The following is a 72,089-nucleotide window of genomic DNA, read 5'->3' on the forward strand; positions in this document are numbered from 1 at the left end:
GAACTCAGAAATAGAGATGATGGCTGACAAAGTCTGGAGTGGTGAGGAAGTGGGAAAAATGAAAATATGCTGGTCAAAAAGTACAAAAATTCCCTTGTATAAAAGAGTAAGCTATGAAAACCTCATATATAGCATGGTGATTATCAATAATACTGTATATTTCAAATTTGTTAAGGAGATCTTCAGCATTCTCAGCAAAAAAAAAAAGAAGATAACCATGCTAGGTGATGGACTGTGGATTAAATTTATTATGGAAATTATTGCACAATTTATACAGGTATCGGATCAGCACATTGTAGACTCTCAATGTATATACAATTTTTTTAAAATTTATTTTTATTGTAAACAAGTAGGATACATGTTGTTTCTGTTAGTACATGGAGAAACAGCATACCATTTGCATAACCACACATTTATATAGGGTAATGATGATTGATTCATTGTTATTTCTTCCTCCCCCCAAACCCCTCCCACCCCTCTTTTCCCTCTATACAGTCCCTCCTTCCTCCATTCTTGCCCCCCTCCCACCCCCCATTATGTGTCATCATCCGCTTATCAGAGAGATCATTCGTCCTTTGGTTTTTTGAGATTGGCTTATCTCACTTAGCATGATATTCTCCAATTTCATCCATTTGCCTGCAAATGCCATAATTTTATTATTCTTTATAGCTGAGTAATATTCCATTGTATATATACACCACAGTTCCTTTATCCACTCATCAATTTAAGAACATCTAGGTTGGTTCCACAATCTGACTATTGTGAATTGAGCAGCTATGAACATTGATGTGGCTGTACCTCTGTAGTATGCTGATTTTAAGTCCTTTGGGTATAGGCTGAGGAGTCGGGATAGCTGGGTCAAATGGCAGTTACATTCCAAGTTTCCTAAAGAATCTCCACACTTCGTTCCAGAGTGGCAGCACTAATTTGCAGTCCCACCAGCAATGTATGAGTGTACCTTTTTCACCACACCATCTCCAGTACCTATTTTTGCTTGTCTTCTTGATAATCGCCATTCTAATTGGGGTTATATGGAATCTTAGTGTAGTTTTGATTTGCATTTCTCTTATTACTAAAGATGTTAAACATTTTTTCATATGTTTGTTGATTGCTTGTAGATCTTCTTCTGTGAAGCTTCTGCTCATATACTTGGCCCCTTTGTTGATTGGATTATTTGTATTCTTCATGAAGAGTATATTGAGTTCTTTATATATTCTGGAAATTAGTGCTCTATCTGAAGTATGAGTGGCAAAGATTCTTTCCCACTCTGTAGGCTCTCTCTTTGCATTGCTGATAGTTTCCTTTCCTGAGAGAAAAATATTTAGTTTGAATCTGTCCCAGTTATTGATTCTTGATTTTATTTCTTGTGCTATGGGAGTCCTGTTAAGGAAGTCTGATCCTAAGCCAACAAGTTGAAGATTTGGACCTACTTATTCTTCTATAAGATGCAAGGTCTCTGGTCTGATTTCAAGGTCCTTGATCCATTATGATTTGATTTTGTGCAGGGTGAGAGATAGGGGTTTAGTTTCATTCTGTTGCACATGGATTTCTAGTTTTCCCAGCACCATTTGTTGAAGAAGCTATCTTTTCTCCATTGCATATTTTTGGCACCTTTGTCTAGTAATAGAAAATTGTATTTATTTGGGTTTATGTCTGTGTCCTCTATTCCATACCATTGATCTACCTGTCTATTTTGGTGCCAATACCATGCCATTTTTGTTACTATTGCTTTGTAGTATAACTGAAGTTCTGGTGTTGCGATAACCCCTGTTTCATTCTTCCTGCTAAGGATTGCTTTAGCTATTCTCAGTTTCTTATACTTCCAGATGAATTTCAGGATTGCTTCCTCTATTTCTGTAAGGTACATCATTGGGATTTTAATTGGAATTGCATTGAATCTGTATAGCATTTTTCATAGTATGGCAATTTTGACAATATTAATTCTGCCTATCCAAGAACATGGGAGATCTTTCCATCTTCTAAGGTCTTCCTCAATTTCTTTCTTCAGTGTTTTGTACTTTTCATTGTAGAGATCTTTTACTTCTTTGATTAGATTGATTCCCAAGTATTTTATTTTATTTTTTTTGAGGATATTGCAAACAGAGTTGTTTCCTCATTTCCCTTTCAGATGTTTTGTTGCTTGCGTATAAAAATGCTTTATATTTATGCATGTTGATTTTATAGCCTGCTATTTTGCGGAATTTATTGATGATGTCTAGAAGTTTTCTGGAGGAGTTTTTTGGATCCTCTAACTATAGAATCATGTCATCCACAAATAGTGGCAGCTTAAGTTCCTCTTTTCCTATTCGTATCCCTTTAATTTCTTTAGTCTGTCTAATTGCTCTGGCTAGTTTCGAGGACAATGTTGAATAGAAGTGGTGAGAGAGGACATCCCTGTCTTATTCCAGTTTTTAAAGGTAATGGTTTCAGTTTTTCTCCATTAAGAATGATGTTGGCCATGGGCTTAGCATAAATAGCCTTTACAATATTCAGGTTTGTTCTTAGTATCCCTATTTTTTCTAGTGTTTTGAGCATGAAGGAATGCTGTATTTTGTTGAATGCTTTTTCTGCATCAATGGAAATAACCATACGATTCTTATCCTTAAGTCTCTTGACTGATGGATTATGTTGATTGATTTACAGATGTTAAATCATGCATGCATTCCAGGGATGAACCCCACTTGATCGTCGTACATGATTTTTTTAATCTGTTTTTGGATGCGGTTTGCCAATATTTTGTTAAGGATCTTATCATCTATATTCATCAAGGATATTGGTCTAAAATTTTCCTTCCTGGATGTGTCTTTTCCTGGTTTGCATATGAGGATGATATTATCTTCATAGAATGATTTTGGTAGGGTACCCTCCTTTTCTATTTCCTGGAATACTTTGAGAAGTATTGGAATAAGTTCTTCTTTGAAGGTCTTGTAGAACTTGGCTGAGAATCTGTCTGGTCCTGGGCTTTTCTTGGATGGTAGGTTTTTAATGGCTTCTTCTATTTCATTGCTTGATATTGATCTGTTTAAATTGTGTATGTCCTCCTGGTTCAGTTTGGGGAGGAGCATATGTCTCTAGAAATTTATCGATGTCTTCAATAGTTTCTATTTTGTTACAGTACAGATTTTTGAAGTAGCTTCTCATTATGTTCTGTATCTCAGTGGTGTCTGTTGTGATATTTCCTTTTTCATCATGAAGTTTAGTAATTTGAGTTTTCTCTCTCCTTCTCTTTGTTAGTGTGGCTAAGGGTTTGTCAATTTTGTTTACTGTCTCAAATAACCAACTTTTTGTTTTGTCAATTTTTTGAATTGTTTCTTTTGTTTCAATTTCATTGATTTCAACTCTGATTTTAATTATTTCCTGTCTTCTACTACTTTTGCTGTTATTCTTTTCTTCCTTTTTCTAGGGCTTTGAGCTGTAATGTTAGGTCATTTAGTTGTTGACTTTTCATTCTTTTCTGGAATGTGCTCCATGCAATGAATTTTCCTATTAGTACTGCTTTCATAGTGTCCCAGAGATTTTGATATGTTGTATTGTTGTTCGCATTGACATCTAAGAATTTTTTTTATCTTCTCCCTGACCTTTTCTGTTGTCCATGTTTCATTCAATAGCATATTATTTAGTCTCCAGGTTTTGGAGTAATTTCTGTTTTTATTTTGTCATTGATTTCTACTATCAGTCCATTATGATCTGATAGAACGCAAGGCAGTATCTCTCTATTTTTGCATTTCCTACGGGCTGCTTTGTGGCATAACATATGGTCTATATTCGAGAAGGTTCCATCTGCTCATTGATAGATGGAATAGTCTATATATGTCTATTAAGTCTAGGTTATTTATTGTGGTATTGAGTTCTATGGTTTCTTTGGTTGGTTTTTGTTTGGAAGATCTATCTAATAGTGATAACAGTATGTTAAAGTCACCCAGAATTATTATGTTGTGGTCTATGTGATTCCTGAAATTGAGAAGGTTTTGTTTGATGTACAGGGATGCACCATTGTTTGGGGCATAAATATTTACTATCGGTATGTCTTCCTGATTATGGTTCCCTTAAGCAGTATGAAATGTCCTTCCTTATCCCTTTTGATTAACTTTAGCTTGAAGTCCAATTTTTCTGATATAAGGATGGAAACCCCCACTTTTTTATTGAATCCATGTGCATAGTTGGTTTTTTCCCATCCTTTCACCTTTAGTCTGTAGATGTCTTTTTCTATGAGATGAGTCTCTTGCAGGCACCATAATGTTGGGTCTTTCTTTTTTAATCCATTCTTCCAGTCTATGTCTTTTGATTGATTAGTTTAGGCCATTAATGTTCAGGGTTATTACTGAGATATTATTTGTATTCCCAGTCATTTGGGCTTATTTTTGGTTTTTAATTGGCTGGGTTTCTCCTTTGGTTTTTCTCTAAGGTAGTTCCTCCTTTTGCTGACTTACATTGTTGTTTCTCATTTCCTCCTCATGGAATATTTTGTTGAGAACATCCTGTAGTGCAGGTTTTCTACTTGTAAGTTCTTTAAACTTTTGTTTATCATGAAGGATTTTATTTCATCTTCAAATCTGAAGATTAGTTTTGCTGGGTATAGGATTCTTGGTTGGCAACCATGTTTTTCAGAGCTTGACATATGTTGGTCCAGGCCCTTCTAACTTTTACAAATTGGGTTGAGAAGTCAGCTGCTACCCGTATTGGTCTCCCCCTATATGTAATCTGATGCTTGTCTCTCACGACCTTCAAAATCCTATCTTTATTTTGAATGTTAGGCATTTTCATTATAACGTGCCTTGGTGTGGATCTGCTGTGATTCTGTGCATTTGGTGTTCTATAAGCCTCTTGTATTTGATTTTCCATTTCATTCTTCAGGTTTGGGAAATTTTCTGATATTATTTCATTGAATAGGTTGTTCATTCCTTTGGTTTGTATCTCTGTGCCCTCCTCAATCCTAATAATTCTTAAATCTGTTCTTTTCATGATGTCTCATAGTTCTTTGAGATTATTTTCATGATTTCTTACCATCTTCTCTGTTTGGGCAACTTTATTTTCAAGATTAAATATTTTGCCTTCATTGTCTGAGGTTCTGTCTTCCAAGTGGTCTAGTCTTTTGGTGATGCTTTCCATTGAGTTTTTATTTAGTTTATTGTTTCCTTCATTTCAAGGATTTCCATTTTTTTTATAATCTCTACCTCTTTGTTGAAATAATCTTTTGCTTTCTGCAGTTGCTCTTTCAGCTTATTGGTATTATTATTCATTGCCTGCATTTGCTCCCTTTTCTCATTCTTTTCTTTGTGAATCATCTTAATCATGTATGTTCTGAAGTCCTTTTCTGCCATTTCTTCTAACATGCTGTCATTGGATTCTATGAATATAGAATCTATATTTGTTTGGATCATTTTCTTCCCTTGTTTTTTCATGTTATTCATGTATCTTCCCCTCTAGCAGTGCAGATCTGGGGTATTGCAGATTTCCCCCTATAGGCTTATAGTGGCCCTATGGGTTTCCAAAACCTTTTCTTTAAGGGGAGAAAAATATTAGCAGTGCCCATTTCAGACACTATGAAATCCTAGACTAAGTAGCCCCTATGAGGATAATAACAAAATTGTCATAATCAACAGAATGAGTTCAAATATTATCTTCCATAAAACAAACAGATTTGCAATAGCATCTGCAGTATCTAATGTAGACAGAAGTAGAGGGATCAGAGGGATGTAGAATGTGGCTGTTAATGGGATATGAAAAGAATATACAGAAGTTCTAGAAAATAGAAAGGGTGAGAGTGTAATAAAAAGAAATTGGATTTTAGCATGCAAAAAAGGGAGAAAGAGACTCTGAGGGAACAGGTAAAGAAAAGGAAAAGAGAGCAAGAAAAGTAAATAAATAAATACTTAAAATTTTTCAATAAGGAAAAAAAGAAAATCTACCATATAACATTTATATAGTAATGAAACCTCCCAGTGTTCAGTAGCCTGATGCACAAGAAGTATCTGACAATGAGCTTCAAGCCTCCAGCAGGCATCTCAGGATGGGATTTGCCCCACCTAATCATCGGAGCTCCAGCTTCCAGGATTATCCAAGATGGCTGCTCTGGCTTCCAAATGTGTTGGCAAATGGGGAGCTGCAGCTGCTCAGGGTGTGGCTGTGGTCAGCTGGAGGTCCTGGAGGTGGGGTGTGGTTGGTCAGGCAGGGTTCTTGTAGGTCGGGTGTTTTTGGTGTGGTTGCGGGATCCTGAAGGCTGGGTGTAGTCAGTCTGGGGTCCCAGTGATCGGGCACAGTCAGTTGGTCTGGGGATCCTGGTGGCAGGGAGCACTCAGTCAATGTGAGGGTCCCAGAGGTAGGGAATGATCAGTTGGGCTGAGGAGTCCTGGAGATGGGCTCAGTCAGTCTCGCCAGGGGTCCTTTGGGGCCTGGCTGTTGTCTCAAAATGGCAGCAGCCACGTGTAATCTAACCTGCAGGTACTGTAACAGTGAACTTCCAGGCAACAGCAGGTAGCTGGTGCTCCACTGGGGGTCAGCGATCAATTTGCTGACTGTTGTCAGACAATCGGGAGGTGAACCTTGTGCGTTGGGTGATGAATATGTGTAAGGCAGGTGATGGACAGGCAAGAGGCAGGCAAATGACGGATGATAGGCCCCTGACAGTGAACAATCTGCACTCAAAAAAGGTGTCCATATGCTGGCAGACTGCAGGTGGTCACAGCAGACAAATGGGGTAAACGGCAGGGGATTGATAAGCAGCAAAATCTGCCTCACCAAGAAACAGATATCCTCTACTTGACAAAGGGCTAACATATTATTTTTCAAATTTAAATCTTCTGAAAAGTTCTTCTGTAATTTCCTACCAAAACAAGACCATGACATGTGCCATATTTTATTTTCCTTGACTTTGCACATGAATAATAAAGAAGATGATAATCAGATAGTGACATTCAAAGTGAATGCTCCCACCCCCAGAGGTCAGCAGGATGTAGTAGATATTAGGAAATATGCACAGAGGTTTCACTTCTAATCAGAACACAAACTTGCAACTCTTTCAAGACACTCCATTCTTTGCTCTGACCTCCTCCCAAAGAGCACAGGCTGAGTGGAAAGATGCGGACAGGTATGTCAGTTCAGAGCTAGCATGATAGGTCTGGGGCACTGGAGATGCTACAGTGCCCAGCCTCCATTGATCCCCTTGGCAATACTTATTTCATCCTGAGGACATGATGCTTACTCTTGGACTGCCCTGACTATGGAAAGGGCTGCAGATCCAGTTTCATTAATGCTATATAAGTCACATTTGGCACATAATTGTCATCACTGTCACTTTTACTTTATCTGGGAGATAGATCTTGGGGGTGCATTTGTGCTGGGAAAAGAAGGCAAATAGAATGAATTAAAATTAGTGTGCAGAAATTAACCTTGCCCTGGACCAACATCAAGCATGGAATATCTTTTCTGTGCATTTTCACACAAATGGATTACTCTAAACATTATAGGAATTAGTGAAAGATACATATTTTACGTGCTGATCACTCAACTGACCTTTTTCCTCTTATTCATTTGATTTGCAAAATCTAAATCAGCTCCCAAGAGTGTCAGGGCAATATAACAGAATAGAAACTATAAAATCTGCAACATTACCAACTCCTGGGTGGTCAAAAGCTAATTACGTTGCTCATGAGCTACTGTCCCACCCTCTGGTTTCCTCCTCTTTGCAACTGCTGCCAGACGTCTGGCTACCTCACTGCTCATTAGCACTTACCCTGAAAGAAAGAGAGTATGAGATAGAGGTGGTATAATTTGCTTTATGCTTCTCATAAGTTTAAAAGAGACAAAGTTGGCATGAATGAAAGTTTTAGATACCATTCATAGGCACAGGGAGTTGCTGTCTTACAGTTCTTTTTTGCCATTTGTAGATATTTGAGTGCATAAAATGGCAGAGATGGCAGCAGAAGATATGGCAGAGATATGCATGCTAGAAAGTACTCTTCATCTCCATTCTGATTTCATTTTTCAGTACTGGATTTTCCAGGTATGATTCTTCTCTACCCATGAACTTGCCAATGCAAGAAGCTGATGCCTTGACCTGATTGACCAGGATCATCATCAGATCCTTTCAATGAGAGATTTCTGATAAAATTTAAAGTTTTTGCCCTTACTGTTTTAAATCAGATTTTGTTTCTTCTTACTTTTTGTTTTGACAGCTTTAGCAACCACTGTCTAGAATTCCCATCGGTCTTCACCTCAAGAACAAAGTAAGCACATTTTCTCAATTAAATGTACTGCGCTTGTTTATAAATGTGTTGTTAAAACATAAAACTTCAATTCACCCTGATCTAACCCAGATTGTTACTCCTCAAAGGCATCTATGTAAGACTTCCAAAATCACCACTACTTACAAAGGAAAGCAAATGTACTTCAATTCATGATTACAAAGATGCTTGGGTACAAATACATTTAAAATGATGGTTAGGAAGACATTTGGTAAAAAAGGTATCTTTCTTCTTATTTTGCTGTTACTATACATCATATATTACATAGAAACATAGGGAAATGCTGATATTTCACTATTTTTTAATTCACAAACAGGCAATTTCTTATGACCGTACACAATATTTACATTAAACCGGAAAAGCTATACCGAGAGAGTTCCCACAGATTTCTAATTAAAGTTGTTTGGAAGAAACTGGCTTCTGTTGAACCCAGTGTGTTTTAGTGTATTTGACAAACATTCTGCCTGTATTATGTACATATAAAAACCAAAATGTGTTTTGTACAGTGGAAGTGTTCAATATGTATTAGATGATTTAAAGAAAAAATAATTTAAAAAACCAAAGCAATAGACTTCAATTGAAGACAAATTTGCCACCCAGGAGATGCTGGCAGTATCTGGAGACATTTTGGTTTGTTGTAACTGGGAGTGGGAAGGGGAGGATGCTAATGACATCTAGTGGGCAAGAAGTCAAGGATATGCTAAATGTCCTAAAATACACAAAAGTATTTGTCTCCCACAATGAAGAATTTTCCAGTATAAAATCTCAATAGTACCCAGGTTGAAAAACTGACCTAAAGTTCTAAGAGTCTGTACATAGAAAGGTGTTATACCTTAAGAAGTTCGACTATTCATCTCTTGAATTTAGACATTAATGGTGAAATTCAAACATATCCTGGATCATCCATGTTTTTTGGCCTTATTCTCAAGTAAAAAAATTCATTGTCATGTGACTGCACTCATAACTTCTTCAAATATAGATGTCACTTTTCCAAATGCCAGCAATTATGGAGGAAATTTGTTAAGAGTTTTGAATATTTGCTTAGTAGCATACACTGTCAGACAAAAGGGTTTTATTTTCCATCTGCTCTCTAGAGAAAATACTTCAGAAGGGGGACAAAGCCAAAAGTTCTACCACCAATTTATAACATAGAGCTTAACTACTCAGTTGTTCTAATGGCAATGAATGTACCATATTGTTTAAACTTTATTTTGGCCAGAGGAACAAAAACTGGCTCCAGCTAAGTTCTATTAAAATAATACACTATCATGCTTCACTTAATGACATGGTTAGATTCTGAGAAGTGCACTGTTAGGAGAGTTCACCCTTGTACCAACATTAGAGAGGGTGCTTACAAAACCTGAGACAGCTACAAGGTCACTAAGCAAAATAATTTGCGGCACCACCACTGGATGTACAAATTTTGTTGACTTAAGTATCATTAAGCAATACATGACCATACTGGGAAGACACTGAGCAGCTCACAGAATGTAAAGTAAAGATGAATATCCTGCTCAGGACTGTTTGGAAGATACAGGCATTTCAGTCAGAAATTCATAGGTAGTTTCTTTCTGGGCAAGACTGTTCTAGAATGATTCATTTAACACCCATTCTTAACTATTCAAAGTCAGCCAAGAGAATGAATACCATACAGTATGGAATTACATATGCCTGTAAATGTCAACAATGTAACATTTAAACCTGTTCCAACATCACACACTAATACATCTCTGCCAAGGTAACTAATTAGCAAATTGCCAAAGATAAAAGAATATTCTAGAGATGTTATTTTGTCCAAAGCAGCTGGCATTCTCATAGGTAAGTAATAGAAACCAAGGAAGATATAGGCAGTGAACCAAGAAGCAATCTGGCTCTCAAAGTTCACATCTAATTGTATGAAACACTTCAAGTAACTTCAGTGAAAGTTGTAACCATCTATGTTATGTTATGTTTATATCTTATTAAAAATATAAAATATGTTAAACAAGATATCCTTTTTGATATACTTTTCAAGGTAACATAATTGGGGATTTTCTTCCAATATTTTCAACAAATATTATGAAATACATCTGCTACCACCATGCTGGAAACTGTTTTTACCCATAACTTCAGTCAAGCTGTGGAAGTAATTAGAAAGGCTTTTTAAAATCTGCATTGCTGATTAGGTCAGATGATTAGTTTATCCACATACCTGCATAATTCCACTCTATTTTTATTAAATATGGAATAGTAATATCCACTCTAATTCACCTCCATTAGTCTTTGCACATCTGAGCCCATTTATAAAGGCCTAATTCTCTGGGGTGCTTATTTGGGGGCAATATAAAAGTTACCTGGGCACCCAGAACAACAACAAAAAATTTACTTCCTTGAGTAGAACAGGAGATGACCTATTAACATTCAGAATTTACCTTGGAGATTAAATGGGATCCATTTTGGGAAAACCAGCTCCTCCTGGAGTTCAAGGTATCTGGAACCCTGAATGAGTTTCATTCCATGTGATAAAATCCCAGGAAGATTAGTGCAGAGTGCCAACACTTGAATTTGAACCTGCTGACTTTCAAATACCCAGCTATGGGAGATTGTTACTCTAAAGATTTACCCAATGTACCACATTTCCCTGTGTCTGTGCCCTTATATGGCCACTTTTTATAATGCTTGTGCTTACAGTATGACTTGATGTGGCCAATGAGACATTAGCAAATGGGACAGAGGAGAGGCTTCAAAACCACTTGCACACTGGGCTTCCTTTCTCTCTTGCTATTTTTAGAAGCTAGTCAGGAAGTGAGTAAACCTAGGAGAGGCCCAGGAGAAAAACTGCTCGGTAGGCAGGGTAGTCAATCCCAGTCAGCAACCACAAAAGGAAGCCATGTCAGACCAGCCACATTCCAGTCACCAAGTAACTAGCTATGTGACCCCAGTGAGGCCAGAATGAAAACTATTCAAATAAGCACCTCCCCACATTTTTGAAACACAGAATTATGCACAAAGAAGATAATTGTTATTTTAATCCACTAAGTTTTGGGGTGATTTCTTGGGCAGCAGATTAAATCAAGATGTCATGTTAATTCTCCCAGGTCCTTCCAGAGATTTCCTAGCAATGATATACACAAACTGCAGCTACTCTCTTGCCAAGTGGCAATCTGCCCTAAGTGACAAAAGCTTAAGTGGTACATTAATATAAGAAGGAAAAGAGTTGAGTTTTGTGCAGGGTGAGAGATAGGGATTTAGTTTCATTCTGTTGCATATGGATTTCCAGTTTTCCCAGCACCATTTGTTGAAGAGGCTATCTTTTCTCCATTGCATATTTTTGGAACCTTTGTCTAGTGTGAGAAAATTGTATTTATTTGGGTTTGCGTCCATGTCCTCTATTCTATACCATTGATCTACCTGTCTATTTTGGTACAAATACCATGCCGTTTTTGTTACTATTGCTTTGTAATAGAGTTGAAGATCTGGTATTGTGATACCCCCTGCTTCGCTCTTTCTACTGAGGATTGCTTTAGCTATTCTGGGTTTCTTATTCTTCCAGATGAATTTCATAATTGCTTGCTCTATTTCTGTAAGGTACACCATTGGGATTTTAATTAGAATTGCATTGAATCTGTATAGCACTTTTGGTAATGTGGCCATTTTGACAATATTAATTGTGCCTATCCAAGAACATGGGAGATCTTTCCAAATCTCTATCTCTCACCCTGCACAAAACTCAACTCAAAATGGATCAAGGACCTCGGAATAAGATCAGAGACCCTGCATCTTATAGAAGAAAAAGTAGGTCCAAACCTTCAACTTGTGGGCTTAGAATCAGTCTTCCTTAACAGGACTCCCATAGCACAAGAAATAAAAGCTAGAATCAACCACTGGGATAGATTCAAACTAAAAAGCTTTCTCTCAGCAAAGAAAACTATCAGTAATGTGAAGAGAGAGCCTACAGAGTGGGAGAGAATCTTTGCCACTCATACTTCAGATAGAGCACTAATTTCCAGAATCTATAAAGAACTCAAAAAACTCTACACCAAGAATACAAATAATCCAATCAACAAATGGGCTAAGGAAATGAACAGGCACTTCACAGAAGAAGATGTACAAGCAATCAACAGATATATGAAAAAATGTTCAACATCTCTAGTAATAAGAGAAATGCAAATCAAAACTACCCTAAGATTTCATCTCACCCCAATTAGAATGGTGATTATCAAGAACACAAGCAACAATAGGTGTTGGCGAGGATGTGGGGAAAAAGGTACACTCATACATTGCTGGTGGGGTTGCAAATTAGTGCAGCCACTCTGGAAAGCAGTATGGAGATTCCTCAGAAAGCTTGGAATAGAACCACCATTTGACCCAGCTATCCCACTGCTTGGCCTATACCCAAAGGACTCTAAAATCAGCATACTACAGAGATACAGCCACATCAATGTTCATAGCTGCTCAATTCACTATAGCCAGATTGTAGAACCAACGTAGATGCCCTTCAGTTGATGAATGGATAAAGAAACTGTGCCATATATATATATATATATATACACATATACATAAAATGGAATATTACTCCACCATAAAGAATGATAAAATTATGGCATTTGCAGGCAAATGGATGAAATTGGAGGATATCATGCTAAGTGAGATAAGCCAATCTCAAAAAACTAAAGGACGAATGATCTTGCTGATAAGCGGATGAGGATATATAAAGGGGGATAGGAGGGTTTAGCGTTAGGGTTAGGGTTAGGTTTAGGGTTAGGGATAAGGAGGGTGGTAAGAATGGAGGAAGGAAGGACTGTACAGAGGGAAAAGAGGGGTGGGAGGGTTGGGGGAAGGGAAAAAATAACAGAATGAATCAAACAACATTGTCCTATGTAAATTTATGATTTTTAATTAAAATAAATAAATTTTAAAAAAATAATAAAAAAAGAAGGAAAAGAAAGCTACATACTATATTGTACACAATTCACTTTTCAATTCAGAATATTTAAAACATATTTACAGGTGTTTTGACGTTAGGGACATCTTTGATCCATCATTTTTACCAGGGAAGACTTTGATTCTTGCCATCTGCATGGTATTACTGCTCAGGTAAACAAAGCTTTGCTATTCCTTTTCTCAAGTCCATATTTGATAGGAGGCTCATGTGGGCGAATCCTCTCTGGTATGTGGTCACCCAAAGCTCTGTGTCATGTTTGGCTCTCTTTTTAATTTGTACTGGGTCTTGAACCCAGGGGCACCACATCCCAGGCCTTTTAAAATTTTATTTAGAGACAGGGAGGGTCAAGCTGAGTTGCTGAAGCAGGCTTTGAAGTACAATTCTCCTGCCTTGGTTTCCTGAGCCACTAGAATTACAGGTGTGCACCACCAACCCCACATTTTTGACTCTCTTTAACCCATGTGACACATTTGAACTTTTTCTTCCCCCCTAATAGTAAACTGACAGACACACGGCAATCATGTCCACTCTACACACTCACTCACACCCACCTGAGTGTCAAAAGACTGAAGTTCATTCAGTTATTCAAAAGGGAAATTATTCATTCAGTTGTTCAAAAGGGAAAGGAATTTTTTTCCATCAGTCACTGTATTAAATGTGTACAACAACATTAAAACATATCAACGTTTAAGAACATACCTTAAAACTTACAGACCAACATTTTCTAGAGGCAAGGTCTTGAGATTGAGCTCCAGCACTTTTCTCCCTCTTTTAAATTTTTTGTTTTGTTTTTGTTTTTTTGCAATTTGTATCTCTTTACTTGGGTCTTTCTTTTTTCTTTTTGTTTAAATATACTTTAAAATATGTTCTAACTAGTTATACATGACAATAGAATGCATTTTGTCACATCATATATAAATGGAGTATAACTTCTCATTTGTCTGGTTGTATGTGATGTAGTTATGCAGGTCATGTGATCATACATAACCACCAGGGTAATAATTTCTGATTCATTCTACTATGATTCCTACCCCCAAGCCCCTTCCCCTCCCTTCACTCCCCTCTGTCTAGTCCAAAATACCTCTATTTCCCCCATCCCTTATTGTGAATTAGCATCCACATATTACAGAAAACATTCAGACATTGGTTTTTTGGGATTGGCTTATTTTGCTTAGCATAATATTAGAGCTCCAGCATTGTCTTTTAAAAGAAGGTCAGGAGTCCCAGATGAAGGTACAACTGAATCCCTTCCTCTCCATGCATCAGGGCTGGAGAGGAGAGGGGCAGCTGGGTGGGCAGCAGCTTCAGTGTCACTGGGCTGTCTTTTCTCCCTCTTTCAGCCAGTGACAGGCCACCTGCCACTTACAGACGCCCTACTTGTTTGTCCTGACTCAAAGTACTGTAAACTCCATGATTCATGACAGTTCACCCAGTGCCTGATCTGCTTACTGGTGTTGACTAAGACTTGCTTCTTGCTTCCATTATTTATGCTACTGTAAATGAGGCTGTATGCTTTCACTGCACCTGCTGTGATTATTCATACAACTCTAAATGAAGATTTTAAAATTCAATTTTGTAAATCCTGGGATATTTGTACTGTGTGGATATAATGTGCAATTTACTCATTTCCTCCCAATTCCTACCTGTATACTTGACAGTGTAATGGCATCTGCTACCATTGTATTACAAAAAATAACCTCATAATGCTCTTACCATTCCCTAGTGCAAGGTCCACTTTTGTCACAATACTGCTGGACTTCTCCACAGCTGTCCACACTGCTGTTTATCCCTCTGCATTTTCATTCCCAGCTTCTTAAAACTCTCCCTCTTTCTCAGGCAAATTAAGGCCTGTGGAAGTTGTATTTGTTTTTGTGAATAAAGTTTTATTCAGCCATGCTCATTTATTTTCACATCTAACTCTTTTAGCACTACAACAGCAGGATTGAACAGTTGTTGCAGAAACCACATGGCTCACCATAAAATACTACCTGGTCCTGGAGAGAAAGTATTTGTTGATTGTGGAACACTATTGCATTCTCTGATGTATTTCTCCCTGTGTTCACCTGTCCTCCTATCTTCTCCTGGCTCTCCTCTTTCTATATGATATTAAATGTCAGTGTGTCCCCTACATTTCACTCAAATGATGAGCTCTTCCGTTTCTCTGTTGATGAGCTCTCAGTGATTCTGCACAATTCTCCAACTTTTCCAATGTCAACCACTAAGTAAGTGGGACTGACTGCCAAATCCATGGGCCTAGCTCTAACCTTCACCCTAAACCTAGGCTCACCGTTGACTGCCTTACTGACTACATCTCCACCTGCATGTTCAAAATAATCTCACATTCAATTCCTGTTCATCCTCCTGGCTTCTGATTTCTGTGGATAGATCTGTCATTCTCCTGCTCTCCCAGGTTCCAGGCTGTCATTCATTTCATTTGTCCCCCTCATTAAATCAACTGGGAGTTAATGTTCATTTCACCCTATGACTTTTCTGGATTCTTTACATACTGAACATTCCCAAGGTCCTGCTATCTACATTCATCCCACAAAGCATTTCTCTTGGTCACCGGTTGATTCTAAGGTTCTTCTTAAATCATCGTTCACTTTAAAATCTTGAATTTTTTCCCATCATCCAAAAAATAGGGTTCTGCAGTCCCTCACAACATTCTCCAACTCATCTTACCCTCATGCTTCTTGCACGAGATTTACCCCAGAGCCCCTGAATCCAGCATTATCAGTCTATTTCCTTCCACACACAATATGACCAAAAAAACCAAAAACCAGAAAAACTACCTGTCCTATAGAATGATACCTTCTTCACAAAATTTCCTTTTGCTTTCTAACTAAATGCAATCCCTTCGTTAACCAAGATCAACAAATATGTTGCATCCATATGTTGTATGGCATTTTTTCATTTTCCATTTTGAACTATAGTGAAATACATACTTATTTTTGCATCCCTCTTATTTTTTCTGCTCCTTGAAGGAGAGGCAGTGTCAATCATACTCCCTTATATACTGTAAAATGCAATATTTGCTGATGAAGATGCTGGTAATAATGCAGAGCTTTACTTAAAATGATCACAGCATTCCCTAATTGGCAAGAGATTGTGTAATATGATAAAAGCATCTAATTTGCATTTTCTTTAAAAAATTACATTCTGACTTACATTGTAATATTAACATTTGTCGAGGGAAAATCACTATCATTAAATTTCTATTACTCTGTAAAGTCTTGGAATATTATATTTGGGGTTTCAACAGGCCATGGGATGACAAGGAAATAAAAATGTTCATGATTTCTATCGAACTTTTGCCTAAATTACTTTTAAAGGGCTTTTCTTTCCCTTCTGGAAATAATTTTAAACTTTTTCTCATACCTCTTATTTCTATCATGTGAGTTACTGCTTAGAATCAGCAATTAGGGAATGTCATCATTTAAAAACAACAAAATTAATGTTTGTGGAGGTTACGAAGTAGTTATTAGGGTTTCATAATTCTAACGAATCATACTGAAAATATTTTTATTTGTTTGTGAAAAGAAAATAGATTTATAATTGACTCGTGTGCTCTAGAAGTTCATCTTAGAGTGCAAAAACCCTTTTGAGATTGAATAAAAATCATAAAATTTTTCACTAATAAGCAGGCTTTTCCACTGTGCTGAGCACCCTTATTTCCTGAACTCCAGGAGCTGTCTTAGAGTTCACCACACCAATATTTCCCACTACTTTTCCACTTTGTCAATTGATTATAACTGCTCCAAACCCAAGCCTGCCAGTTCCCAATTTATTTCAGTCAATACTGAATCCACTTTAGGCGGATCAGATTTGAAATATTTACTAATAAGCTGATTTTGTGGTGAGTACATATGTAGAATAATGAAATCAATCGAACTCATTTTCTTCTCTTATGCATGGATAAGACATTAGCATTAATCCATGGCTTTTGTGTTCACTTCTTATGTCACTCATTCAGTGTTTTATTTCTCTCTGCATATTCTGGGTTGTGGACTGGAGAAAGTTGAATCCTTAAAGACACAGATTGACACCTGTAATAATAATTTTAAGTATTACTTAACCATAGTACTTATCTAAGGGACATTAAATTTAAGAAAGAGCAGAAAATCTACCTTGGACTTACTTTTTCTTCTGTATTCTGTTATGTACAGTGAGTGGGCATTAAGTAATTTAAAAATTGAATGGTTAACTTATACTTCTGATAGAGCTCTAATTTCCAGAATATATAAAGAACTCAAAAACTCTACACCAAGAATACAAATAATCCAATCAACAAATGGGCTAAGAAAATGAACAGACACTTCACAGAAGATGATCTACAAGCAATCAAGAAACATGAAAATATGTTCAACATCTTTAGTAATAAGAGAAATGCAAATCAAAACTACACTAAGACTCCATCTCACCCCAATTAGAATGGCAATTATCAAGAATACAAGCAACAACAGGTATTGGAGAGGATGTGAAGCGATAGGTACACTCATACATTGCTGGTGGGGCTTCAAATTAGTGCAGCCACTCTGGAAAGCAGTGTGGAGATTCCTTAGAAATCTTGGAATGGACCCACCATTTGACCCAGCTATCCCACTCCTTGGCCTATACCCAAAGGACTTCAAATCAGCATACTACAGAGATACAGTCACATCAATGTTCATAGCTGCTCAATTCACAATACCCAGATTGTGGAATCAACCTAGATGTCCTTCAATTGATGAATGGATAAAGAAACTGTGGTATATATATATACAATGGAATATTACTAAGCTTTAAAGAATAATAAAATTATGGCACTTGCAGGCCATGAAATTGCATGAAATTGGAGAATTTCATGCTACGTGAGATAAGCCAATCTCAAAAAACCAAAGGACAAATGATCTCTGATAAGTGCATGATGACACATATTGGGGGGTGGGAGGGGGACAATAATGGAGGAAGGAGGGACTGTAAAGAAGGAAAAGAGGGGTGGGAGGGGTGGGAGGGGTGGGGGGGAAGGAAAAAATAACAGAATTATTCAAACATCATTACCCTATGTAAATGTATGATTACACAAATGGTATGTTGTTAATCCATGTACAAATAGAAACAACAAGTATCCCATTTGTTTACAATAAAAATAAAGTTTAAAAAATTGAAAGGCTAAAGAAATTGGTTTGCAGAATTATTGTACCATACAGATAATTAGTGTTGCTATTTTCATGCACCCCTCCAAGCCTCATTTCATAATATATTTAAAACTATAAAAAGGATGCCCTGATATATAACAGTGAGTTAATGTATTCTCTTAGAAATATAGCAGACTCTTGTTCTTCTTGAATATATGGTCAAAAATCATAAATAAATTCTCTAACTTGACAATTATTTATACATGTTGTTGCACATCGCTATAAATTTCAAGACTTGCTTATCCCTCTTCATTTTTGTTTCTGACTTCTTGAAATTCTTTCCACCCTTGGCTGCATAAATGGACACAGCATCCCTTTACACTGTTAACAGAGTTCCAAATGATATGTTTCTGCCAGGCACAGGGGAGCACAATTATAATTTCAGTGACTCAGGAGGCTGAGGCAAGAGAATCACGATTTCAAGGCCAGCCCCAATAACTGAGGGAGACCCTCTCTCAAAATAAAATGGGTGGGGATGCGGCCCACTGGTTAAGCTCCCTGGAGTTCAATCCCTAGTATGAACAACAACAACAAACATGTTTCTTGTGTACATACATCCACACATCACGTTTTTTTTTTTTTTTTTATTTTATGAACGTTTTCTTTGATTGACTGATAAACACATATATAGAAGCTTTTTTCCCCAGCGTTTTGCAAGAATTACTGTGTGGACCACAGGGAGAGAACACAAAGGGCCGCTGAGTTGAGTCTTATAACTGGGGAAGCTCATTTGCAAACTGACTTCCATGGATGTGATTCTAACTTTTACCCACCTTAAGAAAATATAAGTGCTACAAGTGAAAAGCAGCTATGTTAGGTGTTGTATCTGTGAGGCCCTGGGTATACTATGTTAAAGTTATGAAGAGCTATATCAAAGCCCTTATTCTGCTTAGAGATAGACCCAGTAAATATGTGTTTTAAGTAAAATAATGCTATACATTCTGAATCATGCTGGGAAGGACATTAAGACTGGAAGTGCACACTAGTTTTTGCTCTCCTAACTTCATGCTATGTCTTTATGGAAGTCCATCTTGGTTTTGTGAGACTTTCTTTTTCTTTTTTGGTACCAGGGATTGAACCTAGGGAAACTGTACCACTGAACCATATCCCCAGTCCTTTTTTTACATTTAATTTAGAGATGGGTCTTGTCTGTTGCTTAGGGCCTCACTAAGTTGCTAAGGCTGGGTTTGAACTCACAATGCCCCTGCCTAAGCCTCCCAAGCTGCTGGGATTACAGGCATGTATCACTGTGCTGTTTACACATAAGACTTTTCTGAAGAAGATTTGGGCTCTGAGAAAGGATGAAGTCTTTTCCAGGCAAATGTCTGGTACTTCCTGTGTTGCCTGTGCTTGGTATATTTAGTTGTTAAACAAGCACAAAATTTTGTCACTGTTTTATTTTCATATAGAAATAAAAATTTTACTGGTAAAAAAGGAGACATTTATGTTTACATAACTTTTACAATGTATACTGCTCTAATAATATATCTATTCTGAACATCATCTTGCTGGTTTTCTTGACCAAAGCTGCCAAGTTAGTTTAGCACTGAACACATGCTATTCCTGAGGCCATGATGTCACCTGAGAGCGTGGGTGTCTCATTACACTCTAACCTAGTTTATCTGGTAGTAAGAGCAGCAAGACTTCCTGTGTGTCTACCCATGTAGATGATCAATTAAATACATTGTCAGGGTCAAATCAATTCTTCAGTATTTTTATTCATTTTCTCTTTCCTGAAAGGAGAATCCCAATCCTGAAAACTATTTCTACCTATTGCCTTTCATATCTAACTATCCTTGATATAAAAAATAAAATATGAAGAGTCATTCAACATAGAATCCAGTACTTAAGTTCTCATTAATTTGCCAGAAATTTTGAGTTAAATTATTTACACAGTTTTTCTTTGTCAAGTAATTTTTTATTTAAGTGATTCTGAGCATATGCTTATACACGTATATATACATATCCACATATGCTTGAAATCACAAATTAAAATATTTTAAAAATTCATATATATGTGAATATATGACAATATTCTTTTGGAAGATGAAAATAATTGTAATATTTTACATTATTTCCTTCAAAACATCTAAAAAGCAAAACATCAGTGAAATACTGTTTTAATTCCTATTTTGTTCTGATCTTTTATAGTAACCTGTGGTATATCTCCTTATTCCTGTGTATGATATGAATATTACCTATGTTTATATTTAAAAACTTTATACAACAATACTATATTCTATGTTTTCACGTAGAATGACATTTGATGCTTATTCATACTTTTCAATTTTAAGCATTGCTTTGTATTCTGTTTTCTAAATGGACCACTATTGTTTATCTGTTCTTGTAAGTGATTGAAAGTTAAGATGCTGAAAATATTCATTGTTAAAAATGCTGAAGCAAGTTGCTTCCAAATATGTACCTGAATATTATGGAGGGTACATATTATCAGTTTCACTAGATAATGCCAATTGCTCTTCAAAGTAGTTGAATCAACTTATAATTCCCCTTGATTTATGGATATGCCATTTCCCCATATTATAAAGCTTAAATTGCCAGACTTAAACTTTTTTTTTCTAAACTCTGAAGTCACTCAAAGTTATCTACAATCCTCCCAAACACAAGAGTTAGTGTTCAGTAACTGTCTGCTAACATTCCCACCTTCCCCAGTTACCACAGTCTACAAGGTTGGTGCATGGTTTACTGTTAAAAGTTAATTAAAATTTATCTTTATGCAGATGTTTATCTATATACTTTTAAAACCAATTCTAAACTCTCCTTTCCTTTGGGGTTCTTTTTCTTCTGTCTAAAGCATATCCTTTATTGTTCCTTTTAGAAAATTTGGGTGAACAGTAGACTCTCAGTCAATATATGTCTGAAAACAAATTTTATTTTGTGTTAATTGAATTGTACTTTAACTGAGGACAGAATTCTAGGATCCCTCAGTCTTCTGAAGAGCTATTCCAATGCTTTCTAATATTTGTTACTGATGACAGTCTTCCTTAAATTCCTTTGCAAATATCTTTTGAAATTTTCCTTATGACTCATGCTCAACTATTTCACCACTGTGTGTGTACATGTGGATTTATTTTTACTTCATTTCTCTACACTCTGAGATTCATGATTTCTCTTAATTTCTTCAAGTTTCCAGACATTTGCCTGCATATTACATTCTCACCTTTTCATCTTGTAGAGGTATATTTTTAGATATATTCTGGAACACTTCAATTCATGTATCTTCTTCTTTGCTCTGTGGCCTTTTGTGTTCAGTGTTTATTTCTCAGTCGAATTCACAATATAATATTTTGATTAAGACATTTTTTCCAGTGAACTTTAACATGTTCTAGTTTATAATAGGAGAAACTGGGAATTATGCTCAATACATCTTTTCCTTCATCCTTGAAATCTAATTGGCCAATAAGTTCTGTCATATGTCCACCTCTGCCCAGGCCCCTCAGAATTCTCACCTGGCTTCACTTGTCTCTTTGCTTCTATTTCCATTACACACATCTCTTCACCCACAGACTTCAGTGTTACTATGTTAACTCCCATGTACTTCCAACCTTCTGTGTCTCCCTACAGTGAGCCACACAATGCCCTTGATAACTGCATCTATGAACTTCTTTGTGCCTCATTCTGACCTCCTATATCTTTTATTTGAAAAATATCAACCTACCTACTTGTAAAATGTACCTCCCTCTCTACCAGTATGTGTTACACTTTCTAAGACTATGCATTTTTTTGGACTGCCCTTCCTTATTCATGTCAATCTGGACAATGTAACTGATAACTTTCCTCTGAGACACAGCCTTCTCATACAGTCTTAACCACACTCTCCCAAATACCTAGTTCACTTCTTCCTTTTGTTACCTCCTCTGGGGGTCCATACTTCTCTGTATCACAGGACTTGCCTATGTTTTTGTTTTGGTCAGTCTGCTTTATCTATTTGATGGTGAGCTTAACATAGGCACTTTCTGTATACTCTGTGATGGTTAAATAAGGAATGTGCATAAATGAAATAAATAAGGTAATGAAAAGAAATTAAGTAGGTAAGACAAAAGGTTAAAAATGGAATTAAAGATATTTTTAAATTCTTGTTTTTGAATCTGTCGATTCAATTTTTTTTAAGTTTTGGTAAATGAATCAGAGAGCAACACAGAAATTAAATTGGTACTATAAGGGTTACATTATTTGAAATAACACAAAAAACCTTTCTCATTTTCTTGGTACAACATAAGGAATAAAATTCAAGAGTTTTATATTAATAAGTAAACTAACTTTTTTTAGTTTATAGAGGACACCATTTCTAAAGATGCTGTCATTTTACACAAATGTATATTTATATGTCCACACATATGTCTCTATGTGTATGTATTTACATTTATAGACATATGCTTAAAAATGGTATATTGCCAATTTCTACTTCAAGCACTGTCATGGTTTATCTATGAGGTGACTCTAAAAGCTTATTGTGGGATAATACAAAAAAGTTTAGAGGTGAAATGACTGGATTATGACAGCATTAACCAAATTGGTACATTAATCCACTTGAATGGATAAACTGGGTGTTACCTGTAGGCAGTTAAGGTATGTCTGAAACTGGGAGGTCATTGGCGGTTTGCCTTTAGAGTTTATATTTTGTCCGTGGTAAGTGGAGCTCTCTCCACTTTCTCATTGTAATCACATAAAAAATAGTTAAATTATTCACTGAACAATAATAATGAGGCTGATATTGCTTTTATCTTCTCTGGAAAAGATATGGAATAAATATTACAACTTAACAAATAGAGTCACTGTGTGATAGCATCATCTTGCTGTTTTTAAGTATGACTGCATTCTCAATGTTTATCATAATTATAAATACAGAGCACAACTCTGAAAAATAGTTCATAACCATCAGTTGTTTATTTAGCTTTGTAAATGGAAAAAATTGTAAACTTCCATTCATATCAGATCACACAAAATTATATAGTTAATACCAGCTGATTACTAAAAGGTGGTGTACTTTTAGTATCAGGGCCTTATTTTGGTGACTAACATTAAAGATGATCACAACTGGCCATCAAAGAATGAAACAAGATAGAACAGACATGTCTATGTTGTATGCCTCTTTCTAACCAATTTCCCACTCAAAAGAGCTCCAGGCAGGGACCAGATATGTCTAAAAATGACATTGATATGTCTAAAAATGATGTTGATCTCTGAAACTCAGTGAACCACAATTTGACAAAATTTTCCTACAACTAGAAATATTAACTTACAGTTTGAGGCTGTTTCTTATGCTGCAAGATGCTGGAGAAATGGAAATACATGATACCATATTACATAAAAGTCAATGTCAAAACATAAAATTACCTTCATGCAATTAATACACACACACACACACACACACACACACACACACACACACACTTAATTTTATATGTATAGATCTCATATAAAATAAATTCAATCCCTGAGTAAAAAAAAGATTTAAACATCCAGTGCTAGCTAATCAAAGGAAATATGAAGTTGGAATATTAATATTGACCTATTCTACAAATAGTTAACTCATAAGATTTAAGCATCAAGTCTAACTATGGCAAAATGTCTTTAAAGTATTTTTAGATATTTATTTCATTTGAAACTCTACCTCTTTCAAGCTGTACCTTTAAAGCATAGAAGATATTCATAAGTCTCCATTTTTTTAACCTATAAAAGACTGGCAATAATGTCTGTTTGTTGGTTAGTGCAAGGCTTCAAAATGACCTACATAAAGTTTGAATAAATAGAGGCATTCAATAGAGGCTATTATTTGAATGATTTTTAATAAATATCTTTATAAGATTTATTATATAATTTGTTGCCTTTTTCAAATAGACTGACAATAATTTAACCTTTCTTTCATTACTAATGGTCACTATTTCAAAAGCAATTATTATGCTGTAATAAGGTATTATCTCCAAGGACTAAAAACTGTGTAAGCCTATATGCTCCCATCCAGAAAGACCTTGCTAAGATTACTTAAGTTCTTCTTTTAATAATAATCCTGTTGTCTTTGTTGGATGCCACTTTTTGCTCTTCTTGTTCAGAGAAAGGGAATTTTGCTAAATTGGGCAGGGATTTAATCCATGAGAATTAGGTATCAAACATCTATTGATAGGTAATTCAGAATCAGTAGATCTACTATTTTTAAGGAAGGGATGCTATAGAAAGTGAAGTACTATCAATATTTTGTGGCTACTGGAACATATAAAATTCCATTGAAAAACCATTTTATGGGATGGAAGTTATAAAAAGATTGAGAAATAATCCTGCCATTTATCTTTTCATTTGTCTATTTGCTATTTTCTGTATATGCACAACTAGGAAATCATATTGACAAAAAATGTAAGCATTAAATATAAGCTAAGAGTTAAAAAGAAAGAAAAAAAGAAAGCCTGAAACGGTGTGGACCTCAGGTCCTTTTCTATAAAGGAAAGTAAAATGTGAGTGACTCACACATGGTATGTTTTATATCATGGGCAATAGATGTGTGTGCAAATACATCACAGTCAACATTGCAGGAAAACTCTACCACTCTTTATTCTTTATGCACCTGCCATGCTGTGCTCACATCATTCACTTTTCAAATTTTAAAATTTTTAATATTTTTAAAATTTTTTTTTATTTTTTAGAAATATATGGACATAGTGCCTTTATTTAATTTATTTGTTTTTATGGAGTGCTGAGGATGGAACCCAGTGGGCAACAAGTGCTCTACCACTGAGATACAGCCCCAGCCCTCAGTTTTCACTCTTTTCCTGAACAGTGGTGTGGGATATTCCTATCTGCTCTAAGTATTAAACCTTATTTTCTTCAACTTTAACCTCAAATGCAACCTATTCTGCCTTTATTATAATATACCACTTTCTTCAGTGTCTAGTTCAGGTTCTTTTGAGGAGTTATGAGCCGGGTCTCTAAAAGGTTTTCTCTGGTTAAAAGGTCCCTGTGTTTATAAAGACCTAATTTAAAACATTCACTTTTGACAAAGGCTACACCACAGATAATAAGGGAACCCTGTGATTTAGCCCAGAAAAGACAATAACACAATCAAATTAACAATTCCTCATATTGTGTGCATGTATGAATATGTAACAACAAATCCCATCATTATGTACAGCTATAAAACACTAATAAAAATTTGGGGGAAAAAAAGACATTAACAACTCCTTCTAAACAAAGAAAGATTTGAAACAATTCACACAAAGCTACTTTGAATTTGTGCTTGAGTTTACTTGTTACACCTTTGTGATTGGAGATCGGAGGGGGTAAACCAAATCTTTGTTTTATCTATGCAACAAATGGGCCCATGATGATAAATGCATCATTTATCCTTCATGACAAAGAGATATTTAAAGACATCATGCAAATAAGTGTAGGATTTTCCTTCTACTCAAGGTTTATTAAAAGAAATTTCTGTTTTTAACATGTACTGCAAACACCAAAACCTGACTGCACCATCATCAGTTTTTAATCAAAATAGCTTGCTATCTGATAAGGACAGGAGAACTAGTCGATTTATTTCATAAAACTTTATGTACAAAGAGGCAGGTTCTATGAACTTATTGGAGAGAATATAGAGTATGGAGGGGTAATTTTTATTACAATTTGTTGTGGGATTATCCATACTCCACCATTTTCAGATTTTATGGTACCACGATTCTGACACAGTTAACTGCAGCGAGGTACGAGGCATAATTTGTTTCATCTGACTGGGAAATGAAATTGGTGTTATTATTATATAAGAAACTTCGTGGACTCTATTAATTGCCTGGGTTCAATCAGAGCCATTATTTATCCTATGTTCACAGGTGAAATATTTTACCTGGGTGTAAAAGAATAAATAAGGACTGACTATATTTTTCATTCAGCCCTACCTTTTCATTAAGACTATTTGGAAGCCATAAGAATATTTCCCACTTGCAGGGGATCAGCACCAGAAACTACTAAAACCTAATTCATATCAAACATCTATGATGTACCACCAAACATTATTCTTTAATATTAAGGACTAGGGAAGAAAACACACAGGGGAAACAGCAGAAACAATATATACTCAATGCCACAGGAGAACTACAGAGGGCTCACTGACACAAAGCAGTAGTGGCTCTGGGCTTGGTCCCCATTCATTCTGCAAGCATCATGAGTGTTGCTGTACCAGGCACTGGATAAAGCAGTGAGGCAATGAGAAGAGGGGAGGGGGCTGGGAGAGGCGATTGCCTTATAATTTGGTACCATTTCCCAGAAATGGTTGCACTGAACCAGGACTTTCAACAGAAAAAGAAAGGTCTTGCTTTCTTCCTAATGGATTAAGGTATAGTGTCACCATGGTAAGCCATGGGCACATGGGACATGGGACATATCTGGTGGAATGGCAAGAGACTGGGGTAAAGGGGTAGTAGAAAACTTGTTGGCTTTATGATCTGGCACCTTCTATTTTTACAATGCAAGGGAAGGTTTCCTTTTAGTTTGGGACTTTAGGAGTGCAGATCAATAGTTTCCACAGTATTCCTAAGTATATTGTACAGAATACTGTAGGTACAGCAGGTTACACTCATTCACTCAGTTTTTTGACTATCTTTTCATTCAATAAACTGAGCATTTAGCAATGTCATTCACTCAGAACAATGGGGAATAGGGGGTGCATGAAGTTTAAGTGGTACTTTCATGAAGCTCAAATTTTTTAAGAATGCTGGGATGCTCCCAACCTACTGTCTCATAGGAATGAGGGTTTATAGTAATCTAAAACATCATACAAACCACCAGAGTTCTTGTCAACAGGGGAGCTTATTTTAACTCTCAGTCCCCAAGTCCAGCTAGGTCAGTTTATTCTCAGGAGAGTGCGAAGCACATGCCAAATGACCTTTCTAGTTCTTCTCTGTTTCCACTGACCTGCTAGGTTCCTTAGTTATTGAAAAGGCAGTTCCACTGTGAATTCTTGAAGGGCTATTTCCCATTCTCTGTGTTGACACACTCCCTTACATTCTTGCTGTCCCAAGACAAAACTCTTCAATTTATTTTCTATGACATTCCAGGACACTGATTTCCTTGCTTAGTGGGTTCAGTTCTCAGCAAAACTTATTTACTACATACAAGTTGGCAAATATATGCTTACATTCAGACAACAAACTTAATCCAAAGTTTAAAAGAACCTGTGCACAAACAGACAGGAAGTACCATTTTATTTTTACTAGACTATGTGGAGTTGTAAATTATTAAAAATCAATGCAGGAATGTACAGGATAGGAAGTGTGATGAATGAGTAGAAGCTATATATTTATTTCTGGACTAAATTAAAACTAGTCTTTAAAAATGTAGGTCACATCCTAGAGCTCTAAAACCAAAGGAGATAAATTAAGTTTTGAATTTCTGTTTGAGTTTTTCAAAAAGGAGGCATAGTCACTGCATCCCTAACAACCTGGAACTATCTGAGAAAACCCAGAAAAAATCCTGGAGAAAATACATTGTAGTGTCGAATACATTCAGTTTACTCTGCACTAAAATGCTACCACTAGATGACAGTACAAAGACTGACATTATCAGTGTAGGTCTCTTGGCTCCACAATACATTCCTTCAGGGACAGTTGATTTCATTAGTTATGGAGGTGAAAAAAGAATCAACATTCAGAAAATGGTAGGATGGTGAAAGATGGAGGGAGATATAGTAAGCAACCAAGAAAAGAAGAAGATAGGAAAACAGGAAAGATGAGGAGTGAGAGGACAGAGAAAAGAAGGAAAAGCCAAGGTGAGTAACTTGAAAGGGAAAAAAGGAGAGGGGAAGGTAAAGGAGGACATTTATGGGTGGAATCTCCAGTGGCATCTCTTCCAAAATTTTTGGACAGTCAGACATGTATATATTAGCATGACCCAACGTGCATGCATGCATACACACACTGGCGGTAGCACATTTGTATGTATACAGCCTAATCAATAAATTTCACGAAATAAATTTATTTGAGTGATGTTCTCAGATTTTTAAAATTGACTCCATTCTATTTCATAGTTTTAAAACAACTGATCATATTCTTAAATTGATTTCAAGATTTACCAACAGGAAATGACCCATAGTGTGAAGAGCACTGTTTAAGTGTATTATAAGCAAAAGCAGGCTTTTATTAAGGGTTTTTTTTTTTTCCCTCTTAACTTTCTCTGCTGGAAATGAGGGGCATTCCTGGCCATGTAAGTGGTGCCTAAAATATTCATTGAATCAATGAAGCATTAGAAGAAGAAAAGATGGTGAAGTCAAGAGATCATGAAAAACACAATTGGCCAAAGATCAAACAGCATTTCACCCTGCATAATGGGACTGGAGAAAGAACTGAATAATTCTTACTATGAAAGTCAGTAGCTCTCCTTTAATTTATTAGATAGACAAGTATCAGGTTTTCCCTGAAGAATTCAAAGTGGCATGCTAATTAATCAATTCTCCATTTGCTATGGAAAACAGAGGGAACAAACTGAGAAAATAGTAACAGTTTGGAAAAGAAAGAATTATTAAGGGAATAAGAAAAAAACAGAGAACAGAAACCATGGTCACAATGTTGTAAATTATTAAATAGTCAATTTAAAACAATCCTGGCAGTGATGCTAAAACTCATTTCCCTCTTGGATCTTACCTTGTTCCTTCTTTCATTTGTTCCTACCAGAACTTATAAATCATTGGGTGAAGTATATATATATATCTATATATATCTATATATAAATAGATACATAGATATATATAGATATATATACATATGTATATATGTGTGTGTATAATGTATACACACATATATAAATACATACATGTATTACTTGCAGTAAGTACAGATGCCCAAATATCAAAATAATTCTATAAATGACTGCAATCTAATATGTAAAATAAGAATTCCCCTGTTGCATAACAGTACCTAAACCATATGAAAAAGCATTATATCTCAGAAGAACAAAATCTAAAAGGGAAAAAAATTCCTTGAAATAAAACTAATCACAAAGGAAATAAAAGACTATAACTCAAAATTCAGAATATAATATTTTATGAAGTTAGTATCAGAGAAAACTTTTCAGGTGTGATAAAAAATGAGTAGAAACTTCATTAGAATACTATACTATTTTTAAAAAAAATTTGCATAAATCAATTTAAATATAAGTATTTTTATTTTAAGAGAAATAAGTGAAAATGAAATGCAAGTCTATTTTGTTCAGTAGCTCCTAATATTCTTTATAACAGAATGAACACCAAGTCTCTTCCATTAACCTCTAGATTAAACTACTTACCTAACAAATAGATTTGTCACTATCTTCATTTCCTTAATAACATCTACTTATAAAAGTGAATAAATTAAAGAAAACCTTAGAAGGTGGAAAGATCTCCCATGTTCTTGGATAGGCAGAATTAATATTGTCATAATGGCCATACTAACTAAAGTGCCATACAGATTCAATGCAATTCCAATTAAAATCCCAATGATGTACCTTACACAAATAGAGCAAGCAATTATGAAATTCACCTGGAAGAATAAAAAACCCAAAATAGCTAGAGCAATCCTCAGTAGAAAGAGCGAAGCAGGGGGTATCACAATACCACATCTTCAACTCTATTACAAAGCAACAAAAACAGCATGGTATTGGTATGAAAATAGACAGGCAGATCAATGGTACAGAATAGAGAACATGGACACAAACCCAAATAAATACAATTTTCTCATACTAGACAAAGAGGCCAAAAATATGCAATGGAGAAAAGATAGCTTCTTTCCCAAATGGTGCTGGGAAAACTGGAAAACCATATGCAACAGAATGAAATTAAACCCCTATCTCTCACCCTGCACCAAACTCAACTCAAAATGTATCAAGGACCTCGGAATCAGACCAGAGACCCTGCATCTTAAAGAAGAAAAAGTAGGTCCAAACCTTCAACTTGTTGGTTAGGATCAGACTTCCTTAACAGGACTCCCATAGCACAAGAAATAAAAGTAAGAATCAACAACTGGGATAGATTCAAACTAAAAAGCTTTCTCTCAGCAAAGGAAACTATCAGTAATGTGAAGAGAGAGCCTACAGAGTGGGAGAGAATCTTTGCCACTCGTACTTCAGATAGAGCACTAATTTCCAGAATCTATAAAGAATTCAAAAAACTCTACACCAAGAATACAAATAATCCAATCAACAAATGGGCTAAGGAAATGAACAGACACTTCACAGAAGAAGATGTACACGCAATCAACAGATATATGAAAAAAATGTTCAACATCTCTAGTAATAAGAGAAATGCAAATCAAAACTACCCTAAGATTTTATCTCACCCCAATTAGAATGGCAATTATCAAGAACACAAGCAACAATAGGTGTTGGTGAGGATGTGGGGAAAAAGGGACACTCATACATTGCTGGTGGGACTGCAAATTACTGCAGCCACTCTGGAAAGCAGTTTGGAGATTCCTCAGAAAGCTTGGAATGGAACCACCATTTAACCCAGCTATCCCACTCCTTGGCCTATACCCAAAGGACTTAAAATCAGCCTACTACAGAGATACAGCCACATCAATGTTCATTGCTGCTCAATTCACCATAGCCAGATTGTGGAACCAACCTAGATGCCCTTCAGTTGATGAATGGGTAAAGATACTGTGGCATATATATACAATGGAATATTACTCCGCCATGAAGAATGATAAAATTATGGCATTTGCAGGCAAATGGATGAAATTGGAAAATATCATGCTAAGTGAGATAAGCCAATCTCAAAAAACTAAAGGACGAATGATCTCGCTGATAAATGGATGAGGACATAAAATGGGGTTTGGGAGGTGTTAGCGTTAGGGTTAGGGTTATGTTTAGGTTTAGGGATAAGGAGGGTGGTAAGAATGGAGGAAGGAAGGACTGTATAGAGGGAAAAGAGGGGTGGGAGGGGTGGGGGAAGGAAAAAAATAACAGAATGAATCAAACAACATTACTCTATGTAAATTTATGATTACACAAATGGTATGCCTTGACTCCATGTACAAATAGAGAAAGAACATGTATCCCATTTTTTTACAATAATAAAAAAAAGAAAAAATATTCAAACGTGTAAATGAAACATGAAAAAAAAAAAAAGTGAACCACTTGGACGCTGTTTTTGCTGCCCAGTCGCAGAGCAAGAGGCTGAGAGTCCAAGACACTCTCCACTTCCATCCATTGTGCAGACCCTTCAGAGCTGCTGCCACTGTCCACGATCAGGAGGATCTGGTGTATCAGGTGAAGCTGGCCGAGCAGGCTGAGCGATACGAAGAAATAGTGGAATCAATGAAGAAAGTAGCAGGAATGGATGTGGAGCTGACAGTTGAAGAAAAAAAACCTTCCATCTGTTGCATATAAAAATGTGATTGGAGCTAGAAAAGCTTCCTGGAGAATAATCAGCAGCATTGAACAGAAAGGAGAAAACAAGGGAGAAGAAGACAAACTAAAAATGATTCGGGAATATTGGCAAATGGTTGAGATCGAGCTAAAGTTAATCTGTGGTGACATTCTGGATGTACTAGACAAACACCTCATTTCAGCAGCTAACACTGGTGAGTCCAAGGTTTTCTATTATACAATGAAAGGGGACTACCACAGGTATCTGGCTGAATTTGCCACAGGAAATGACAGGAAGGAGGCTGCTGAGAACAGCCTAGTGGCTTATAAAGCTGCTAGTGATATTCCAATGACAGACTTCCACTAACGCACCCCATTCGTTTAGGTCTTGCTCTCAGTTTTTCTGTATTCTACTATGAAATTCTTAATTCCCCTGACCGTGCCTGCAGGTTGGCAAAAGCAGCTTTTGATGATGCAATTGCAGAACTGGATACCTGAGTGAAGAAAGCTATAAGGACTCTACACTTATCATGCAGTTGTTATGTGATAACCTGACACTAAGGATTTCAGACATGCAGGGTGATGGTGAAGAGCAGAATAAAGAAGCGCTGTAGGATGAGGAAAATGAAAATCAATGAGACATAAAAGCCAACAGGGAAACCATCTCTGACCATCCCACTCCTCCCTGTCCCACCCCTTGTAAGTTCCCCATTGTCACTGAGAACCACCAAATCTGACTTTTACATTTGGTCTCAGAATTTAGGTTCCTGCCCTGTTTCCAAACACCCCCCCCCCCCCTTTTGTTTTTGGGTATTTTTTTTTTCTTTTCTTTTTAAACAGTTTTCAAAAATTCTTAATGGCAAGAGTGAATTTCTGTGGATTTACTGGTCCCAGCTTTTAGGTTCTTTAAGACACTAACAGGACTGCATAGAGGCTTTTTCAGCATTACTGTATTATCGCCGTGCCAGAAGTGGCAAGATCACCATTAGAAATGGAAATTTCATTTGAAAGCCATTAGACTTCTAGGTGATGCATCTGGGAAACTGATCACACTTTAGAGGCATATATGGTATCATTTTTTTTTTTTTTTTTTACTTTTTCTAATTGTTTGAATTTTATACCAATGTTTAAACTTAATTGGGTGTTAGCTTGAGGTGGTTAAAAGGTTGTTTTGGGGGAGGGTTTTTATGGTTTTGCCGTAAAAAGTGTTTCAAACTCTGCTGAAATGTTGCTGAAAAGCACGGTGCTGGTAACAGTTCAATAATCCATGGCTGCTCATTCTTGCCTACTTTTACTCTCCCTCTGAAGCACGTTAGCATTGAAGGTGGTGTGGAGAAGACTGCATGCGTGTTCAGTTCTATGTTTCTTCTCCTTCCCCTTTCCCTCTGCCTCCCCTACCCTCCTTCACTCACTCAACCTCTTTCATTCAATATGTGTAACTTGAAGCTAATTTGTACTACTGGATATCTGACTGGAGCCACAGATACAGAATCTGTATTGTTCTTACTGAAACACAGCATGGAATTAACATTAAACGTAAATAATACAAACCTAAATTTAAAAATAAAAAAAGTGAACCACTCCAGGGAGCCACACTTTCCTCATTGTCTTTTTTTCCCAGATGTGGAGGAGTCAACTAAACTCACCCGTTGGCATGTTACCCACAGGTTTCTCCTTTCTGCTGATTCTCTTAGAGTAATACAACAGCTTCTGTCTCCTTTCAGAGAGAGCATTATTATCATTGAATCTTAGAACTAACCCAGTCTATTCCAGATGAAGCAGTGGAATCAACAGGTTGTAGATATTTCAGATAAACAAGGGCACAAGAAGCCAATATTTGGTGGAATCTATTCAACCTCATGTGCATGCCCGAAAGAGAAAAAAACAGAGACATTTCTATTCCATGTTGAAAGACAGGTAAAAACAAACAACAAATCACGAGTATAACTGTATAACATAAAGCATTCCAAATGTCTCAATGTCTCAAACTAAATTTTTCATAAATGCAGGCTGCCTGTCTTTTTCTCCCTATATTTAACAAACTCCTGCCTTTGTTTTACAGTGATAATACTGAAATATCCCAATCCTATCAATGTCTATATTTAAGGATAATAAACCAAAAATAGCAAGTGGCTTCGGTTCCATTTCCAAATAAGCAACATTATATATATATATATATATATATATATATATATATATATATATATATAACTAGATGTTTTATTGACAAATATCAAACTCAGAATCATAGTATGAGTATTTTCAACTCTACTAGATTATTCTTTTTTGTATTTGTTCTTTTAAGATATACATGACATGACAGTGTAGTGTATTTTAACATGTCATGCATACATGGAATATAACTTATTCTAATTTGGGTCCTATTCTTATGGTTGTACAGGATGGGGAGTTACCCAGGCAATGTATTCACATGAAAGGATAGGAAAGTTATGTTTGATCAATTCTACTCTTTTTTCTGTTCCCCTCCCTTCATTTCCCTTTGTCTAATCCAATGGACTGCTATTTTCCCCTCCCCACCCTCTCTTTTTGTGGGTTAGCATCCACAAATCAGAGAGAAAATTTGGCCTTTGGTTTTTGGGGACTGGCTTATTTCACTTAGTATGATATTCTCCAGTTCCACCTATTTACCAGCAAATGCTATCATTTCATTCTTCTTTATGGTTGCATAATATTCCATTTTGTATATATACCACATTTCTTTATCCATTCATCTACTGAAGGACACATCTACTGGATTATTCTTGACATCACAAAAAAATACTATTCTATGTCTCACTTTTAAAACCACTCCCTGAATACAGAGCCTACATGCCTGACCAGTTATCATTCTATGTCATTGCAACTCATTAGAACAGACTACTCTGAAGAAATGTCTGGACAATGAGTCTCCCTTTCCTCACCTCCCATGTAAACAAGAACTCAACTTACATCCTTTGTCTTCCCACTCCATGGACATGCTGCTCTGAGTCATCAAGGAGATCCACCTCCCAAAGGCCCCCATTTTCAGTCCCCATTTTATTCCAACCTAAGCAGCACTAGGGACAAGTGGCTCCTAGAAGCTGTCTTCACTGCCTCTTGAACCCTCTCCCACTAGCTCTCACCTAAGATGATATATGACAGCCCACAGCTTTAAATGCCTTTTCTTAGCTAATGGATCCCAAATTAATTTTTCAAAACCTACCTCCTCTCTCTGTGGAGACCCAAACTCACTTATCCAACTTCCAACTCCATCATTCTGCTCAAATGTGGATCAGACTTGTTAAATTTAATAAATCCAAAAGGGAATTTCCTTTCAACCCCACTCTTCCCATCACACTACGAAGCAACCACATGCTTAATATGTGAGCCGAAAACCTAGAAATCACTCCCACTGTGCTCCTCTTTTCCCCCACTGCCCACTGCAGTTGTCCCACAGGAGACCTTTCTATTTTTTACTCCTTCCCCACATTCTTGATTGTATGTAGTGACTTGGAGGTAGGTTTTTGTAAAGGGCAAAAGAAATCATGTCACATTTCTGCTCAAAGTTCCAGTGGTTTCACAGATTTAGAACAACAACAAAGGGAAAAAAACGGAATTTACGCCATGGCTTTGAGATCCCACCTGCCCTGGCCCTTATCTCCTCCACTTTCCCATTGCTCACTCCTCTGGGCCGACGTGTGCTTCATCGCACAGATGATACATATTTGAGCCTCAAGTTCTTTAACCCTGTAGTTCTGTTTTTCTGCATAGGTCTTTCCCAGATATTACTAGCATAGCTTATTTTGCAGAGGTTTTTTTTTTTTTTTTTGGGGGGGGGGTGGTGATATTGGGAATTGAACCCAGGGGCAATTTACCCCTGAGCTACATTTCTCAGTCCTTTTCTATTTTTTGAGACAAGATTTTGCTAAGTTGCCTAGCCTGGTCTCAACTGTACGATCCTCCTGCCCCAGCCTTTCAGGCACTGGAATTACAGGTGTATGCCACTGTGCCCAGAGGCCTTCTTTAAATATACCTAAAACTGAATCATTCTCCAATAAGCCTTCCATCCTTACCACATCTTATTTTTCTTCACAGCACTTATACTACCTAGCCAATATCAATGATGTCTCCTACTAGAATGTAAGGTCCAGGACAAGGAGGACTTGCTCATCTTGGAACACCAGTGACTAGAACTGTGCTCAGCATATGTAAAGAAACACTAAATTTTAGAAGGAAGGAGAACTCTAAAGAACCTGAACTCTTCCACCAAGTTAGTAATGAATCAAGGGCAGCTCTGCAATGTGATTTTTTATGATATTCTATGTTTTTCTGATAATATCTACAAAAGCTCATGAAATTCTCTTGGGAAATTTACCACAAACTTCACCAGATTGAACTGAAATTCCTGAACTGACTATTAGGAGAACAAATACTCCCTTTAGGGTCTTGTTTATAGGCATCCTGTCTCAGTTAATGTGGCAGCAAACACTGGTCCCTGTGTGTGGAGCTCAGCACCTCTCTCATGACTTTGGGGATTTAGTGCTGCTTCTGCTTTGGGTACCAAGTGGCATAATATTTCCTCAGGAGATCTCTCACAATCTTCCTCTCATGACTCTACTCAAAACTGTGTTCCTTTACCATATGTTCCAGAACACTATTCCATTTTTCTTCATATCTCATGCTCCACTCAAGGTTCACTAAGATATACGCATGCTCTGGGATGGCCAACAACTTTAGGACATTACCAACTTGGATGGGTGGAGGTTCAGTCTCATTAGAACTCACTTCCTAAACTTTTGCTGTTACTTCAGCATTCTTGTGGAAATTTCAGCCCAGCGCTTCCCCAAACCCTCATCATCCCCTTCTGAGCATCACAGTCAAAACATTTCTTCCTCCCATATGCAATAAGCTACATGGAAATAATTTTGTCAAACATAGCTGTATGTATTTGTGATTATAATCAAACACTTTCCACTGACACAATCCCTACTGGTCTGTTATATTCCAACTTAGCCATGATAAGAGTTATGTAATTATTTTTTATGATTTATTGTTTAATATTGGCCTCACCCATTAGCCTTTGAGTACTGTGCAACAGAATCAGCAACTGTTTTGTTCCACATTGTAGGCCTGGTGTCAATAATGTGTGGTAATTACAGATGATCAAGAAACAATTGAATGAACAAAAGACTTTTAATACCTGATGCATTAGATTAGATATGGATGTGGATATTCACAGTCCTTTGTGTAATGTGACATACCAGGTAATCTTTTTTCCCTATCAGATATCAGATATGTCATGCCAACTTTAAAAGTAATTAGCCAGTACAATTATTGAGTTTATCAGTGGCAATTTTTGTCTTTGTTGTTAGCATTTTGAAAATCCAACTCCCGTATCCTATTTCCTTTTGCTCATCCATACCAGATTATAAATCCAAAGTGGGAAGGAAAGGAGCAACTCCCTTCATCACTCAGCTCTCTCACTGTGGCCCAAAGCCCAGCTACATAGGCAAAAATGAAAAGTGAGGAATACTGAACTATGCTTTTCTGTATCCATTCTGTGAGGTAGGCAGACCTGCTCCACTGGACACATTTACTGTCATCTAATTAATCAGTTAAGCAATAAAAAACTTACAAAATGCTATAGCAATATTTGTGGTGATTATAAAAATATTAACTAATAAAAACAGAAACATGAAATATTTCTGTACAATTTCTCATACCTATCTCTCCTCCAGAATGATTTGTTGTTGTAATGACATGTCTGTTTTTATTAAAAAATAGAGAAAAAGAAATTGTGAACATTATTGCCTCTGGTATTTGGTGAGAACAAAAATAATGATGAATAACTGCAAATATTTACTAGTATTTATAAAACCTAGCCATTTATATTACTTTCTTAATCTTCCCAATAATCTTAGGATAGATCACATTACCCCCATTTTATCACTGATGAAAATGAGGATTAATGAGATTAAATAATTTTCTCACATTCATTACTGTAAGTGAGAGAACCAGAATTCCAAGTAACGTATCTTTGATCTTAAATCTCATGTTCCTAGTAACCACATCACAGGCCAATAGGTTTATGATTAAATAAATTTTTATTCTATATATGAAAAATTTTCCAAGTAAAACACACTAAATGAAACTAACAAGTATACTCATGTAGAGTATAAATCACAGCCTGAGATTTAAAACATCATCTGCAATCATATATTTTCTATGAAATTAAATTTTAGTCATATACTTCATATATTTATGTTAAATAAAATCTAACTCTCCCACAAAATGATAATGCAAATATGATTTGTTTTGATTCCTTCATTCATGAGTCAAAACTGCAAAAAAGGTCATGAGCAACAATAAAAATATTTGTTAATCATCTTCATAATGAAAGCTGTATTTCTCTTAAGCAGCACTGCAGGAAGATTGGACTCTACCTTTATACATAAACATGTATATGAAATAATGTAATGTACAAAGTTCTAAGTTTCACTATGTCATAATTCCTAGTTCTTGAAAAATAATATATCTAACTTCTGAAATACTTAATTGTTTTGAACTTGTTATTCTATTACTTAAATAGATTTGTGTATTTGCATCAGAAGTATTTGCAATATCAAATAAGGCTTGACTTGAGTGAAATCACTAAAATGGTTCCCGAGTTTTTCTTTTTCCTCTACCTTTTCCCTGCAGGGCCAGGGGACCAGTTCCTGACCCATAAGAAGTAGAGGTTTTCAGGTAATGAGCTCAAGTTCGCAGACTAAATTTTCTGAATGCTCTGAATCATGAAAATTTTTTACTTTGTTAAATTGGGAAGGTGAAATGTCTATCAGTGTTATAAAAAGACTCAAGTAGATTTATGTGAAGATAACTCATGGATTTGCCAAAAATAACTTGCCAATGGTAAATAGACAATTCTCTAGTAAATGTTTGCAAAACTCTGTCTAAAATTGCAATCAACTACATCTTTTTATATTGAATCCTATTTTATACAAGAACCCAAACTACCACGTTTACTAACATTTTATGAGAAAACAGTATGTGTTGTGTATTCATCAATCACATATTTATTATAGGCCTCAGCAGTAATAAAATGTCAAAGGAAAAACTAATGTAAGTCAAACTAACATCATTTCTAGGCATTGAAGACATTGTGCATACATACACATCTTATTTAAAAGGGAATGAGTCAATGATTAGGGGCTTTTACATTTCTATAGATGGATAGGAAGAAAAAAGAGATGGCATGATGTTACTACATTTCCTTCTAATCAATTTTTGGGAAAGAAAAACAACTAAGAAGCAGAAAATCACTTCATGATCAGTGGCATAACTACCAAATTTGTTGCATAGTATCTTCGTGCATTCTAAACCCTAGAAGGGAATGTTTATATTTCATTTAAAATATTCCATTATATAAAGTCCTCCTGTTATTTAAAATAATACTCACCTAGACTTCTAATATGGTAAGAACCAACCTACCTGGTATTTTTTATAACCAAACACCCAACTGTAGGATTATCTTAATGGTAATCTACAAGTCACTCAAAAGTGAATGATTAGATTTCAGGAATTGCAATTTCATGCTATTTTTTCTTACTGCCATTCAAATAAGCTCCAGTCTGAAAAAACTAAAAAGAAACATCTTGATTTACTTTTTAAAAGAATTCATATTGACTGGCTTCTGTGAGGAATCCACACATTTGCACTGCATACGTAATCCCACTAACTACAGACTTCACTTGCCATCTGATCATTTAAAGGTAAGCATTACTTTGCAAAATTAGATCCCTGAATCCTGATATTAAATAACCTGATAAATAAAAACAAAGACTAGGGAAAACTGAAGCACATACTTACACAAATATGGTTCCTACCAAACTGTGCTCTATTCAGTGTCTGATCAGTAGTTTCTTTGGACATAGGGTTTGCATACAGCTAAAGTTCCACTCCTTGAATAAATGAATACTTCTCTCCAGTGCTGAAATAAATCAAGGATTTGCTTATGTCTCTTAACTTTTCCATGACTTCTCCCATCCTACAAAAGCAGCACAACAATAGTGTCACTCACATTGCCAGGTGACCTTATAGCTGTGTAGATAACAGGCACCAACTGTACCACCATGGGAATGCGGCGAGCATGACTCAGTTTGTTAGACTGTAAGTTCATGGGACTTGAAGGTGGTACAGGATGGATAATGTGCAAAAACTTCTGGTCTCCCTTGCCAGACCCAGAGGCGACAAGGGGTCCTAGAGTTAATAATGTTGACAAAGATGATGCTAAAGATACTGATGTTGTAACTGTTGAGAATGAGGTTGGACAACTAGATGAAGTTGAAGAGGTTGAAGTTGAAGTAGGTGAGGAGGCAGATGCTGTCATGGAAACTGGGGAGGATTAAATAGCAGTAGGTGATGTCCTGGCTTTGTTTATTGACAAGTCCACTGGTTCAGTTTGTGTTTGGAAGTGATTCATGAATAAAGAGTCCTCTGGGGACTTCCCTTTTACATTATTTAGCAACAGGGAAACAGCTTCTATATTGGGGTATTTGTGGACATTTGAAGACTGTGGGGAGAAAAACAGACCACAAGTTTATCTTTGTTAATTAAATATTTTAGTAGATGAATGATTCATTACTTGAAGGTTTATTAATTTTTTTATTGTCATGGGACATTAATTCACTTCCCCAATATATGAAGAATTGTTCTGTGACAGTCACAGTGACTAAAACTAAAGGTACAAAAGTACAAAACAGTAAGACAAGAGACCATAAATACATTTTCTTTTGATCAAGGGAGAACAACACTGCTATTAAAATACAGCAAAATCAATGTTTTATGGAAGAAAAACAGGTCACAGGAACCTAAGAGTGAACAGAAAGTGTACATAGAAAGTTCTAAAAGACACGTTCAGGGTACAAAGCATTATGTACTTAGAACTGTACAAATAAAACCTATTTAATTAAAAGTTTTATTTTGTTGTTTGATTCATCACTGCATTATGAGTCTTGGTTTCCTGTTATAAACTCATGCTAGTTTTCATTAGATACTCAAAGATCCTTTGCAACTCTATAATTCTATAACATAAAGTCTCCCCTTAATCAAATTATCATAACCTGGAGACATAATATCACTTGGCAGCGACCCTAGGCAAACTTACTACAACATTTCCACTTTAACGTTTGCTGGAAGAGATACAATAGTCATATTCATTTTGAACATTAAAAAATAACACAAAGTTCTCTAGCCTCCCAGTTCCAATAAATAAATTACCAAACATTAGTCATTTCTAACAACTAAATTACAACTTAATTCAGTGAATAGCAAAGATTTTGTTAAAATGTACACAACTATTACACTGATATTTTGAAAAATCCTATACTGACAAGGTTAAATTGTCTATGCCTTTTTGTTTAATTAAAATAATGATAATTGTGCCCAAGTTAATTTGCATTCGTTTAAGTGTTAGCAAAATTTACTAATAAAGACCTCAAGATCTGACCCAGACTAATGTTCTCAAGCATGCTGTCACTGGGCATGAATATACACCTATTCATATACTATTCACTCATAAATTTAAAAAGCATTTACTGAATATCTTCTGAGACCTCAAATAGACCAATGGTTCTACTTGTATCAGTCTAACCTTGACAAAAATAACTAGCCTATTAACAGGTTATTTTGGTAACATTTAATTTAGCCATGCTAGCACATGCATTATTGTTCTATTAGATGAAGATAAAATTCTTCTCTTCAGCTTTTTTATGATATCAGGACAACAGTGCCTAAAATTATGTTAGGTTGTTATTTTGTTCTTAGTTTCATAAAAGATTCTGACTTGCTATTCTCCACCAAAATGTGACCATACTTTTTTAAAAAGACAAAATGTGTTTCTGAAAGTCTTTCTTTATAGAATGTAAATTACAGCTCCATTCAAAATATAAAACAGGCAATAATGCAAAGGCTTTTTTATTCATCAACTATGAGAAAAAAAGCATCAACTATACCAGCTCAATTAAAAAGGAAAATGTGCTGATGTGTTAGTGATTTTCCTTTTTTTTCTTCTTCCTAGCTAATACAGCTACTTACATTAAAAAATGTCAATTAAGAAAAAGAAGAACCATCCCAAAATATCTCCTGTATGAAATTCTAAATGACAAGATTTTCATTTTATGTGCTAAAATTTAACTTTTTTGAATCACTCAGTGCGGGGGCGCCTAGCACATAAAACTCATGCCAGGGAAGTGTGCCTGGCGCATAAAGACCCATGCCAGAGGTTGGTAATCTTCCTCTGGAGGATGATAGCAAGGACTCGTCATAAGTTGGGTGCTGCCAAGGCCTTCCCTGGAAGACGATAGCAAGGACTCGTCGTAAGTTGAGTAAAGCTGGAGCCCCTTCCTCAGAGTGTTAATCTCTCTTCCTTTTTTGTTTTTCACCAGAACTCACAATATTACGCGGATTAATCATGTTTAATAAAGTTCTTCGGTTGAAGGATGATGGGAACACTAACAGTTCATATGAGTTAACTCAATTCCAGTAAAATAAAGTTCATTTGTTTACACAAAGCACTAATATTCCTATAGGGAATGGTGGACATTCTGAAGCAATATGTCTTGTGATGTTTTTGCTAACTTTTACAAGATTCCCAGACATCTAGTTGCATATAAGTGATTCTCTTAGCTTCAGTGATCAACATATTTATTACATCTGGTTTCTTCTGCAAAGTAATGAGCCTCCCACAGAAATACATTATATTTAGTTCAAAAGAAAAGTTTTAGTTCTTTAAGATGAAGATTTTTTACTCTAAAGATAATAACTTGGTTCTTAATAGTATAATATGATTTAACATAGCATAGACATGTAATTATAGTCATGAAAAATTAATAACAAATTACTAGAAGTTATAATTAATCTTAGCAGTAAGAAATCAAATAGAAGTTAAACTTCAAGGAAAAACAAGTGGTATACAACAACTTGCTTTTGTAAGTTTCGAGTCAAGGATACTTCATTGTGGAAAAATGTCAAGTAAGATAAGATATTACCAGATGGCGCCTGTTGGCTAAATGCCCAAATCCTTCTTCTGTTATCTATGCCCTTGAAACTCCCTCCTTTATTCTTAGTAAGTTTGTAAAGGGTATAAAAATTGCTGGTGAATTCAATAAACTTGTCAGCAACCTAACACTGACCTGAGTCTGTGTGGTTGCTGTCCATCGCCGACGCTGCGCCGCCTAATCACTCGGGGCTTTTACATTTCAGGCCATCAAGGACCCCTGGACTCTGCTGCTTGGGCTGGTCCCCGGCAACTCAGAGACATTAAGAAAAACAAAACAAACACCATAAATTGATTTTTTTATTAAAACAGTTATGAGTGCTATTTACTCTTTCAACAAAAATAGTATTTCAGTTTGTTCTCAGAATTACCATTTCTTTGTAGAACTATGTCAGGTGTTTCTTATTAGTATATTATACACTTCATTAAATTCCTTGTTGAGGCTGCTTTCATAACACTATACCAATTAGATTATTATTTAAAATAAAAAGCATATCATTAAATGCATTACTGAATGCCACTGGTTTGACTTTAAATATACTCTAGATCAGTTCCTTTATTCTTCTTAGGTATTAGACATACCCCAAATTCTTATTTTGGAAAGAGTGATTATTTCAACTGCGAATTTTTCTCCTCATACCTATCTTAGCTATAGGTTCCTATGTGTATTTACAAACCAAGTGCTGGGAGTATTTTAAAGTAGGTGAAAATGACACTAGCAGGTGACACCAGAACAGGAGTTGGGGAAAATGCAGAGCTTGTTTGCAAAGAGATTGCTTCTGAGACCTCAAGCCTCACTGAGCTTTGCAAGGAGTTTAGATATCTCTAGATGATGAACAGAAGCCCAGTTTTGGTAGGTCTCTGCTTCATCCCTGCCTGAGGAAAACACCTACTCCTTAAGCTGACACATAGGGGCAGAAGAGCGTTTCTCTCACAATCTTGTTGTGTATGCTACAAAACTGAGAAGACCAAATACAGGAGCCACTAGTACATTCAGATGCTTGAGAATTGCATATCTCATGTGCTCAAACCAAAATAGAGAAAGTAGTCATAAAAATAATGAAGAATAAAGCAAACCTTTGGATCAAAGACTTGGGGTCTAGGCCAAATTATGCATGTATTTATAAATGAAAACATCACAGAGATGCATGGTGGTTCCTTTTGCATGTATAGCAGCTGAAGGGCAAGCAGCATATTTAAAAGTAGCACTTCCTCAGTACAAACAGGACAAAAATCTGTACTGAACCATGTTTCTGTATTCAATGTTGACACAGGATTGCATTTTGACAGTCCCCACTAATCTTGTATGATATGCTAATATGGCAGGTGATGCTGCCCATATTCAGCTTCAGGCTGCACATGCATATTGGCAAAGTCAGACAAACTACAAAAACGTGTTCAAAATGGTTGTGGTACACTCCCATTCCTCCTTTTAAGAAAAAGACCTGATAGGCTCAGCCCTGGAATCAGCATTAGGAATCCACTGCTTTGCTGCTAGGGAGTGGAATCTGAAATGCACTGGTTCTGAGGTTTAGACCCTAAATTGGAAGTTGTGGTAAGGTACCTCGAGCACAGGAGATGGCTAAGAGGGAAACTAAAGCTGAGAAGAAACAAAGGAAAACAGAAAAGAAATGCCTAGGCAGGTGGAAACCACAGGAGAAGATCACAGATGCTGGAAACAAGTGGGGACATGCACCCAGAAACAGCCTTGAAGGGACAGGGATGCTGAGAAGACAAAAACAAAGAACATTTATAAATTGTAAGCATGATGAAGAAGACAAACTGCTATAAAAATAATAGAGGATTTCATACTAAAATTTTACCCTCTATTACTAAGTTCTGAATTCTTGACACAATATTGATACTACTTAGTAGTATCAACTGAGTGTTTTGTTTGCTTTCAAATAAAACTGCATCCAGATTTTTGCCTGAGAGTGCCACTGGATGAATTTTTGCTATTGATTCTCCTGGTATGGAAAGATTAAACTCTTACTACAAACATATTATCAAACAAACAAACAAACAAAAAAAAAAAAAAACACTTCTTCTAAAGGCATGATGATCATCTAAGAACACTGGGTTTTTATCAAAGAGAGTTATTTTATTTCCTAATAGATGATATCTCTGAAAGAGTATAAAGTTTTTAAAGTTTTACACTATGTATTATGAAATAATAGCATAGGCTAGGAGCAGTGGCACATGCCTGTAAATCCCAGTAACTTGGAGGTTGTGGCAGGAGGAAGACAAGTTCAATGCAAGCCTTAACAATTTAGTGAGGCCATAAGCAAATTAGCAAGACTTGATCTCAAAATAAAATATAAAAAGGACTGGGGATGTTGCTCAGGGGCTAAGTGACCCTGTGTTCAATCACTTATGCAAAAGTAATGAAAGAAATAAAGAAGCAAAGAAAGAAGAAAAAAAAAAAAGAAAAGAAAAAGAAGTAAAAGCATAAATACATGCAAAAGTCCAGCAAAGTAAATGTAACAATATACACCACAAAGTATGAAAACTTAATATAAGTGGACTATGTTGTCACATAATTTTTTCACAAATCTGAAGATTAGTCTTACCTAACATAATCCACTCAATAAAATATTTTACTGAACATTCTAATGAATGTGTTCTTTTTAGTGAATTTCCAAAGAGCACTTCTAAGTTTTGCTACCTACATATATATTTCCTGAATAGACATTTCAAAATGTAACTTTAGCTTCAGCATTTTGCCAAATGAAAGTAAGAAGGAATCTAAAACCTCCCACTTGTTCATGTCCATAGTACTAGGTGAGTTTCCCATAGTCAGTCATGAAGTTTATTATAGTTTTCAGTGAGTAAGAAGCATTTCTAATGCTGTTCATGTGTTTTAATTGCCTGGAAATCTTAAAAGGAAAAAGACTTATCTGACACCACCTGATCTTTGGAAAGTCCTACAGAGAATCCTATGGGTCTTCAGGTTGAGGATCATATGAATAATACACTGTTAAATGTTACCCAAGACTTATGTACTGTCTATTTCATCCTTAATGGCAGTAGGGATTTTTTAGAGATGTGGACCTTGAACACATATGGGATGATGACAACTATCCACCCATCATTTAAAAACGCTGTTTTATTTTGGTTTTACAAATTTTTTTTGAAAAATAATTTCACGTTAGTTTTTAGAAGAGATTATTAAATGATTTGCCTAATATCACATGGCTTGTGTTTAACTATGAAAAAGATCTTTGTTTTACAGACTGTTGTGTGATATTATAGGAAGAAAATGAGATCTGGGAATAAAAATACTTGAGCTAATGACCTGCCCCTGCTACTTATTAGCTATTCTATCTTGGTTTCATCACTAAAATTCTTCATGTCTTACCTTCTCAATCCATAAAGAAGTAATCTTAAGTCCAAACTTGTTAAATTGTTGTGAAGACAGAACTAAGGCATCAAACACTTTTAATGGTGAGAAATGTGAGAGACAAGCAAATGAGCAGACTTCTCTCTTCTTAGAACTAAAAATTCCAAACACAACTCCACCTATTACTAAAATTATCTCAGAGGTGATCTGACTCACTAAATGCAGCATGAGGTGTATTCTGATTCTGGATCATGGAGATGTATTCTGATTCTGGATCATGGACAGTTGTTGCCAAACCACCAAATGAATCTGGGCTACAAAAATAACTGTACAAATTACTTTAGAGATCAGTTAGGATTTAAAAAATAGAAATTCTGAAATAAGAGCAGACAGTTACTTGACACTGTTGTTGCTATCTTTCTATATATTTTAGCCTCATCAGATCAACCCATAGACGACCATACAGTAGGTGTTAGAATACATTTTAACTGACTGAACTGACTGCATAATTCCACAATACAAACAACCTCTATCAATCCATATTTTAAGGTACATATACATTATGACAGTAATATATAAATATACTCAAATAATTGGGAGATGTGAATCATTCTTAGAGTTACCACAGATGAATAGAGGATGCTTGCTTCTTTTGTCTCAGAAGAAAATTATATAAAGTTCAGTCTGATTTAATGAGTATAAGGAAAGTGCTTTTGAAGATTATTATGCATATCACATAAAAAAGGAGGAATTAAACCGAATTCCATCTGTGGTCACTTGACTTTTTAAGTTATACTGCATTATGTTAAGTACATATATATTTTAATTAAAGAGCCATTTTCTTTATCATGATGTGCACAGTAGGAATATAGCTCAGTGTTTGCAACTTCAGTTTCTCTCATTAACAGATGAAATTTGAAAAGTGTATACACTTTTGTGTAAAGCGAGTGCTCTAAAGTTCTGACTGACTATTTTGTTCTATGTGCCAGCTGAATTCATGTTAGCTTCTGCTGATACCAATCAGGAGGAGCAGGTGGAATTTAAAACTGAGTTTCCCAGTATCTTTGGTGGTACCGTGCCCACAGGAATGAAGCACTTTTGTAGACTGCTGGTAATTCTGATGGATGTTCTGAAGAGATTCAGTGTGCAATTGTGAGAAGGATGTGGTGTTCTCATGTTTATCATGATTCTGGAAATTCTTGGATTGTGTGTGTAGGGTAAGTAATGACACAAGCACCCCACTTTGAAAGAACTCGCATTGAAAGAGGGAAATCAGAAACATTAGGCAGGTCCTATGTTGGTGGTGAATATAAAGAAGTCCAAGATAAAAGGAGGATTTTAAAATTTGAAAATGCTTGAGGATACACTTTTCTCCCTCAGTGAACGCTATCACCCATTTGGATACTTACAACGTATTCTGTTTGCAGAAAAACTAAACATCAGCATGTGTACCTTCAAAACCGACTTGCCGATACAGCCGCTTCTACTTTGAATATTGCAGATCTAACGTCTTTTGCTCGCACTGGTAACGAAGTAAGGTACTCTTTTGGAGTAGAATTGAGTGCAAATGAGTGACTGATAGATTCAAAGGAAATGACTTTGTGCAACTAATCTCACAGTAAAGAATCTTTACAGGAATTCCGTCACACATAAATTCTGGAAGCTTGAAAATTGGATGAGAATTTTTTTTTTTTTTTCCTGCCAGCAAATATTGGTCCTGGTATTATAGACTGTGTGAGCCATTACCACATCCCTTTACCTATTAATAGTACAGACAGTCCCTGGCTAAATTGCTGAGGCATTCCACAATGAAGGGAAACTGACTTTGCCCAGGAGAAACACCTTAATTTACGCCCCCCACCAGAGCTTAGAATATATGAAATATCCAGAACATGCATAGGGCTGTGCATTTTGACCAGATATCTACTGGTTCGTATTTTTTTCAATTGAAAATGCCAAGAGGAAAAAAAAAAAAAAAAAAAAAAAAAAAAAAGAGTGAGAAAGGAGTCACTGGATTGTGATTGTGCTGACTTGGGTTCCAAGTGTGGATGATCCCATGTGTGAAGGAGTGGCTTCCGTGACGTGGTGCCCGCACTGCACATACTGCCTGAGCTCACAGAGGGGCTGCATGTCTGCACGATGGCGTCACGATTCCCATGGTAATCAGAGACGCTTCCGGTCCTGGCACCTTCAGACCAGGATTAAAGAAAAGTGCCTGCTCAGCTGTGATGGAAAGAGGAAAGACTAAGTGAGTGAGTAAAAGAGGAGTGCTCTTTTCAAGTAATGTGATCCTAACCTCTTCGTCCAAGAGAAAAGGAGCCAGGGTGTGTGCGGAGCGCAGCCCCGCGGGCCTGCAGTGAATCCCTCCAGGTCCAGGCAGGACCAGGGACCCCGCCTGACAGCTCGCACTACCGTCCAGGCCCGCTAGGTAGCGCTGTGATCGTTCGGCCGCACCCGCCACCCACTGTGACAGCCCGGGATCCGAGCTTCTGCTGCAGTCAGTCAGCCCCCGCCAGGTTGAATGGACCGGGCTGGGACAGAGGGGTGCTTGACCGTAGGACGGACCCCAAGCTTAGCACCGGCCCCAGCGGCATGGCCCTCTCTCGGAACCCACTCCTCCAGCTCTGGTCACGCCTGGGATGTGGCCAAGTCCAAAACTGACCTAGGGCCCCAGCAGTCACACGAAATGATGGCTGGTGACAGCTCAGGGCAGGCGAGCATGCGGTCCAGCTCGGGGGCTTAGGGGGGTCATGGAATTGGGGAACGGCACACCCAATCTGGCGGGTTTCCCCTACCTTCCCAAAGAGACCAAACAGGAGACAGACGGAACCTGGGAAGTTGGTCTTCTCAGTGCAGGTTGGTGGCTGCTGTGATGCCTGATGAGTAGAGGAGGGAGTCATTCACTCAGCATGTGACATGGGGGACAGGAAGGTGCTGACCAGCCAGGAAAGATGTATTGTGCTAACTCCACCTGCCAGGTCCCATCATCTTGGCTGCTGCCTAAAATCCAGGCTGCCCAGAGAAATGTTCCTGGTGTGATTTTTGCAAAGAGACCCTTCAAGTCACTTTGAGATGCAGAAATATCTTGCCACTCTGTGTTCACACAAGAATTCATTCTCTTGACCAGACTGGTGCCCTTTGGGCCCAAGGCCCTCTGGCTTATTGCCAGGAGTCCTCTTACCAGCGACTGGAGGATGCAAACCACAGGTCAGTGGATGAAACGAGAGCCTGATGATGACATGACGAGCACAGCTTCACAGGTCATAATGCCATATTTGAATATGCAGCATGCTGAAAGAGGAATGGTACAAAAATTCAAAGCTGAATACTCCAAAATGAAGGGTAAGGACATTTTGGGGGCACGAGAAACAGAAGGGTGTTGGTGCTGAAAACCAAACTCATTCAAGAGACACTAGAAACACTGTCATTGTTAACGGCCTACCCCCTAATGTCAGGACATTGCTTCAGCTTCAACAAACTGTACCAATTCACGAAGGAGTAATGGCCAGATCATTCTGCAGGTGAAGATCATGACTGAGCCTAATTGTCTTTGCAAAGACATCAATTCACTTGCAAATTTTTGGCCCTCTCCTGTTGCTGATGATACACATGCTGATGTTAAGAAACTTCATCGCCAGGAAGAGAGGAGTCGGTGTGTGGGGGGAGGGGGGGCGGGGGGCGCGTCTTCTGAGGCATTGGAGGGATCCGGTTCATCCAGCACAAGGGACCTCGCGGAAACCTGACAGCCCGCACTCCCTTTCTGCTGGGGGCGCTGTGCTCCTTTGGCGGCACCCGGCCCCGAGACAGTCCAGCCTCGTGACTCCTGCTTTAGACAGTTAGCTCGCATCAAGTTTAGCGGACACAGGAGGAAGGGAGGCGTGCGGGATAGCACATAGGTCACCGAGTTTAGCACTGGCCCCAACGGCACTGACCTCCGGACCCAGGCCTCCAGCCCAGGGCTCACCCAGAACTTTGCTGACTCAGTAACGTGGCCCACGGCGCTAACAGACACATGGAGTGATAGCTCTTGACAACTCAGTGCAGCGGAGCACCCACGGCAGCTCGGTGTCTTAGGTGTTCAATGAATTGGGAAACATCACCACAAGTCTGGTGTGTTGCCCCTCTTTTCCTAGAAAGTTCGAAAGAGGAGAGTGTTGGAACCTGGGAAGTTGGATTCTGATTGGAGGTGGGTGAATGCTGTGATCCCTAATGAGGAGAGGAGGGACTCATTCACTCAGCAGTTGAGATGGAGGCCAGGAAGTAGGTGGTCAGTGAGGAGAGATGTTCTGGGTTCACTCCACCTGCCAGGCCCCACCATTTCTGCTGCTGCCTTACAGCTAGACTACACCTAGTCATTGTCCTGGTATGATTTCTCAAAGAGCCTTTCAAATCACCTTTACATGCAGAAATGTCTGGTCAATCTTTCTTCACAAAAGGGTTCATTCTCTGGACCTGACTACTGCCTGTCTGGCAGAAGCCTCTGTGGACAATGGCAAGAGTCCTACTACCAGAACCTGGAAGATGCAGACTACATCCCAGCTGATCAAACAGGAACCTGATGATGGCATGGGGAACACAGTTTAACAAGTCATAGTACCCAATTGGAAAATGCATCATGCTGAAAGAGGAATAGTAAAAAGCTTCAAAGCTGAATATTCAGAAAGGAAGAGTAAGGACATTTGGGGGGCACTAAAAGCTGAAGGGTGTTGGAGATGAAAACCAAGTTCAGTGAAGGACACTTAAAAAATTGTCATTGGTAATGTTCTACCCCAAAATTACAGGAAATTTCTTCAGCCTCAAATTACTATACAAATTCAGGAAGAAGTAAAGGCCTGATCATTCTGTAAGCAATGATAATGTCTGACTCTAATTCTTCTTGCAAGGACATCAATGGACTTCCAAATTCCTGTCTCTTTCTTGTTGCTTGCAAGGGTCAGATGATTATTCATATGCTGATTTTGATTTTCTCTGGCACATGACCCATGAGAAAAGGTTTTCCTTACACCACTGCACCTACACCAAGACCTCCAATTTAAGCAAGTACAAATTTGGATATACAGCAATGAACAATGTCTCTTAAAGAGTGAGCCACAGTATCAGAAATTAACACAAAACATCTCTGATAAATGCAAAATGAAGACCCAAGTTGGGCAAATCCTGAATTTCAAAACAGAAAACGTTAAAGAATATCTCAAGGTTTGTGGGGCTTATTAAGGTAGGAAAGGGTATACTAAAACATTTTCAATATTGAAAATGATTTTTTGGACTTGCTTATAACCTCCACAAACATGCCACATGACTAATGCCTCCAATTTCATTCTTTCAGTGTGATTTCCTTGAAATAGGCATTCTTGTGTCTTTGCTTACTCTACAAAGCTCAATCAAATATTTCCCAGAACCATGCTAAAGATGAGAATACTATATCCTTCACCAAATTCTAAAGAGCATCTTTTCATAACAACCATCCAAATTAACAATTGTTTATAAAAGTGCTTCATTTGTTTTGACACTGGACCTCCAAAGATTCAGGGAAAGCTGATTTTAAATTCCCCCTGTTCCTCCTGAATGATATCAGTAGAAGCTCAGGTATGTATTCAGCCCCAATTTATACAATTCTTTAAGAAGATATCATCTAACCCACTGCAAAGCCAAACTGACTGAGAAAATGAAGGGCCAGGGGCAGCTGTTTTTGTTTTCATCTCTTGGTCTTCCAGCTGACATTGAGTTTCACTTGGAAAGTGCTGAAGTGTAGAACACCATTTAATTTGCAGAGAGTGTGGGAGTGTGTCCCAGAAGGCTCCTATTTCTCAGACACTACTGCAGTTGACATTCTGCATTTTGTGCCATTGAGACCTGTTGAGCATTTTCTTCTTGAATAACTTTGCTGATGAAAAACCCACATCAGCACATTCATGAGAAAGGTATAACCCTTGAGCTCCCGAGAGTGGTCTCATCTCCAGGAATACCTACTCCTAAGAAATCCAGGTCACTGTGGAAGCACTGCTGACTAGCACCACAGCTCCATGCTGAAAATTTTCATTGGAGAGAGCTTCCATGAAAAATTGGGAAATTTTCAACTCTTTTGTATTTAGTTGACTTAATAAAGGAGAAAACATGTAGACATTAGGGGGTTAGCATTAATCGAAGAGGCTGTTTTATTTTTGCTGTTGTGGATGGCTGAACCCAGAGCCTTGTGCATGGAAGGCTTTCACTCTAACTACTGAGCTATATTTGTAGACCTTCAAGAGGCTCATTAAGGAAGATGACTGGTTTCTCTGCTGGTCTGACTCTGAAACTTATTGCAGGAAAAGCACCCCAAGATAAAGTCAAACAATTTCTAACGATTTTTTTAAATTATACTTTTGAGAACACTCCTGCAGAAAAACTTTTTTGCATGTCAAGACCCACAGTCTAGTGGGGTATAATGAGGGACTGATTTATTCTTGTCTACTTAAAAATAAAAATGATGGTCACTAATCATTGAGCAGGAAATTATGCCAGCGATCACTGGAGGACTGGGGCAGGAGGATAGGCAGGCATATATGGGAATTATAATATGCTCTGGATGATAGTGTGAAAGGGAGTTTTTTGGGATCATTCACATATGGACCCCAAGGCAGCACAATCACAATTCAGTGACTCCTTTCTCGCTCTTCTTTTTCCTCCTGGCATTTTCCATTGAAAAATACTAACCAGTAGATATCTGGGCGTAATGCACAGCCCCGTGCAGGTGTTGGATTTTGCCTATCTTCTCCGCTATTGGGGAGGTAAAGGAAGATGTTTCTCCTGGGTAAAGCCAGTTTCCCTTGATTAGGGAATGCCTCAGCAATTTAGTCAGGCACTGTCTGTAACTATAAATAGGCAAAGGGAAGTGGTAATGGCTCACACGGTCTATAATCCCAAGACCAATATTTCTGGCAGAAAAAAAAAAATTCTTATCCAATTTTCAAACTTCCAGTATTTATGTGTGACGGAATTCCTGTAAAGATTCTTTACTGTGAGATTAGTTGCACAAAGTCATATCCTTTGATCTCTCAGTCACTCATTTGCACTCAATTCTACTCCAAAAGAATACCGTACTTCGTTACCAGTGCGAGCAAAAGATGTTAGACCTGCAATATTCAAAGAGGAAGCGGCTGTCATCGGCATGTCGGTTTTGAAGGGCGCGAAACTTCCATTCTCTGGTCAAGAATGCACATGGTTCCTCTTCCCAGGCGTTCTTTCTGGGCCTTAGGAAACATAGGTTTTAAGGAGCGGCTTCCCTGACATCCTGGCTGTGCTGCAGATACCGCCTGATGTCATAAAGTCTGCATGAGTGCACGATGGCGTCACGGTTCCCATGGCAACCAGAGACGCTTCGGGTCCTTGCCGCTTGAGACCAAGATTCAAGGTAAGCGCCGGTTCAACTCTGATGGGAAGAGGGAAAACGAAGGCAGCGAGTCCCAGACACCTGCTCTTTTTTTTTTTTTTTTCCGAAGAGAAATGAAAAGAGGATAAATAGATATATTGTTTGTCAAGTCAAAGAAAAATAAGAGAAGACAAACTCAGTGGAAAGTGGAAAACACAAATCGGAAATAAAAGGAGATATGGTTGCTGAAACAAATACCTTCCATCATTATTACCACCTTTCAGAACCAAACCAAACCAAACAAGCAAACAAATTCATACAGAGGAAACAAAGATTAAGAACCATCAGATTTTGAAGCTAGAAGCTACCTTAAAGGATATTTAGTGACCTAGCTCACTTTCTCAATGGTAGAAAAGCCTTAGAGAAAGAGACCAAAGAGTGAAACCAGTTCGTGCCACCACGGTACCTAAATTCCAGTGAGCCTGGAAAGCACTGCAGACCTTGCTAAGCATGCATAGTCATGGACTATCTTTCCAGAAATTCGAACTTGACAGGTGTAAGAGTTGGGACCTGGGCATCTTCTTTTTTCATAAGCTATTCATGTCTTCTGATTAAGATGACATTAAAATGGTCCTTTTTCATGTCACCTATTTGTGAACGTATCATTGCGCAAATGGATGGAGGGAAACACGGAAGTTAACCTACCACAATATGCACACTATCACACAATCATAATTAGATCTTTCTAGGAAACAGTCACTGTCAGGGACTATACATAAATATGTTCGCACACACACAAACACACATATGGACAGAGAGAGAGAGATCATTTTCAAGGAATTGGCTTACATAGTGTAGGGCTGGCAGTTCTTCTAAGTCTGAAATCTACAGGGAGTGCTGGCAAGCTAGAGACTTAGGGAAGAGTTGATGTGGCTAGTCAAGCCTGAAGGCAGTCTGGAGGCAAAGTTCCTTCTTCCTCAGGGGATCTCAATCTTTTTCTCTTAAGGCCTTCAACTGAATGGATAAGTCCTATTCCCATTATGTAAGCCAATCTACTTGACTCAAAGTTCAATGACTGAAAAGTTATTCTCATCTAAAACATCCCTTCACAACAACATTTACGTGCCGAGCCTCTGGGTACCTTGACTTAGCCAAGTAGAAACATAAAATTAACCACTATACTGAGAAAGATCAAAGGTTCAATCTCAAAATCCTGTTTTTAATACATTTTTTCGGTACCATGTTTATTTTCTGACTTTACAAAAAAAAAATTTGTGAAATGAACATACAGAATTTTTATCTTCCCTGGCGCGAAGACAAGGGATCTCTCACTCAGGATAAGAAGAGGAAAAGAGACACAAGATGAGACCTCCATGTCTTGGAGTTAGCCATGGAACAGGATAGCACTTCATACACACACACACATATACATGAATGCCTAGGAATTCCTCTTTTCTGGGCCTCTTCCTCCTCGCTTTCCTTGCCCTGCCCAAGGGTCAACTGAACTTCTCTAGTAGTGTGTGTTTTGAATGCCCCCCCTTTTTTTTTTTAATTTTATAAATATCTTTATTGTACAGATATTTTTTCAGCATACCATTTGCATATTCATAAATTTACATAGAGTAATGATGTTTGATTCATTCCATTATTTTTTCCTTCCCCCCACCCCTCCCACCTCTCTTTTCCTTCTATACAGTCCCTCCTTCCTCCATTCTTGTTCCACTCCCACCCCCCATTAAGTGTCATCATCCGCTTATCAGTGAAATCATTCCTCTTTTGGATTTTTGAGATTGGCTTATCTCACTAAACATGATATTCTTCAATTTCATCCATTTGCCTGCAAATGCCATAATTTTATTATTCTTTATAGCTGAGTAATATTCCATTGTATATATATATATATATATATGTATATATATATACCACAGTTTCTTTATCCATTCATCAATTGAAGGGCATCTAGGTTGGTTCCATAGTCTGGCTATTGTGAATTGAGCCGCTATGAACATTGTTGTGGCTGTAGCTCTGTAGTGTGCTGATTTTAAGTCCTTTGGGTATAGGCCGAGGAGTGGGATAGCTGGGTCAAATGGTAGGTTTCAAGAATTGCAATTCTAACCGCATCCGCCAGGAAAAGAGGAGCCAGTATGCATGGGGGGCGGGGCCGGCGGGGTTGTTTGGAACAGGTTCATCCAGGACAAGGGACCCTGCTGAAGCCTGACAACCCACACTACCTTCCAGTCCTGTTTAGGGCGCTGTGTTTGCTTGGCTGCACCGGGCTCCAGGACAGCTGGGCCACCTGGTTCCTGCTTCAGACAGTTAGCCCCTGCCAAGTTTAGCGTACCAGGGAGGGACAGAGGGGTGCGTGAAAGCACGTAGGTCAATACCTTAGCACTGGTCCCAGCGTCATTGCCCTCTAAACCCATTCCTCCAGACCAATGCTAACCCTGGACTTTGCATAGTCAGGAAGGTGGCTCAAAGCCCTACCAGCCACATGGAATGACGGCTCTTGACAGCTCAGGGTCGGGGAGCACTCAGTGCAGCTCGGTGTCTTAGGTGATCAATGAATTGAGAAACATCATGACAAGTCTGGTGGGTTGCCCCTCCTTTCCTAGAGAGCTCGAAAGAGGAGACAGCTGGAACCTGGAAAGTTGAATTGGGATTAGAGGTGGATGAATGCTGTGATTACTAATGAGGAAAGGAGGGACTCATTCACTCAGCATGTGGGATGGAGGCCAGGAAGTAGGTGGTCAGTGAGATGTTCTGTGCTCACTCCACCTTCCAGGCCCCACCGTTTTTGATGCTACCTTACACTATTCTGCACTCAGGCATTTTTCTGGTATGGTTTCCCAAAGGGCCCTTCAAATCACCTTTACATGCATAAATATCTTGCCAATCTGTCTTCACTTAAGGGTTCATTCTCTGAACCTGGCTATTGCCTTTCTAGCACAAGGGGCTCTGGAACAATGCTGAGAGTTCTATTAGGAGACCCTGGAGTATGCACTCTACAGCCCAGTGGATCAAACAGGAACCTGATGATGGCATGATAAGCACAGTATAACAAGGCATAATACCAAATTGGAAAATGCATCATGCTGAAAGAGGAATGGACAAAGCTTCTAACCTGAATATTCCAAAAGGAAGTATAAGGATATTTGGAGGTCACTAAAAGCAGAAGTGTGTTGGAGATGAAAACCAAGCTCACTGAAGAGACACTAAAAAATTTCATTGGTAATGGTTTCCCCCAAAATTTCAGGACATTTCTTCAGCTTCAAAATACTACACCAATATAGGAAGAAGTAAAGGCCAGATCTTTCGGTAAACAAGGATAATTACTGACACTATTTCCCCTTGCAAGGACATATATGCACTTGCAAACTTCTGCTTCTTTCCTGTTGCTTGAAAGGGACAGCTGAGTATTCATATGCTGATTTTGATTTTTTCTGGCACTTGACCTATGAGGAAAGGCTTTCCTTACACCACAGCCCCTACACACAAGCCCTTCAATTTAAACAAGTACAAATTTGGATATGCAGTACTGATCGATGACTCTTGAATTAACTAGTTCACCACATTATCAGAAATTTATAAAGAACATCTCTCTAAAATGCAATAATCAAGACCTAAATTGGGCAAAAGCTGAATTTCAAAACAGAAAACATTAAAAGAATATCTAAAGTGCTATAGGACTTACTCAGCTAAAAAGGGTCTACTAAAACATTTTCAAATTTAAAATGTTTTTTTTCTTGAACTTGATTATCCCTCCACAAACATGCCACATGCCTAATGTCACTGATTTCATACTTTCAGTATGAGATCTTTCAAGTAGGCATTCTTGTGTTATTGCTTAATCTACCAAGTTCAATCATGTATTTCCCAGAACCATGCTAAAGATAAGAACACCATATCTTTCAGCCAATTCTAAAGAGCATATTTTCATAATAACCATCCAAATTAACAAGTCTATAAAAGTGCTTCATTCATTTTGACACTGGACCTCTAATGATTCAGGGAAAGCAGGTTTTAAATTCCCCCTGTTTCTCCTGAATGATATCAGCTGAAGCTCAGTTTTGTATTTAGCCCCAATTCATACAATTCTTTAAGAAGATAACATCTAACCCAAGATAAAACCAAACTGACTGAGAAAATGAGGGCCAAGGGCAGCTGTCTTTTGTCTTCATCTCTGGGTTTTGCAGTTGACATTGAGGTTCATTTGGAAAGTGTCCAGTTGCACAAGTCCACTTCATTTGCAGACAGCCTGGGAGTTAACCCCAGAACATACTACTTCCCAAAGACTACTGCAGTTGAAATTTTGAATTTCATGCCTTTCAATCATGGTGAGCATTTTCTTCTTCACGATCTTGCTATTTAAATACCTGCTTCAGCATGTGTATGAGAATGATTACATTAGAGTACCTGTTTTTAAAACAAATATAATATCCCTGTAGTCTCCTTTAGTTTCCTATCTCAAGTTCCTCTTTTATTTTCTGAATTCTTATTCCTTTGTGGTAACTATAACTTGAAAATGAAACACCTTTTGGACCCTAGGGAATAGCTGTAGATGAACACTATTTTGACTAAAGCTGGGGGACAATGAAATGCTGCTGTAGCAGATGAAGTGAAAGGATTGGGTGTCATGGGAAGATAACAGCAGGTAGTTGGCACATTCATCTGGTTTTCTACATTATTTTATTATTTTCTATTGGAATTCTTCTTGCATGCATGCATGCTTTTTTTCTAAATATCACTAATCACACAAGTAATATAACACTAAAAATACATGAAGGAGTTATTTTTCTGATAATTATGCAATTGCTTTCACTCTCAGAATCTTTCTTGTGCTCAGAATTCTGAACATTTCAAATACAACCATTGTGCCATTTCTAAATACATATATTTTAATAACAATAGAACTTTGTGTTAAAATTGTATATGTTTTCATATGATTGTGCATATATGTATATTTGTTTGTATATTTCATTACTTAAGACAAACCTAACAGATACCAAAATTCATTTCTACAAGTGATTATAGGGAGTATATTAAGAGCAAGATGTCACACTATGAGATGCTACTGAAAGCAACTACTTTTTTGTTCTAAGGGAATTTTCATGATAGTTTGTACTTTAAAGAGAAGGAAGATGTTTTAACATTTTATGGCATCAGTTTAGAAAAACTGAGATGATTCTATGATTAAATTGGAGGATGGATAAGTTTGTACACAGAATAAGTTTTTCTCCTGATAGGACAGCTTGGACCTTAGGACAGTGCCCCCTACTCTGGATAAGATGTTGATGACTTCTGTCAACCTATAAGCTTCAGTTTTCTCACCTCCTTGTCTAGCTCACTATGTGGCCCCCTTTGTGCATACTTCAGCCATAGTATATTTTATTATATTATATTATAATGCATTATATTATATTATACTATATTATCTTTATCTCATTTTGAGTCTCTTGGTAACATTAAACTGTCAATTGATTGAGAAGAGGAATTATATCTTATATATTTTCATATATTGGATGTCCTTACACTGCCTAATGCAATTGGATAGCAAAATTTATCGAGAAAAATTAATTACAATGCATGTGTACATTCATACATGTGGTGCATGTGTATGCATTTATACAATCCAGTACACGTGCCACAATATTAGCTTCCTTACCACCTCTTCTCTACTTTCTCTCTCATTTAATCTCAATCTCTACCCTCAGAATTTCTTAGATTCTATAGAAGAAAAATAGAGAGAAAAAAGAATAATTAATAGAAATTCAAAAAACTCCCTACACTTTTAAAACTACAGTAAGAGTAAATGATACTGAGAACTATAATAAATGATGAATGGTGTGTATAGATATTAGAAATCAATAATTTCAACAAAAGGATGACTGAGAGAAATGCTCTGAATAAAATATTATAAGTATGAGAACCATGGAAACATGAACTGAGCATTTTGTCTTTTAGCCTATGTGACATCAACAGGCATCACTCCTTGGGGAATGGGTTGTGTAATTATGATTTCACAAAACTGTTTTTACCATGATTAATAAAGCATAAGTATTTCTATATGTTATTAGGCATTTTCAAATACAGGTAGAATAAGAACAGTCCTAATTAATATAAATTGTGACTTATAACTCTATCATTCTTCAGAGGTTTCATTTTTGTATTATTAAACATAGTCCCTGCCTGTATCTTCCATAACTAAAATTCTGCAATTAGATTTCTGATGACTGTAAGTCCTTTTTGGGGGATAGTAATGCATTTAAACATACATACCATGAGCATAAACTTTCTGTGTCAAGCTGATATAACATGTGATCATTCATGTCAAAAATTGGGATAGTTAATCTGGTCATATGTGAAAATGAATGGGGGGACCTGAATACTTTGATTGTTTTTTTAGGAAAAGTCAAATCATTCAACTGAAAATGACCTGATAGAAAAAGAATTTGAAAGAGACCAAGACAACCGATGTACAAACTATTATCAGAAATACCTCTCCCACAAAATTATGTAATCAAGGGTTGGGGAGATTGTTTAGAAAAATAACTTTCTTCATAACTCCCAATAATTCACAAAATGGTACCTTAAAATCTCATTCCAGGAAGAAGATTTTAAATTTTCTTTTCACTCTAGAAAGCATAATTTCCATTCATCAACAGAGTGCTTTCATAAAATATTTCTTCAAGTGATTAAGGTCTTTTATGACTAGATCTGATTATAAAATGTGATGTTACAAAAAATCAATAATAAAATATTAATATGATCCAAAATTTTCCCAAATTGAATCAGACTGGGTCATGGTAGTTGGCTGACGTATGGAGTGTAAGTAATACACTATATTATTGATGCCTGTCAAATAACAGTAATTGTTACAAATCAACTCCTTCCTAACCTAATTAACCTTGGGTGCAATATTATATGCATTCCTGACAAATGCTGTTTTGCTTTGGCCATAAAACTAGAAAAGACAATATTTCAACCTATAAAATCACCTTTTAAGCCACTTAGAATCCTCAAAGACTATAGCTTATGTAAAAGTAATGCAGAAGAATGCATTACCTAATCCATTTAAATTATTTTTGGTGCAATACGAAACGTTCTCTAATATCGTTTGATTACAAAAGTGATCTTTGGGAAAAGACTAATCTAACTTTTGAACATTGAATGGACAGAACACATTTATATTATGGTTGAATTTTTAAAAAAATGTGTGGATTTGGGGTGAGAAATGAGGAAGTCTTAACATTTTCCTTGATGTTATAGTGCAAAACTGGATGTCTTCTAACTAAAATAATATATAGTGTTGACTTTTCATACTAATGTATATCAAGATACAATTATTGCCCTATAGTGATCAGGACTTCATGAAATCATAAGACAGTTTGTAAATTGCTTTTATGACATTTTGCTTCTACTGTTTTCCTCTTTACACATATCTTTCCTCACCCAGTCGGTATTATATTCTTCCCATTGGCAATACAGGTCCAGATTCAACACACCCTGATCTGAAATTTTCCTATGCTCTAAATCTGTTTCATATTTACTCCACATCAATATTTATTGGTCTTTTTTCTGCCTTTCTAATAGCTGAGAGCACTTATGTTATACCTCCTAGTTGTCTTACCACTAAACAGTAAAAGGAAATGCACCTCAAGAGAGAAAAATCTAACTGTGGACATGTTTTGAACTATTTTAATCTAATTTCTGTGATCACCATTTAATATCACATTGCAGTGTTTTTCCTCTAATTATTGTCTCAAATTTATAGTTGTAAATTAATTTAGTATTTGGTTAAATGGAGTTTTAAAATGAGGGCAGCCCTGAGCAGCAGTAGAAAGGGCAGGGAGAGTGTGACTTTGCCACTAAGTGAACTTGAAGTAATTGTTCAACTTCTCTGAATTCAATTTCCACATGTGCACAATTAGTGCTAAAATGACTTCTTTAGAGTAAGCTTGTGAACACTGAACTAACCACCTACATTGTGTCTAACAAAGAAGAGATGCTAAAAAAGAGAACTTTTATTATTGCTCTATTACTTTTTACAACCAATAGTTCTGTGCAATATCACCATTTCAGTGGCATTTTTCTAAACATGAAGTGTGTTAAAAATTCAAGAATGTCAATTTCTATAAAAGATCTTCAAGCTTTGTCAAAGGAGAAAGATGCTGCCTATTTTATGGAGAACATTTTCTTCTGTCTTCCAAATCTAAGACCAACGAAGATAAGTAATTTGCAGTTGATTTCTAGTTTAGTACATAAGGAAAAAAAGAAATAATCATATATGTGAATGGAGGCAGGTCAGAGAGAGAGAAAGAAATTCCTGCATTATACCAGATGTTGTCAAAATGCTTTAGTGAAGCATGTCTGATAAAACTAATGTGAAATGATGCCCTCCCTGATTGGAATGTCATTGATGCTGCAGCCTGTGGCTCTTGACACATGAGTAGAAGTTCAAAGCATCTTTCATGGTGACAAATCTGGCAATATGTACTGGAAATAATGCCAGAGAGACTGATTAAGTGTTAACATCTCCACCTGGTCCATGAAAATGACATACAACATCCATGATTCAGGGTGATTTTCCTCTCCTGTGCTTACTTTGTTCTACCTATAATATAAGAAACAGCACCAACCATCACTTTTTCCTTACATTATTTCCCAGGCAAGAAGTAGGAAGAATTTTCTTACCCTATGATTCCTATCAAGAAATGTCTCCTATTTTTAGTGTATGTATCAAGAAAGACACTTCAAGTGGCCACAAAAATATGACTCATGCATTCTCCCTGTCTCTATCTGTGTTGACAGACACAGGCTGTGCCTTGAATGACAAATGCCTCACAAGATACATTTTTTCTTATAATACTTTAGAGATTATTCAGGGGAATGACATCCACATTTTTATTTGCATGAAATTATGGTAACTGGAAAATGGGGTCTGGAAATAAAAATAAATCTTTCATCTCCAACTATGCTCCATCTCTCATACTAAGACTTGTTGACACCTACCATCAAAATATCACCTGCATTTCTCCATGAAAATACCTGCAGGCAAATCCAGTAGCAGATCTAAAGAAAAGGGACTACACCAGAATGGCTACATTTAGATGATAAAGAGGATGACTCTGTTCTTTTTTCTTTTAAGAAATTTCTTTTCACAGGTTTCAGGCATCTTAAAAGAAATGGTGATAGTCACTCAAGTTTAGGGAAGATTCCCTTGAAACAAGATTAAATATCATTGCTAAAACATTTCAATGGTAACACATTTCTGTGAGTCACTATCATCCATAGGACAAAGCAACTCTTATTAACTCCAGAAGTTGCACTGCCTTGTTCTTGTGTGCTAGGTTCTGAACCACTGTAGGCTCACTCCAATGTCTCATTACTAAATATTGCAGAGTCACAACCATGTTCCCAAATTACTGTTTTATTTACTCTGTTGGTATACACATATACTATATTTTAACAACATAAAATCAAATAAGAATACGCATTTGTATTCTCTCTCTCTCCCTCTCTCTCTCTCTCTCTTTCTCTCTCTCTCTCTCTCACACACACACACACACACACACACACACACACACACACACTTTTTTTTTTGTCCAAATAACTTCTATCGGAGAAATTTGCAGGGTGTACCCAAGTGATGGAATGAGGTAACAGGTATTTCTATTATTAATTCATAAGATTATAGTCAGGCTTTATAGTCTATTTAAAAGCACTGTTTATATTTTGTAAGCTGCCATCTAGATGCCAGATAGCTGAATGCAACTTATGTTACTGATGAGGTCATCATTGAGTGGCATGCTCAGAACAGCAGGACTAACACCAGGCTTGGGAAATGAGGCAGCCATTAGTGTGTGTCTTCATTTGTATCCTTTCATATTCATTTCCACAAGGTTTACTTTGCAAACAATGTGCTTTGCATCTCTGATTAGGACTTCATAAATTGCTTTGCTTTCCATCAGAATTGATCTCTTCTACACTGAAGATCCCCTATTGTTTGAAAAAAAAGTTATTCAATCCTACATGATTCTCATGATATGTACAAAAAATTAGTCACATATCTTTTTTATTTTATTATTGTCTTGAAATTGGAAATTGAACCCAGGGACACTTTACCACTGAGCTACACTCCAGAACTTTTTATTTTTTATTTTGAGACAGAGGTTTCCTAAGTTGCTCAAAGTGTCCCCAAGATGCTGAACTTGGCCTCAAACTCCCAATCCTCAGATTCCAAATTGCAGGGATTATAGGTGTATGCTCCTGTGCCCACTAGTCACATAACTTTAGTGTCATCATAGAATAAAACACAATAAAAAAACTTACTATAAACTACATTAAATATTAAAAAGTAACTTTTTATATAGGTTCAAAAATTAATTTGACCATAAACTGATAATTGATGCCAATGGGGTCAACCATTTTTCACCATATTTGAAATTTTACTGTATAATTTAAGGTAAGGAAATTTATATTTCAGAAAATTCTTAACTCATATGAAAATCTCTGTTATAGTACAGTCCTCAAACACAACCAAATGAAGAAAGGCATTTCCAGGCTTAATAAAATAAAGACCAAGAGTGTGTATGTGTGTGTGTGTGTGTGTTCTATACATAAAATCAAAATAAAACTAAAATTATCTAAATTCTAAACTGAATATCACATTTGAATATCACATCAGAATATCACATTTGAAACTTACCAGAATAATTTACAAGAAATATGTACCTCCCCTTATAAAAATAATATTTCCCTTTATTTTATTGATGACTGCTAGAAACTGGAAGGGTAGTTATAATTGAATGGAAGGGTGAGAATTTTTGTTTATAATTTCCCTTCCATAATATTCTATAGGATATGTTTTCAAATACTATTACTTAAGATTCATGTCACTGGTTAAAATAAACACAGGACTGCAAATTTGGTTTTATAACATATATGACATATATTGTAATGACAGCATGGCACTAAGTCAGTTATATTTGTGAAAATTTCCTATATTTAACCACAAATAATTCAATACCAACTTGGACTAAATAATTCAGTTGACTGTAATACTGCAATAATTTAGACATGTATACAAAATCTTTGCAGAATACACTAAAAAATTCATGGAGATGTGGTTTAAAAGTCAGTAATCAAAATGGTAATTTCTGTGTTAAACTCTTAGTGTGGTAACACCCACTAAGTGTGGTAACACCCAAGAAAGTTTAAAATAGAAACAGAAGGACAAAAAGCATTTAAAGAAATAGAAAACCTACAACAAATGGCAAACATAATCCAAATACATAAACATTTACATTAAATATGAATGAATGAAATATTCCAAATATAGTGAATTGGGACATTGGGCTAAAAAGGAAGATCCGATTTTATGTTACCTATGATAAATGCACTTGAAATTAAAGAACGTATACTTTAACAAAAATAAATTCAGAATAAGAGGACAAATATATTTTTTGTGAATTGTAGCATAAAATAATTGGAGTAGTCATATTAACAGGCAACAAAGAAATTAATATTATTAGAAAAAATGAGGGGCATCATAAAGATCATCAATATTATAGAAAGAAAAAGCACTTATAAACACATCTGTAAAAAACATTAAAAATCTCAAGGCATAAATTGATAAATTTTAAAGGAGAATAACATTAAAAAGAAATATTTAATATTCTTTCCATTCCCAAACCATATTATTGCCCAAGTCAAAAATTCTAAGGATCTACCAAAAAATCCAAACAACAAAATAAAAAACAAAATTGCAAAACAATGAATGAACATGATATTTTCAGTTATCTCTAAAAAGCAGCCTCCCCAACTTCACTAAATATTATTTTTGATTTTGTATAATCTGTGAATAAAAATAAAATACAAGCATCATTATAATCCTTAAGTGCTTTAATTTCTTCGGCATTAATATTAACAAGTAGTCTTACTATTGTCAGTGTTCTTCAACATATGACTGAAATGACTGAAAGTAGTAGAAGCAGAAAACATAGAGTAAAATGCTGACCACATGAAATTGAGTCCCCAAGTCTGTGAGAACACACGTAGACTACACACTCTAAGCCTATGATTTTAATTGCTATTTAATTTTCTTTAAAGATTTTGTTTCCATGTTGTATCCCCCTTTTCCTCTTTTTCAACAAAATCTTGCCTAAATACACCATTCCTAATTTTCAGTATGCTTGACCTCTTTACATCATAATATTCTTCCAGTATTAAATGTAAAATATTCCAAGTTACATTGCCAGCTATGAAGTGCTGACAATACAAGTGCTTATGCCAAAGAAGTATACACTGAGGTCAAAGAGTCCCTTGGAAATATTAATGATACAGACACTCAATAAACAAGACCAGAGTTGGCATTTACTGAAGAAAGATAATCCATAGTTACTAAAGCAGAATAGTAAACATTAATTTTTAGAGACAGTTGATGGCTTGGACTATGAAACTCCTAATTCTCTTGGTCTTTTGGAAAAGAATATTAAACTTGAACCCATCTAAATATTCTGAAAATGTCTTGACTCAATTATGATTATAATTTGTTTCTTTCCAGTTGCAGTAAATGATATACATGAAAATAAAATGCAGAACTTTTATATTCTCTCCTATTACTTGAATCACAACATTACTTTTTGTCCTGTTTTAGGCACTGACTCCTTGTGTGATTTTACTTAGATTGGTGGTTCATAGAGTGAATGTCTAAACTAAGAACAAAGAAATGGTAATATTCACTAAAACATCCATTTCTCCAAAATGTCAACACTCTTTTGTTAAAGTTAGCAATTAGAATAACAAAGGAACATGTGTCAAAATTAAATGTTTTCATTTTATCTTTCTTCTGTTTGTAATACATCATCCAAAATTTATTTAATTTATTTTATTTTATAAAATGGAGAGGGTCATTATGTATGTATTTTTTCTCCTTAAAAAAATAAAAACATAGTTAAATAACAAGAGCAACCCTTTATAGAATGCTTCCACCTTACCAGGTATTTTCCTGGCATTTTATTTAATATTTACTACAAACTTGTGTCATAGCACCATTATGAACCATATTGTATACATAAGAAACTTAATGCCAGACAGGGGAAGTATTGAACTAGGATATGATAGAGTCCAGAGGAAGAAACCAAGTATTTTGGCTCTTGATAATGTGCAAATCACTATGCAAAAAAGAAAAAAAAAAAGGTTGCAGGTTGAGTAAGTTTTCTCCACTTTTGCTTTTTACTATTGTAGGTACTTCATATATTTGTCATAATATACAGGCATTCCAACTATGTTATCTAGGTTTTGAACACAAACAGCCAATAAGACCAGATAATGAATTATTGGAACATCCATTTTGCTTATTGACCTCTGGGAGTTCACCTCTAGTTAATACCTATTAACTAGATATTAGTAATGTCAGATTCCAGCAGGCTTATTTAACAAACTGTAGTCTTGCTTTTCGTAGGGCTGTGTAAATATGATGTCTGGAGAGTGTAAGACCAAGGCTATGAAAAATATGAAAAAGTAGTCTGTGTCAAGAAAAAGAAGAGGTAAAATAATTTGTTAAATTTCATCTCCACAAAGTGTATTTTATTTAACATATTAGTCAACAAAAAGACACACCTTAGAAACATATAATTACTCACATTTTTTAGGAAACCATTCCATGACTTTTCCAAACACTTTGATATTATTCTTTGCATTTTCAAATACAAACTGTGGTAATGTTTTCAGTTTCTGCTGTTTCTTTAAAATTGTTGTATTGTATCTTTTGCCAATTCCTTAAAATTAGTGTTCCCATGGTCCATTACCATTTTAATTCACTTGGTTTTTCATCTTATATGTCTATTATACTTATAATGAACCCTGTACAGGACTGTACAGGTACCAGCTTATTAAAAACTCTGCTGAGAGAAGACAGTGAACTCTTTAGAAATTGAGGAACTTTCTACTGAGAACAGAGAGTTTAAAAGCAAGTGAAGATTTCCCTGTGCGTTTTCCATCAGAGATTTTAGTTAGTATAAAAATCCTGATTCTGAAATAATGCATCCAGTTATTTTCAGAGTTTTTAATTCACAAGATTGGTGACCTGTAATGATAAAAACCTCAGGGGAAAAGGCAACATTATGAAACAGAAAACATTTTATGGAGCATTTTAATATGTGAAAAGAAAGGAGGAGTAGGTCCCAAGATATCATGATGTCTTCTTTACATTTTTATTCAGTTGCATACTAAAACAAGTCTATTCCTTAAAATTTAGAAATTTGACTTATGATACTATTGACATGGGAAAAAAACAATTTTGGCAGAGAAATTCAAAATATTCCTATTTGAGGGTTACCAATATACTAACTGTAACAACAACAATACTGGCAAAGCTACAGTGGGTATTCTGGGGCCTTTATATGTGGAACTGGTTAATAAAGGAATGGAGAAAGTGGTGTGTGCGTGTGTGTGTGTGTGTGTGTGTGTGTGTGTGTGTATGCGTGCATGTGCATATACATGACAAGGATTTAAAACAGTCATCGCAGAAAATCACATGACTCTGAAGGTCTAAGAACTCTTCTTTGTTCTCCCACACTCCTTCCACCAGCACTCTTTTTTTTTTTGGTACCGAGGATTTGAACTCAGGGACATTCAATTTCAGTGACTGAGCCACATCCCCAGTCCTATATTATATTTAGAGGCAGGGTCTCACTGAACTGCTTAGTCCCTCACCAGTTTAGAGACTGGATTTTGAACACTTAATTCTCCTACCTCAGCCTTCTGAGTTGCTGAGATTACAGGTGTATGTCACCAAGCCCAGGCTCCATCAGCACTCTTGATTTGCTCCTTTTTAGGCACTGGAAACAGTGATAGCTCTCATATGCCTTAGCCTCTGTTCTAATGGTTTAAAGATAAATTCAAGGAATGACATTCTTAAACAAATCAAACAATCCACATCTGCTATAATTCTCATTTTCTCCATCAAGATGTTCATGTAAATTTATGTTTTCTTTCTCTCAGAAACAATCCTGAGGGCTGGGGAGATAGCTCAGTTGGTAGAGTGCTCGCCTCAGAATCACAAGGCCCTGGGTTCAATCCCCAGCACCACAAAAAAAAAAAAAAAAAAAAATCCTGAAAAGAGTATCCTCTTTCTTATACCTGCTCATTTTCTACCTGCTACAAGTTCAATGGAACCCTTTGTCTAATTTCAGAACAATCTTCCAGTTATCAAATCCAAAGACATGTTTGATACTCATTCTACTTGATCTTCTATGCAGCATTGAGTACTTTATTCTTTACGTCTTAAAAGTTTTCATAATTCTGACTATTTGGATACTGTTCTCTTTATAATACAACTTGTGGAATACTTCTCTGATCTTCCTCTATTTGTCTCTTAAACTCTGTCACTAAGAAGGAGTGTTCAAACCTGTATAAAGTTAACCTGAGGAAAGACTGAATGTCTTCCCGAAGACTGAATTGCCTTTGTCATCTAATGCATTTTACATATGCATCAGTATTAATATTAGTTTAATATTCACTTAATGTACACGAGATTATTGAGCATCCTTCAAAAGTTGTTATTCCCAGTTGCCTTTAAACAAACTTTACCATTACTCCACAAACCTCAACACCTAATTATCACCAACTACAAATGTACTATATGGTTTATAATATATGCTAATTTAAATTTCTTTTCTTTGCTCAAAAATTCAGTTTCAAATGGAAAAAATTAAAAAAAAAATCTATCCTAAACTCAATTCCATAGATAAATGGTCCCATTTTGACCATTAACTTCCACTCCTCCAGGCAGAATTCTTGGCAAAACCTTCTCTTCAACATATTCAGTTGCTCCCTATGCCAGTGTTCCTAATGTTCTTCTTTCATGCCTGCCTCTCCCATCCACCCATATGCTTTTATTTATAGCCAGTTCCATCTTTCAACCTTCTGTTAAGTTTTCATCTCTGATGATCTTACTGGTGCCTCCATTTCAGAGTTCTTTTACTTTTAGGTATGATTTACATGTATCATAATAGCATATTATCAAATCATTTGTATCATATATTCTAGCTTTACACATTCATAATTTTGTTTTTTAATGCTTTTCATGTGTTGTTTTCTTCTTTACAGTTCTACAACTAAGTCTTTGAAAATGAGTATCTATACTATATTACCTTTCACACACTTCACACAATTTACCCAAGGGACAATCATATCATATGGACACCAAAGATTGCTTAGTTGTTACTTAATTAAAGCCAAGAACATTTAAAAGTCACATCAACCTCATTAGATAATTCAGGAAATAAATATGATTTGAATGATTACTGTCAATGAAGTCAATTTTCAGTTCTAATAACTGCTGGATGCTTATTGTGAATCACAACTTCCATCTTATATGACTTATATATTTTATTCAGCTTATATATTTTAATCAACCTACATGAATAAAATTGCCATATTAAAGACAATTTGAGAAGCAAATGGAATAATACTAAATAATGCAAAATAAATGATCTTGATGTGATAAACACAAGCACAGTTAATACTTTGATCTATAAACCTATTGTTCCATTTAAAGTAATATTCTTATGCAGTTTACTTCCTGATATTTTCCATGCTCTTAAGTGATCTACTAATGCTTTTGGATAAGTAATTAAACCCTTACATTTTATAATTCTTTAGACTGCTCTATATTTTTTAATTTAAAAACATTTATTATTTTCTATTTTTACAGTCTGCATTTTGATTCATTGTACACAAATGGGGTATAATTTTTCATTTCTATGATTGTGCATGATGTAGATTTATACCATTTGTACAATCATACATGTACATAGGGTAATGAAGTCTTTTTCATTCCACTACCTTTCATACCCCAGCCCCTCATCACTCTCATTTCCCTCTTAGCGTGATATTCTCCAATTTCATCTATTTGCCTACAAATGCCATAGTTTTATTTTTCTTTATGACTGAGTAATATTCCATTGTATATATATATATATATATATATATATATATATCTATATATATATATTCCACAGTTTTTTTTATCCATTCATCAATTGAAGGGCATATAGGTTGGTTCCACAATCTAGTTATTGTGAATTGAGCTACTATAAATATTGATGTGACTGTGTTATTTTCTTAGTAATTTATTTGTTAGAGTTTACTTTTTTGGGCCCTTATTAAGATTAGCAACTATGAGTTCTTTGATGCAAGATTTTACTTTCTGTATTTGAAAATCTTGAAGTTTCCTCAAAACTGGTTGTGGATGCTGGCCACAAATGTTTTCTTCTTGAAAATATCCACAACATGTTTAGGCTCACTTGGTCCATGGTATCTTCAAAGTTTTTAGCATTAATATAATTATTTCAATAGAACTAATGAAAACAACTTCAAATGCAATATAACCATAGAAAGGAGGCTTTGTAAATCCATGCCATAGTCATGTTCATGGGAACAGGAGCATACCAACCTTCCTCAAATCTAGGGTCATTATGCATGTATAGGTTTCGTATCCTTTATTCATAGTGCTTCAGACTAGAAGTGTTTTGACTTGCATACTTTCTCAAATTTTGAAATATTTCCATATACATAATGAGATTACTTGGAGATAGAACCTCAATCTAAATGTGGAATTCCTTTATACTTTATATACCTTATGCATACAGCCTAAAGATCTGAAAGTAACTTTTTATAATATTTTTAGTGTGCATGAAATTTGATTGAGACATGTCACATGAGGTTCATTGTAGAACTTTCTACTTGTTGTGTCAGTGCTCAAAAAGTTTCAAATTTTGTAACATTTTAAAATCTCCAATTGAGTATTATCACCTTGCATTAATATACTGTCAAAATGCTTCCTGTTCCTTTAAATTTCAATTTGCAAATCTAGTTTTCGAAGTTTATAAGAAAATCAGACAACAGAGACTTCTTTCCTCGCTTCTAACCAAAGAAACCTTGAAAGGTGCTCCATCTACAAAGGATTAGATTCAATTCAAAAGAACTAACGTCATTGTTGGCAAGTGTCCATATGACAAAGTAGTGGAAGACATAGCTGCCTACTCTCTTCTGTCAGGCCAACAAAACCGCAACTTGCTTCTGATCAAATAGATCCAAACCCACAGGATTTTTCTGAGTATTATTCACAATCATCTATGAATGCATGGCTAGACTGAGCTTAGGAGAGCTGGCCAGAAGAAGTCAGAGACTCTAATAATATATCAGACCCAAGTTTTATATCATTAATTTTACTGCCATAATACAACTCATATCTTTGTTTCCTGAACCAAAATTTGACTATAATTTGTCATTCCAAATTTTAATAGGCAAACTAAGTACTTTTGGGATGTATTTTGTTAAGGTGGTTAAAATAAGAAAATTAAATTTTATGAAAGTCATCATTAACGAATTCTATTCTAAACACAAAATATTTTTGGGTGTCACTGAACACCCTCTACTTTAGTCTTTCATGATGTTTCCACAGAATTAATTGTTTTATCTTGAGGTGACTTTAATATCATTCTCATAGTTCAATGTTTAGTATAAACTCATAATAGTACAATGATTAAGGAAATGGACTTCAAAACAAGTCATTCCAGTTATAATTCTGGCATCATCAAATGGAAGGTCTGAAAATATCATTTTGACCCCCTATACCTCAGGTTTATCATCATGTAATGGGACCAGAATACAAACTCCTTC

General features: G+C 36.3%; 2 pseudogenes across 2 annotated transcripts; one reads left to right on the forward strand and one right to left on the reverse strand.

The window, feature by feature from the left end:
- Positions 1 to 6,960: 6,960 nt before the first annotated feature.
- LOC306658958 (Krueppel-like factor 12) lies at positions 6,961 to 48,184 on the reverse strand (annotated as a pseudogene). Its single transcript has 4 exons — positions 48,086 to 48,184; positions 47,524 to 47,661; positions 39,684 to 40,230; positions 6,961 to 7,336 (listed from the first exon to the last, which is right to left on the reverse strand). The product of its transcript is annotated as a Krueppel-like factor 12 (transcript).
- On the forward strand, positions 28,005 to 32,634 carry LOC306660267 (14-3-3 protein epsilon-like; annotated as a pseudogene). The gene is made up of 2 exons: positions 28,005 to 28,110; positions 31,444 to 32,634. The product of its transcript is annotated as a 14-3-3 protein epsilon-like (transcript).
- Positions 48,185 to 72,089: the final 23,905 nt, after the last annotated feature.

The sequence above is a fragment of the Sciurus vulgaris genome (assembly GCF_902686455.1).
Source record: "Sciurus vulgaris genome assembly, chromosome: 4".
Taxonomy (NCBI): Eukaryota; Metazoa; Chordata; class Mammalia; order Rodentia; family Sciuridae; genus Sciurus; species Sciurus vulgaris.